Below are 72089 nucleotides of genomic sequence, written 5' to 3'. Positions count from 1 at the left end.
GGAACAAACGAGAAATGTTATTTTTAAAAACGTGTTCAAGAATTAATGTGTGATTTAAGGCCCTGTGTTCCAAAATTCTTCTCAAGATTAGCCATGTGTACTCTACAGATCCTGGGTGGGCCTTTGTTAGTGTTTACACAAATCCTCTAAGCTCAAAATTACCATTGTCAGGATGGAAACTAATTTCTTTTTAAGGGCTGAAATAATCCCAATACATGAGTACAGGACTAGATTATATGAACACTGAGAGCTCACAAGTAAAATTGAATATTGGAATCAATAAAACTCAGAATTCATGTGACACATTTAGCTGTATACATAATTGTTTTGTTGCTGCTCAATAAATAAACCTAGGTCAAAATTAGTTCACAAAAGTGCTACAATTAGTATTTTTTTACAGCCAAACTAAATTTTAAGTTTTCCCTCCTTATGTTGTCTCTATCATGAGTACAGATTTCCAGTTTTCCCCAACAGCATATACTACTTAGTTCTCTTCAGCATCACCATGAGTATAATCACCCTCACACTGACATATTAGAAAAACCAGGTCCTGGAGTTCCAGCACCTCTGACTCTCACCTCACACCCCAGCATTGATATTACGTATGTTGATATCCATCAGCGCTCTCCCAGACACATCCTCACAATCGGAGAAGTCTGAACAGCTCGTAACCGGACCACCCATGACATGCCCCAGAGCTCTGGACCACAGAGGACTTTATGGGCCTAGGAACTTCGGAGAATGAGGTCGTAGCTTATCCTGAGTGTCAGTTTGATAAGTACAGGCTGGTGCAGGCAGTGGGAGAGGCAGAAGGAGTAACAGCTCTGCATCTCTGGCACTTGAAAATTTAAGGACAGAGAGATCAGAAAAAAAGAGACTTGCATTAAAGAACACAGAAGACAGAGGCTAGCCCGGGGCCTTCCTTCTAATCCGGACTCCAGGGCATTCTAAAAGACTGCAGCGGTTTTACCTTCAGGGTCAGTCTTAAACCCAATTTAATTCAGGGATAAAGAGGCGACTTGCCAAAAAAAATATTGCTAACCATTCATGCCTAAAATTATTTTACATACACAAAGAAAGCCTTTATTCCCCAAAGAGAGAAGCACAATAAAATACTAATACGAGGAAGAGTTCATCCAAAGAATAAGTGGAAATTGTATACAGATTAACAGAATTCTAGGGCTGGACCTCAGAGATCAATTATAGCAACATCCTCATTTTCTGATGAGCCCACTGAAAGCCAGAGAAGCTATATTTTGAGGAATATAAGTAGATTGTGCAATAATTTACTAAATCCCGAGACACTGGAACCAGAAGTAAGCTTGACATTTTAAAGAGATTGTTCTAAGACAAATATGATGAATGCAAATTTTGTGTTACTGGTACATTAACTTAATTGAACCTGTGACTCTGCAAATGCCATTGAGAAACAAGGGTTTAGATAACTAAAAGATGGTAGACTCCCAGTAGATTTTTAGGGAAATTTGATGCTATTTGAGATAGCTGTTATGACATAGTCTCAAGACCCCTGGAAAAGGGTCAGAAAATGTGGGCTGTCTTCCTATTCCACTAACCCACTATATTGTCCTTGGCAAGATGATGGACCTCTCAGGGGCTCCTCCAGTCCCTTGAGTGTAAGAGAAAGGGCTGAATACGTGATCTGTAACGCCCGAATTCCTCATAATACTATGAAAATCACACTTTCTGCAAATGTATTGAGAGCTCTGTCTACAAATACTAGACTGTCTACACCTTTGGTCTTATCCATTAAGATCCTCTTATGATTCTCACATAAACAAAAAAACTTAGATCATTCAATCAGTAGATCAATGCTGTTACTTTTGATCAAAATTGCCTTAGATCTCATATAGCAGATCCTAAAATGATGCATAGTGTAAATGCTGATACTAACTTAATAAATACTATAGAATAATAAAGTTCTAATAAAAATGATGAAATGTATCCCATAAGAAAGAGACAGCAAAAAAAAAAAAAATACAATGTTGGGCCCACCCCGTGGCATAGTGGTTAAGTTTGGCACACTCCATCAGCAGCTTGGGTTCATGGGCTTGGATCCTGGGCGTGGACCTATGCAGTTGTCAGCCATGCTGTGGCAGCAACCCACATATAAAGTAGAGGAAGATTGGCATAGATGTTAGCTCACAGCTAATTTTCCTCAAGCAAAAAAAGAGGAGGGTTAGCAACAGATGTTAGCTCAGGGCTAATCTTCCTCACCAAAAAAAAAAAAAATAGCCACTTATCCCCATGAATGACAGCTTATAAATTAAAGAATTGGCCTGGTAAAGCCTATAAAAATTTTCATAACTAAAAATTGAAAACCAAGATTAAAAAAAATTCCCTCTGTAATTATAACCAGTAAGAAAGGCTTCTAGTCAACACTGACTTCAAGAAAAATGTTAGGTACTGGCTCTTCAAATACCTAGTCAATTAGAGCACTATTTTTTAAAGTAAATCACAATCTCTACTTAAATTACATAACCATATCAGGAATTAGAACATGATTTTTCTTCTCTTTCTTTTGGTGAGAAAGATTCACCTTGAGCTAACATCCATTGCCAATCTTCCTGTTTTTTGGCTTGAGGAAGATTAGCCTGCAGCCAACATCTGTGCCAATCTTCCTCTATTTTGTATGTGGGTCACAACCACAGCATGGTTGATGAGTGGTGTAGGTCTGCTCCCAGGATCTGAACCTGTGAACCCAGGCTGCCAAAGCAGAGTGCATGGAACTTTAACCTCTCGGCCATGGGGTCAACTACAAAAGATGATATTTAATTATTCTCTTGAAACTCCACGACAAAATACTTTGAAAATGGTTTTCAGAGACTTGACCTTACCAAATGTTCTACCCTCCCTTCCTCATCTCATTCTACTAACAGTCAAGAAGACTCACAGTAAAGTGGTTGTTTCAGTGCATGTTAAACTAATACCTCCTACTCCAGAAACAAGAGTGCACAGAAGTTAACCTCTGACCCACAGGTTAAGTTTAGGCCTAAAAGGAAAGGAATTCTTTCTAAAATTATTGGGAAGAAAAAAGTCAAATCTTATACCATTTCTCTAAAGAGTATTATTCATTAAAATACTCAATCATCTGGAAAAAAAATTGAAGAAGTTCTGAGGGCTTTTTTAAAAAAACAAATAATTCCAAGTTTAAAGAGAGACAGTGAATGGGATTCTCTCTTTCTTGTTAATTTACCCAGCAATATTAAAGTCTCAGGCACATTCATTTCCATCGAACCCCAGACCACCCTGAGGGCTAGTACACTCCCCGACGTTTATCAGGAAACAGTTGAGCAGCTGGCCCCATGGCATAGTAGTTAAGTTTGGTGTGCTCTGCTTCAGCAGCCCAGGAGTCACAGGTCCGGATCCTGGGCACAGACTTATGCCACTTGTCAGCCATGCTGTGGCAGTGTCCCACATATAAAGTGGAGGAAAATTGGCACAGGTGTTAGCTCAGGGCTAATCTTCCTCAAGCAAAAAAAGAGAGACTCCTGCACACAATGCAGTAGTACAAAATGATCCCCAGCCTAGCAGTCTATACCCCTCCCATAGAGACATTTTATAGTTTCCAATTCACATCCTTTTATTTTCTAAATTATTTGCTCAGATCTTCAGAGCTTTCTCCCTATCTCCTCTAAAATCATAAAGCATAAAATTCAAAACTTGGGTAAACTATTTTTAGATTAATCTTAGTTTAATATTTTTTTAACACAAAGTCATTATGGCCTCAGGTGCCTAGAAGGTCCAAACACTGTCTCTGACACTGACTTCAAAAGAATGATTATAAATTATAATAATCTTAAGATTAATTCACAGCTTATAGCAATACTGTTAATGAGAGCAAGTACTTGTATACTTTTATTCGGTTGCCAACAGGGATAAAAATTATTTGTTCTTTTCAAAGGAATTTGTCATTTAGGAGGAGCTCTGTTTTAAATAACAAAATGTGTGAATTAAAGTGGCTTGAATATTAAGAACATTTTAGTATCCCACTTATTAAGACTCTTTGACGTTGAAGTTTTAGAGTTGGTTACTTTAGCTGCTCAAAAATGTCAAGACTCTGGACTGGCTTCCCTGCTCCTCCATTGGCTCTCCCCTCATGCTCACAAAATGGCTGCAGCACCTCCAAGCCTCTTGCTCTCACATCACATCTTCCAAGACATGAAAGAAGAGTGTGGGATTCACTTCATGGTTTATTCCCTGCAGCTAGAGGTCATGAGTGGAATTCCACCTTTCCTGCTCACATTTCAGTCATATACCTGAACAAAATCAAAGTTTTGTGTGCAGTGAAGTGGGAAGGATGAATATAGGACAACCAGACAGTAGTGTCTATAGCTGAAACTCCTTGCTCTACCACCACAGAAGCCACATTTATCAGTTATTTTGTGTGTCTACTCTTGGGGTAGTCACATATGTACAGAAAGTTCCCAACAAACATACAGAGAATGTATGTGTAGTGGGGTGGCGCCCAGGCACTCAACATGTTTTCCTCTGTTCAAGGACCCCAATTTTAAATAAGGCATCACAGTCAGAGATGTTGAGAAGACTTATGGAATACCTCAAGAACACTAATTATCTTCTCTTTATCATTAACCCTAACATTGGTATATATTTTAACTGTGCATCCATTCACGTGAATGCCAATGGTATAGACTTTTAACAATATTCAATACACTTGCACTGAGTGAATTATATGGTATGTGAATTATGCCTTAATAAAGCTGCACCCCTACCCCAAGAAAAAGGGAATGCAGCTTTTGCATTGATGCTCTCTCTCTTGGGATACTTGCCATTGGAACCAGCCGTCATGTTGTGAGGAGCCCCAGGATTGATGGAGAGGCTGCAAGTAGGTGTTCCAACCAAAGCCCCAGCTAGGCCCTCAGCTGACGGCCAGTATCAACTCCTGGACTCTAGAGTGAGCAAGCCTCCAGATGATTCCAGCCCCAGCTGAGGCGTCAGACATCATGGAGCAGAAACAGGTCATCCTTGTTGTGCTCTACCTGAATTCCTGACCCCCAGAAACCATGAAATAGTAAATGATGACTGTTGCTTTAAGCCACAAAGTTTTAGAGTAATTTGTTACATCCATAGATAATTCGTACTGACACTAATGAAATCACAACACGAATGTAAAATGGTGACTATGACAAGTTGTAAAATGAAAAGGTATCTAGAGCAGTAAGGGTATATAATTGAGGGGATGAATTTGTTTCTCACAACAAATCCACAAAATTCAGGGAGTCTGGAAAGGCTTCCAGCTGTGATATGCTGAACGAGGGGGCACGAACTGGAGTCAGCAAGTAAAGTGGCTTTGTTAGAGAGAAGAGGAAGGTAGCCGTGAGTACGGACTTATTAGACAGATCTCCCAGGTTGGCGGTCCCACTCTGCCACAATTAGCTATGTGACCTTGTACAAGTAACCTCTCTGAGCCTGTTTTCTTGTATTAAAAATGAGTGTTTGGGAGGACTAGATGAGATGATGCACGTTAAATATGTAGCATAGGGCCTAACTCAATGAATGTTGGTTATTATTGTTACTATCATGAAACTTGGGGTGCCACCGATAGCATGGACCCAAATTATCTCTACCTATTGAACCGCCACTTAACCCACAGATTTTAGAGACAAGGAAATGACGTTTTTGAAGTCCTTATTGTGACCATATTATTCGTGAAGTTCAAGCATCTTCTTTTCACATTTTCTAATTCCTAATTAATTAATCAGTCACTTGTAGAAAATAATAATAGAATCAAGAATTGCAGTTGCTGTTAAACAGCTAAAGGATGAGGTTTGCATGTATTTGTTTTATATAATTCATGGAATTTAATGGTAGTAAATATTTCAGATGATGCCTTCATTGGTAGAGAGGCAGTATTGCCATTTCATTGTTTGCATGACTATTTATCAGACAATAATAGTTTTTTCTACATGCTATTTGCTATTTTAGAGAACAAGCAAAGTCAGGAGTCAAAACAAAAATGATCTAAAATACAGTGATGGAAGAAGGAATCTGATTCTTTTTCTTCCATTAAAGTTGTTGCATGCTGGTGGGCTGAGAAGCTCATCAGTAAGCCAGCAGGTTAATAAGCAGCTTCAAACAACCATGGCTCACGGCTGATAGCTAGCGAGAACTCTATGAATCACATCCATCTGATATGGACATCTTCTGCTGCACTTCACTGAATGACTTGAGACATGAGCAAAAAGGGAGGTTGACCTCTAGTGAGAAACAAGCACGCATTTGCAGCTTCAAATTCTCACTGTGTTGTTCTGCTGCTTCAAGGACATCAGCAAAGAATTGCCACCTGAGGACATTTATGAAATAAAGAGCATCTTTCTAAGACTTAGTGCAGAGTCTTATCTGTATCTTACCTGCCTTTCTGTCCCTAGCACCTAGGGATAATCCCATGATTCCTAGGTCGTAGGAGGCACTCAATAAATGTATGCTGAACTGAATTTAATTACCAAGTCAGAAAGCAGACTCAACACCTTCAGAAGAATACTCCACAGAGCCTTGAGCATAAAGAAGTGATGTTTCTCCCCTAAGCCCAATAAAGCTACACTATACTTCTGCTATACTTTTCTCCCTCTCTCCGGGCCTTTTCCTGGCTAGGACCATACAGCATAGCATGATAGATAAGTGCCAAATCTCTGGAGCACAATGGTTGAGTTCAAATCCCAGTTCTGCCACTTTTCTAGCTGTGTTACCTTGGACAAAATCACTTACCCTCTCTGTGCCTTAGTATTTCATTTGCAAGATGGAGAATGGCAGTGCCTACCTGTTAAGGTTATTGGGAGGAATAAATCCATAAGCATGTGTAAAGTGAATAACTTGAAGCTGGTACATAATAAGCAGTCAATAAATGCTAGTTGTAATGATAGGCAGCCAATCTGGCATTGTCCAGGGCATGCAGCCCAGGGCCAAGGCTGCATTGCTCCCCTTTGCTAAACTGGTTAGGAAGCTGCACAGACCTGCTGCAGAGAATGCTCTTTGCACTCACACACACTGAGAAGAATGGCTGGGAAAGGTTTTCTTTCCACCAGAGTTCTAGGGAGAGTGGTGGATGGAAAATCACACTGCTGATCCTTGGAAAGCTCGGCTGTGAACAAAAACCCAGCCTTATTTTATTTTGTGGGCAGTTGTTTTCCTGCCAGTTTGGTTTCGATTAATGCCAAATGTGCCCTGAAAATTCAACAAGTCCTGGATTTGTCACAGCAAATTAGGCAGTCTTACCAAGCTGCCCCCAAATCATCAGTAGCCACACTCAGGAACACCTCGTTCTGCATATTTTAAAATATGTATGATAAAGGCTTGAAATGCTGCCACCTAGAGACAATTATTTCATAAAGATAACCAAGGCAGTGATCATGAAAGAAAACTAACACAGAATCTGGACATGCACACTAAATGTCATTCTAAAATTCTGTGGTGTAAATTGGTTATTTACCTATTTTATATAAAATAAGTAGGGTCAAGCAAAAAAGTGAAAGTAATTGAAAGGAGAAATAAATAGCATCTTTCATAATTAATTCCTTTTTTTTTTTTACTTGAGGAAGATTGTCCCTGAGCTAACATCTGTGGCAATCTTCCTCCATTTTACATGTGGGATACCACCACAGCATGGCTTGATAAGCAGTGTGTAGGTCTGCAGCCAGGATCCAAACCTGCGAACCCCAAGCCACCAAAGTGGAGTGCATGAGCTTAACCACTATACCACCAGGCAGGCCCCCATAATTAATATTTTTAAACCAGTTGTCTATCATAGGCAATATACTGTTTTTGTTTTTAGGACTGGAATAATCCCTCCTTCAGAACAGAATGGGAATATATAGGAGTTAGGACATCTTGTCTTCCAGCCTACCACCCATGCCTATGTGTCAAGGTCCCACTTGCTGTGCCCTGTAAATCCCATACTTCTTCAGAAGAACAGGGACCAGATGGTATGGGCATGAGTGTTTCCTAGAGCCTCCTCTATAGGCTGGCTGCATCTCTGCACATAATATGTGCATTATCACTACACCCCCCTATTTAGTAGCTGAAACCTCATATAGTGCATAATGCATTCAAAGATGAGATATAAACTTGGATCTCAGGGTTCACAGTAGGATAGGATTTGATTAAATGTGTCTAAATGCAGCCACAATAAAATTATAGATTTCAATTAGGAATAGGCATCACAATAAGATAATACTCTATCACATTTGGTCTGGAAAGCCGTATCAAGGACAAGAAAAATATAAGTAATGAGAAGTTCCTCTAATTTTTTTCTCCCTATCTTATCACGGTTTTGCTCTGCTACAGTAAAACTTGGGACTATTGCACTCCTTTGAAGAGAATACAAATTAGGTTTTAATTCCTCTGCAAACTCCACACCGAACTGAGCATTTGAAGCTATGTTATAATATCTTTTATAAGTAATGCTTTTGAATGTCTTTTGTTAATATTCTACTTCAAATAGGTAGACAAAATATATGAGGAAAGGATTTATAAGCCACATGAAATAGCAAAAGGGGGAAAAAAGAAGGAAGCATAGCAAAGCATTCCTGAGATCAGAAACCCAGACACACACACGCACACTCACAAATGCAAGTGAAAATAATCAGAAATAGACAGTCATGACAGCTTTAAAACATTGAGAAAAGCAGATAAAAGTCAACGTGTGAATACTTGCATACTCATCCCTCATATTTATAATAAGTGGGAAGCTTCCATTTCATGGAAATTAAAAACTTATTTGTGAGAAACCTCAGAACAAGAAAAGGATGGAGGAAAGAATTAAACCTTTTCCATCTCTGAATGGCTACTTTCTCCACACTCTTAAAGGTTAGTTGAGAATAATTATCCTAAAATTTATCCATGGTGGGAATGGCCTGGCCAAGGATTTGTCTTGATTCTAATGAGCAGGATACTTTTAGCAAGAGAATTTTCCCTGATTTCTTTTAGTGGTTCTTCTAAAGCTAGGTTTTATGTAAGAGCAGGAAAATAATTAAAAATTGCTCATCTTTGTTCTGTATATAAAATTACTTTGAGGCATACAATTATTCATTCATTTAGCAGTCAGTAATTCTGGCCATCTACAATATATCCAAACTGTTTTGGGCTTGTAGAATTTTCGATAATATTAAATGACCTCTACATTCACCAAATCCTAATAACACATGTGATTCAAAAAATATATAAATACCAAAAATGAAAAGAAATCAAAATATAATGGTTTCTTAGCATTTTCATCGATAATAGTACAATAAATCTTATCTACCGTAATTACCAAATTTTTCCCTGAAATGATCTAACAGGTAGCGTCAATATGTCATCAAATTGCAAAGTCCTATTTTATACTGCTCCCAAGAACTCCTCTGATAAATACAGCCTCCTTGATATACCAAGGTGACATAAGCAAGACAGAGTAGAATTCATAGGAAATTTCACTCACTGTGACGCCCACCAGCATCATGGGTGCAGATGATACACTATCACAAGAAAACCTCAAAAGAATAAATTTTCCTCTAACATTTTATTCCTACATTAAAGTATCTTCTCCAATTTCCTTCCAATTCAGCCCCTAACCCAATCCCCAACATTTCATAATAAATAAAGCTGTTATCAAGAAAAGCAGAAGAAAAGAACTTCTGATATTTCTTCTTAAGAGTTCCATGTGATGTGCTTATCTGGTGGTGTACCATATTGCCAATCAGCACTATAAAGTTTTCAGATTCATGCAAGGGCTCTACATATTTTGGTACCTGCATTACATCAAACTTTCATAGCAAATAAGTAAAGATAAAAATGTGCCTCCACTTTATCATAAAGAAGGTTGAAATAAGCCCAAAGCCAAAATGAAGTGCAGAATGAAAGCCTCTATGGAAGCATTATTAATTCATCTTTATTAATAAAAAAATTACATTTTTACAGAAAGCTTCTATTCCCCATGAACAAAGGAGAGCTAATAAAGTCATACCAATGACAGACTTTTAAATTCTGAGCCCTTCTCCTGGGGACCCGGCGTACTTCATCCAAATTGAGTTCTAGGCTATTAGAAGATATAACTATATGATTACTAAAAGATCATAACTAAGGTCACATAAATTTTCTTGAGTAAAAATTCACAGATACTCAGCAATGTGTAATAATTTCATTGAGATTGTTCCATAATTGATAATATTAGCATTTCCCTCTCTGCTTTGCAAATGTAAACTATAGTAAGTGTGCTTTTTCTTTTCTCAGATATAACTTTGCTTTATTCAAATCCTTCTCTGACCACACTAATGGCAAAAGAAGAGGAATCTTCTCACTTCCAATCCAGGCAACTCTTCACAACCAGATTAATTTTCATCAACTACTCCACCATATTCCTTTTCTCCTCAACAACACCCAGTGGCTTCCTTGTCATAGCTGAAACAACCTAACCAGCACTCACTGCCTCCTGTAAGCTTTGCCCATCCTGCCTTTCCTCTCTTAGGCCTTGGTGCATGGCTACTTCCTCTGTTCTTGTTGGGCTTGTCTACCTTTTGTTTTCAAGGACAATGTGTAGGTTCACTATGGCACAGCATCATTCCCCAATTTTCTTCATTTGGAATGAGCTCTCAACCTTTTCTCTACCAGCTGGAACCCTACCCATGATTTCAGATTCAGGGAAAGTCTCATGTTCTCCCTGAACCTTTCCTGAATCAGCCCATCTCACAGTTGTCTATACTTTCTAGAACCTATATTGCATTTATTGTCTTTACTAACCAATTAATATTTATCATATTCCTTGTATTATTAATAAACTATTTGAATATATCTCTCTCCACATATATTTAAATTTAATAAGGGTAGAGACATTTTTTATATTGCTTTTGCCTTCAATTGTCCTCCCCTAGTGTATTGCACATAGCAGCTGTTCAACAAAATCTTAATTTATTCAAATAAACTCAAAGAGCAACACAAGGAATTCGTGCTATGTATGAAACATTCCTTTCCAGAGAAACCGCTACACATTGCTCTAAGTTTCCAAGAGTAATATCTCCTGGGTGTCATTAAAAATAGATTCAAGCTGGGGCTGGCCTAATGGCACAGCAGTTAAGTTTGCATGTTCCGCTTCGGCAGCCCAGGAGTTCACCGGTTTGGATCCCAGGTGCGGACATGGCACCACTTGGCAAGCCATGCTGTGGTGGGCGTCCCACATATAAAGTGGAGGAAGATGGGCACGGATGTTAGCTCAGGGCCAGTCTTCCTCAGCAAAAAGAGGAGGATTGGCAGCAGATGTTAGCTCAGGGCTAATCTTCCTCCAAAAGTAAAACTAGATTCACGCTATTTCCTGCTAGATAATATAAAAGCAAGTAATAGCTCAGGAAAGGAATAACTGGAGGTGTATTGGCCCCTGTTCTCCCATTTCTTTATTCTTTAGATATTTCAATGCCTTCCAGTCTGTAAACATCCAAAAAAAAAAAAAAAAGATAATTTAGTACCTAGATGAGTGCTTTAGTTTCCAGTGGATGCAGATAATGAAGTAAACCATTAATGATCGTTAGTTCTACTTGTAGTTCTAAACTTCAGCCTGATAATCTGTGAAAGTTCTAACATATACAGTATAGCAATATCACATTGTATCAGATAGTTTTCACAATATATCCCTTCTCTAAACAACACTAGCCAGAATCTACCAGCAGTGCATCTCTCTATCTCGTCCTTTTAATTCCATCTCTACTGTCATCAGCTCTGCCTTTTGATTGGTCTACTACACCATTTAAATTGAATGCAATGATTGATGTGATTGATTTAAGTATACCACTGTACTACTTGTTCTTTATTCGTCCTATTTTTTGATTCTCTGTTCCTCCTTTCTTGCCTTTCATAGGGGAAAGGAAGGGTTAATCAAGTAATTTTTAGTATTTCATTTTAATTTGTACATTGACTTTTTAGCTAGACCTGTCAGTATTATTTGGGGATGGTTATCCTAGGGATTAGTTTATCACAGTGAACTTACATTTAAAAGTGTATTAATTCATGTAAAATTAAGAATCTTGCAAGAGTAAAATTTCCTGGGACTGCCTCCTATCCTTGTGCTATTGTTTGATTTTTATAGATTTCCTTTCTTTACTGAGATTTCCTATCTGTTCATTCTTTATAACCATTGTTTCTCTTAGGCCATTTAACATATTTATAAAATCAGGTTTAAAGTCCTTGTAGGCTAATTTTCATATCTGATTCATCTGCTTTTTGGTCCTGATTATGGGTCACATTCTTCTACTTCTTTGCATGTCTGGAAATCTTTACTGTATATCAGATACTGTGATTCATTGTAGAAATGCTAGAATCTATTCTTTTCCACAGAAAAGTGTTGGTTTTGTTCTGGAAGGCAGTTAAAATACTGGATGACCACCTAGAGCTTGTAGAGGTTTGGTGCTATGCTCTGTTAGGGTGGGTAGGTGGAAAACTCATGGTTCTTTTTTTTTTTTTTTTTAACCAAAGTCTCTAATTTGAAAGGACTTAAACTCCAAACTCTGTCTTCTCTGCATTGAGAAACATCTAACATTTAACCTCTCTATTTAGTTTTCCATCCTTTGAGCTATTCCTTTCTAATAAGTTTCTTGGAGTTTCCCCATGCATACATAGTCTGGAAGTCAGCCACAGATTTGAAGAGAGTTCATCTTTATATTTTGAGTCTCCCTCTCTATGAATGCCTCATTTACAGGGTATCCTTCTAAATTTTCAGTCATTCTGGCATCCTTGAATTCCATCCTCTCATTCTCAAGCCAATAGGATTCTGTCTTTCTGCTAAAGTCTAGATGTTCAATATCGAGCAGACAACAGAGTTACTTGTGTTTAAAAAAAAAATCATATAAATGTGAGTCTTACCAGTGCACATAAATGTCCTCTTTTAAGGGTTAAATCCTCTCTGAGTTCTTCCTGCTTCTGGCCACTTTTCAATGCCTTCAAATTGTATACACACAAACACACACACATACACAAACACACACATGTATATGTATTATAAATGTTATCTGTGTAAAGATTAGTCCAATTTTCTTCAATTACTGGGATTATAATTCCATTCTTGGCATTCATTTTCAAGCCATCACTCTCAACTACAGCAAGAGCCTCTAACTAGTTCCCAAGAGCCTTTAACTCTTCTTTGACTAACTATATTTCCTTGTTCAAATATATTCTCCCTACAGCAGCCAGAGTTATTTTATTAGAAATCCAATTTTAATCTTGCCACTCTCCTTAACATCTTTGTATGGCTCCTCATTATACCTGGAATCATATTCAGAATTCTAAATAGGGTATTTAACAACTTACATAATCTGCCCCCTATCTCTTGCAGCCCATCTCACCTGCTGTCTTATTTGCCCATTAGGCTAACTTCAAATCCTTGAAATTAGCAAACAACACATCTGTTCAGGGATTTCAGACATGCTGTTCCACTACCAGACCAGTGTCTCTCATATTCCCTATATGGATCATCTCACTTAACCGTCAGGTTTTCTTCTAAAGGTCACTTCCACAAAGACAGGAAAGCTGATTTCATAAATTGTTAGTCAAGTACCACATTATGAATAGTGGAACCCTGGTACCCTTTTCCTTCTTCGCTTGAAGAAAACTGGCAACCCAGATTCATTCCACCACTACCACCACAACTCAAAACAGATTGCAGGATTCCTTTCTTGGGGTGACCATCCCTAGAGGAAAAACCTAACAGATACCTTATCACTAGTATTCTGCAGTCAACCTGTCCAGCTGGATCATGCTACAGAGAAGCCCACCAGTTGATAGTCCAATCTACACACCCTCAGAGAGAGCTTCTAGTCATAGTCTCACTCTGAAATGTGGGTAGACAGTCAGGGCCCACCAATCTGTTGAGGAAAGGGTCCAGGACAAAGGGCAGAGCAAAACATACACTGCAAAAAGCAATTTTCAGGAAACAGAAATTGTAATTAAAAACCTTCTTAAAAAATCTATCATTAATGTCAACATAGAATTAAGCTTTGCTTCTATTACAGGATATAATAGGAGATTTTAACTGAGCCACCAAGATATGATGAACATTAGATGTTAAAATGATTTAAAGGACAACATCCAGTAGAACTTGAACATTTCAAAGTGATGTTGTCAAAAATTAGTTAGACAGCTCTAAAACCCACATGGAAGGATTAATGGATTAACAGTGGGATTGGAGAAAGGATGTGGGAGGAGTATTTCTTTGGAGAGAGTTTCTGGGATGCTGTGAGCCAAGGGGAAGACAGAGGGTCTTTAGTAGACAGCATATATATTTAGTAGATATGTACCCCGAAGTTAGGAAGACCCAATGGACTGGTGATTAACTCCTTCCCAGGAACTCTGGAGGGCAAAAGTACACTGGAAGGTCAATTTGGTGGTGGCAAGAAGAAGAGATGGTACTGCTTTAGAGTTAGCTTGCATAAAGATGCATGTCTGTTTTCTGTGGACAGATGTGGCTACATATTAGAGGGAACACTCTTGAGAGTTGTCTCAGGTCCTGTCCAAAATTGTCCCCTAAGAGGAAAAACAGGCCTCAGCAAAGGAGAAGTTGAAGGTGGACAGCTAAACTCCTAGGGGTGGATTGGTCTATTCAAGAGCGTGACTGCTCCAATAGGGTACATCAATCTAAGCCAAGAGAAAGCCACACCAAGGAGCTTGGTCTCCAAGGGATCCACCAAACTGTTAATGAGGGGGCAAAAATCAGCATTAAATCTCTTCCAGGTCCTCAGAAAGTCCTCTTGGGATAGGACCAGTAGTAAAGCGATTGCCCAATTGCAGAGTGCAGCCAAGGTGTTGAGGAGATTAATGTTGATGTGATTACATGCCATTCTTCCTTTTCACATAAGTTTCTTCAAAGGATAAAGTTTCCTGTTACTTTATTGGACAGGATAAGAGACCAAACACTTATTATCATCCAGGAACTTTCTATGAACTTCATATTGATTCATTTGATCTTCCCAACAACCCTATTAAATAGGTAACATTACGGCCACCATTTTACACATAAAGAAGCCCAGAAAGTTTAGGTATTACTAAAGTCACACAGCTGCTAAGTGGCGTAGTGAGGGTTTAAGCACCTTAGTCTGGCTCCAGAGTCTGTGCTCTTAATCAACGTATTTTATGGTTGGCTCTCTCATTCTAGATGAATGAATTATTCCCTGGCACAACCCTGATTATAACACATACTACTAATAATATTCTGACATGTTTTCTACTTGACTTTAAACCACTTTTTAAGGGAATGGGTTTCTATTGTTTTCAGTTGTCTTGATATTCGTTACCTTTCCTCAGAAATAGAAGCAAAAGGAATCTATACTACTCACAGACTACTGCTACCATGGGTTTAGCTCCAGGGTTGAGAAACACCAGCTCCCTTATGTTGAGTTAAGCCAATAAGTAGATTGTTACTTTGATCAGAAGTTTCTTGGTTGAGACAATATTTAGGCCATATGCATCACAATTTAGAGTTAAGTTTGATAAGGGCTGTGTTTTAAACTTGTAGGACACATTAAAAATAAGCCTGGCTTAAGAAGCTAATAAAAGGATATCCATTTTCTACTTAAAGGCCACTATTTTGAATATGGCTGAGTTTGTTTTTGATCTAAGTAGTTGCCAATATTCTTACTTATAAATTTCACAGTCTAGGTCATGCAAGACAGAACTAACAGATCTCAGAAAAAAAGAGAAATATTTTCCATTCCAATTTTCACCAAAAGACAACTGTTAGCATCACAATTGAGATTTTTTCAGGTCCTTCAGGATATATCACACATCTGGTTCATAGGAAAGATCTAGATTTTCTGAACACCCTGATTAATTTTCATTCATTCATTTATTTGACAAATATCTCTTGTGTTACTACTGTGTGGTGGGCATACACTGGGCGCTGGAAATCCAAAACTGAGAAGATAAATATGGTCTCTGCCCTCATGGAGCCTGCTAATGGATTTCTCAGGATTATCTAGATTTACCTATTTTGTATACCATTTGTAAGGTGAAAAAGTAGACAACCAGGATGTGGAATGTTATATAAAATGCCATAAGTAGCCTCTGGATGGGGACCTGAGGGATTTTCTATAAAATAAAGCATATCGGTTTATGATCTAAAGTTTAAACACTAAGATGCTAATTTTCCTTTCTCTTCAGAGTCTCTATTTTTATTTTATACTGCTATCATTTTGTAAGAAGCAGTAACCTTTGTCACATTCATAAATAAAAACCTTACTTCCTTTAACCCGATTTTCAGTGAACATGCTTCTGTTGATTTTCAATTACCCTGCATTAGGTATTTTCTTTCCTAAGGGAGACACAGAAGCCGGGGACAGATGAACTGAAGCAGGTGCCATCAGGGACTGGCACATAACAACTGAGTGGCTTGGAAATAACAGCTTCCTTGAGTCAAAATTATGGGTCTAAGAGATTTTTGGTGAGAATTTTCTCGGCCCTGATAGTATTTCAGTCAGGCCTAAAATATACCTCATTCTGATTCTCACCGTCTTTCGAAACAAACATCACAATGATAAAATAAGAAAAGGAAAATATTGGCGACCTATGAAATCCTCAGTACCAAAGCTGAATGTAAAAACTAAGTTAAACCAGGCTCTATATTACCTAATGTTCTTCATAAATGCCCCCTGAGGGGTATTCAGAAGTTAGCAGCCTCCAGAGGAGACTGGCTTGCCAAAGAGCTGTGTGAGATGCCAGGAGCCCTGGAATCAGATCAACTCCCTGCTTCCTTGGACTCTGGGCACTTCCCAAATCTAACTCCCTCACCAAATCGTTTTTGGAGATGCTCTTTCTCCTGATAGTCTCTGAATTTTTCAATTTTTAAAAACTTTGTCTTATCTTGTTTACTTTTTTCAACCCATTTTACCTTTTATTGTTTCAAATCCCCCTCATTTCTCCTTATTTTCTCTTATTTCAGGATCTCCTGAACCAAAGTATTTTTTTTTCATGTGGAACCTGCTGGGAGTGAAATCAACAAGGATCTGTCATCCATTCTTAATTTTCTTCACAGCAGGGGCTGCGGTGCTGCAGAGATTCTGGACAGAAATGTGGTAGGGCTTTTGTTGCAGCTGCCATGCCAGTTACCAGATCAATAAATGATTAGAACACCCAACACAGTGAGTGATTCCAGTGGCATTGAAATGATGATACAGGAAACCACTTAAAATTCATAGGTACACTTGTTCTTTGGCTGTCAAGATTTCAAACGTAACATGCATAGTACCCAACCAGTTTCTGAATATATCATTTGAAAGAGTTTTAATGTTGATTTTTTTGTTCCATACATGGGTCTATACTTTTAGAGAAAGAGAAAAAACAATTTAATTGTTTTTGCAATCAATTTAATTGGGTAAAATTAAATCTAGTAAGAGTTCATTTGTCCAGTATTTGTCGATGTAAGTAAATTTTCTGGATAGCTAATATTTACTCTTTCTGACCGAAAAATTTAAAATATATAATCATTTCAACTTTGACAAAAGGTTTCAAAATTCCTACACACAATTCCTTTCTTTCTTAAAATTTGAATATTGAACAGAATTTCTGAATATTGAACAGAATCTTTTTCTTGAAGAATTCCAGTTACTCGTTTGTCCTTACTTTCAATGTGCCTTTAATTGTAATTGTGGTTTTTATGGCTGTAAAACCATCTTTCTCCATCTTTCCATAGCTGGCAGAAAATGCCACAACCTCACAAAATCTCATGTCTGTACTTGGGCTCTCAACAATGAAGAGCAGTCCTTCTCTTTTTCTTATTCATTTTCTTCTCCTTCTCCATGCAGAATCTTAACTTTTACTTACGTCCTTAAGCTTCCAATTCAACCACTCACTCTCACTTCCTTAAGTCTTTCCATTACATTGAGAAAATTGAACCACGAGTCCATCAAGGCCTGGTCCATTCCTAACTCAGCATTTCAACATCAGCTTCCCTTCCTCAGGGGATGAATGGGACCTCTCCCTTCAACCTCTCCTCTCAATCTCACTTGTGGTGTACTCGAGGATTTCCATCAATTATTTCCCCTGACGCTTCCTTCTCAAATCTGTTTTCCAAGAGATCTATTTTTCCTCTTGACCTATAAATATACTCGTTTCTTCCATCTTAAAAAACAAAACAAAAAAAAACCATCTCTTATTGATGCTGTACCACATTTCAAATTCTATTGTTTGTTGTTCATACTGATTCTCACTTAAGATGGCTTCTTTCTTGAGTGCTTTATAATTTTGAACTTTGAGCTCAGTTAATCTAAATCTATGGAAACAATGAGGGAATCTGAATTAAATGTGGATTTTTCTAGAGAGTAATTCAGTTTGCTTCTGCCAGATACCCACGGCCACCTTATGTTAATTTCTGGGGCTGGGATTATATAAATCCAAATACCAATTCCACATGAGGTCAGGGTTATATTTAGGAGTTCTTAAGAAACACATTGGGGGCCGGACCAATGGCACAGTGGTTAAGTTCGCACATTCTGCTTCTTGGCAGCCGGGGTTTGCTGGTTCAGATCCCGGGTGCGGACATGGCACTGTTTGGCAAAAGCCATGCTGTGGTAGGCATCTCACGTATAAAATAGAGGAAAATGGGCATGGATGTTAGCTCAGGGTCAGTCTTCCTCAGCAAAAAGAGGAGGATTGGCAGTAGTTAGCTCAGGGCTAATCTCCCTCAAAAAAAAAAAAAAAAAAAAAGAGATACATTATTTTTGCCCTACCAAAAACCAAGGATGAACAAGTGACCTTGTCATGTATCTTTGCTGGTGGGAAGACTTTTTTCCCTTGATTGTCTTTTCAATGAGAAAATATCCCTTTGTGGGAACTGACCTAGGAATCACTTTGCAGAGGCACAAGACATTACTGAGCCAGGAAAACACAAGTTTCCTGGTATTAGAAAATACCTTCATGCAGCCACAAACCTGGTGTTGGCTTACCATGCCAGATTCTTGCTTTTCATTTGTATTTGGATAAGGAGGAATTCCCTTGTGAGCTTTAAAGAGTTGTTGCATTATATCCAGCACATTTCTTAGTAGATGACCTGGCCCTCCATATTGCTGGAAGCAAAAATCCCCAGGTTTCTCTAGCAGTAAAGATTGGAGTGCTGTCTGTCTAGGTAATGTCAGAATGAATCATTGTGATTACAGGGAGCTCCAAAATACCAAGTTTTATATGCCTACGAAACAAGAACTTGACATTGTAACTTATTTTCTGGTAGAAAGCAAAAAATTAGTCCAGGGTTCCTTACCTTTATATTGACAGAACAGATAAAAATAAAAATCTACATTGCATAGCTAACTTTGAAAATTATATTTAACACAATTTCCATTTCAAAAAGGTGGAGGAAATTAAGCTTTAAAATTTAAGCAAATGGCCTAAGGTCACAATTAAAGGATAAATCCAGTATGTAAATCCAGAGGTCCCTTCTTTAAAAGCCCACAATAAGCAACAGGATTAGAGTCTCCAAGAACTTCTAATAGTGTAGTTACTGAGTAGAGACTATAAAATAACTATCTTTAGAATAAAAATAAAGGAAATATAAAAGGAATCTAAGACATACTAAAAGAAGACTCTGTAGAAGACAACAGGCACATTTTTAAAAGAATAAAATTGAATTTATATAAATGAAGGGCCTAGCAATTGCTCCTGATTTTTATTTCCGGTAATTGTAAGCAAAGTAAATCAGATCAACCCTCATGCCTTTAAGAACAACTGTTAAGGCTGGAAAAATAGTTTTTTAGACCTGTTTGATTCCATTTGAAGATTAAAGAGGCAGGGATGAATTAAAAGACCAAGATCTAGGGTACAAAATAAAAAAGACGGAAGAGCTCTGCATTTGGGGCCACTATTGCTTGATGTACAAGCTCTTACCAGAAGAGACAGCTAAAGGAATCAGGAACTTAGCAGGATTTTGAAAATATTCATGGTGCAAGGGAACAAAAATTGGAGTTCACTGCTTGCCCAAGACGAGGGTCATGATAAACACCTTGGACTTTGGTTTGGGACCACAAAGAAACACACCCTAAGAGTGAGAGTCTATCATAAAGGGACAGGTTTTTATAAGAACTGAAGCCAAGATAAGAATTGTCTCTTTGATTGAATTAAGATGATCTGGAATTTCTAGGCATCTATCAGAAGAAAATATAAATCCTCTCTGGTGGAAAATAACATCATCATACCCCTATATTATCTCTAATATTTTGTGTTTAATGTGCAATTTACATTAAAAAATAAACAAGACACAGGAAGACAGGACAACATGATTACAACCAAGAGAAACACGGATAACACAAATAGACAAACAGGAAATCCAAATAATAGCATTCTTAGAAACAGATTTTAATATTTTCAAGGAAATAAAAGATGAAATTGAAAATATTGACAGGCAACTAAAAATTGTAAAAAAGAATCAAGTGAAAAATCCTAGATCTGAAAAAATGTAATACCTGAATATTAATAACTCAACATATGGGTTTATGGCTAATTAGTTACAGATGAAAAAAGAATGTCACTTGGAAAAATAGGTCAGAAGAAAATGTACAGAATAAAGTACAGGAAAGAAAAGGGAGGAAAATAGAGAAAATCACATGGGAGACTTGATACTGAGCAATGGGCTCACTCTGCTTGCTGAGGTCTGAGCCAATTAATCACAATCACCTAGGGATAAAGAAAGGAAGCTTTAATTCAATTAGCAGGCATAATCAGGAAGATGACAGACCAATGTCTCAAAAATCCATCTTCAAGAATTACAGAATCTTGAGGTAGTTATATAGGGAAAATGCGTAGTAAGGAGGAGGTTTAGAAATGTTGGCCTTCAAGTATAACAGTCTCCAGGGTCTCTCATTGTTCTTTTTTCTGTTAGTGATGATGAATATCTTGTAGGTGTGTTTCCCGCCTGTGGTCAGCCTGTTCCTGGAGAAAAACCCATAGCACAAAGTTTTAATTTATCAAGCTATTAGAGAGTGCATATGTAAGAGGAGGCCATAATTAGGAAAGCATGGGAATTATTTTAGAGTGTGTGCAGAACAGCAAGTAGTCACACAGAGGAGAGCCTGGGCTCATTTAGTGTAACAAGATGGCCTCACTTATGTTCACTTACAGATTCATAGGGGGTACAGCAAAAAGTTCAAACAGATGTGTAATTGAAGTCTCAGAAGAGGAGAGAAAAATGGGGTAGAAAAATAACTGATGAGAGTACGGCTGTGGAATTTTCAAAACTGGCAAAAGAGATCAAGCCACAGATTCAGGTAGCATTAGAAAACGCAAAAAAGATAAATACAAAAAAAGCTACACATAGGCACATCACAGTGAAATTAATGAACAAGAAAGAAAAATAACAAAATCACAAAATCAGTTCTAAGGAATGCAAACAGACTATCTGTATGAGATCCATGAGACTCATCACTGACTTTTCAATAAAAATAATAGAAGCTAGAAGACAATGAAATGTCCAGTAGTCCCTCCTGATCCAGAGGGGTAAGTTCCAAGACTCCCAGTGGATGCCTGAAACTTTGGATAGTACCGAATGCTGTATATATATACTATGTTTTTTCCTATACATATATACCTATGATAAAGTTTAATTTATAAATTAAGCACAATAAGAAACTAACGACTAATAATAAAATAGAAAAATTATAACAATATACTGTAATAAAAATTACCATAGATCTTAGCAACCTCAGCAAACAATTTTTTTCTTTCGTTATTAAGTCGGGAACTTTTACTTTTTCACTTAAAGGAAGCACTTTATGGCTTCTCTTTGGCATATCTGAATTGCCAGCATTGCTGTTCTTGCACTTTTGGGCCACCGTTAAGTAAAGTAAGGATTACTTAAACACAAGCACTGTGATACCAAGACAGTTAATCTGATAACTGAGACAGCTACTGAGTACTAACAGGAGGGTAGCATATACATCTGGGACATGCTGGACAAAGGGATGATTCACCTCCCAGATGGGACAGAGCAGGATGGTGCAAGTTTTTATCAGGCTACTCAGAATGGAATGCAATTTAAAGCTTATCAATTGTTTATTTCTGGAATTTTCCATTTAATATTTTCAGACCACAATTGACTGTGGGTAACTGAAACCACAAAGAGCGAAACTGAGGATAAGAGGTGACTACACATTTTCAATGTGCCAAAAGAAAATAACTGTCAACCTAGAATTCTATAATCAGTGAAAATGTCTTTGAGGAATTACGATATTCACAGCTAAAATAAGAAAATCTGTTGTCAGAAGACCCACTGACGTCGTTAGTGGATTCCACTAATGGAAATATTAAAGGAACAGTGGTTACCTCTATGTAGGAAGAGGGTCGTAGTGATTGAAACAGGGTCTGAGGGGGCTTCTGGGTGCTGGCAACATTTCTATTTCTTGACCCAGGTGGTAGTTACAGGGTATGTTTACTTTGTAACGGTTCATCGAGGTTTATCCTTATGATTTGTGCACTTTATGCAAATGAGTTAAAGAGAGAGGATTAATGACCTTGATATACATTTGAGCAAACTACCCAGAGAGCAGAATAAGGAAATAAAGAGGTGAATACAATGAAGGAGAGTTTAGAGACACAGTGGCTAGAACGTCCAGTAGAAGTGACAAAAGGAGAGAATTGAGAGATAAGAAAGAAGTCAGAAGCCTCTCTAAAACGCTGAAAGAAAATAACTGTCAACGCAGAACTCTATACCATGACAACATACTCATCAAAATAAGAGTGAAATAAAGACATTTGCTGGAGCCGGCCCTGTGGCCGAGTGGTTTCACACACTCCACTTCAGCAGTCCAAGGTTTCGCTGGTTTGGATCCTGGGTGCAGACATGGCATGGCTCATCAGGCCATGCTGAGGCGGTGTCCCATGTGCCACAACTAGAAGGACCCACAACTAAAAATACACAACTATGTACCAGGGGGCTTTGAGGAGAAAAAGGAAAAATAAAATCTTTATAAAAAAAGACTTTTGCATTCCTTTATTCACACATTTTTTTTCAACAATTGTTATTGAACACACACTGTTTAGACATAGGGACAGTGTATTAATGAAAACAAAGTTCCCACTTTCATAGTTCTGAGGTCAGAAATCTAAAATGAAGTTCATGGGGCAAAAATAAGGCTGTCAGCAGGTCTGGTTCCTTCTGGAATCTCTAGGGGAATCTCTTCCTTGCCCCTCTGACTTTTAGAGGCCACTGGCATTCATCGGCTTGCTGCCGCATCACTCCATTCTTTGTCCCGGTCATTATACATCACATTGCTTTCTCTCTGACTGACTCCTCCTGCATCCCTTTTATAAGGACCCTTGTGATTACATCGGGACCCCTGAGATAATCAAGGATACTCTCCCTATGTCAATATCCTTCAGTTAATCACACCTGCCAAGTCCCTTTTGTAATATAAGGTAACATTCACAGGTTCTGAGTATTACCATGTGGACATTTTTGGGGCCGCTATTCAGCCTACCACAATATGTGTGCATTTTTTTTGGATTTTGCCTCGGAGTCAAAGTGTTGGGGTATAGATCTTCACATGTTCAGCATTAGTAGATAATGCCAAACAACGTTTTTAAATTGTTGTACAGTAGTCCGCCCTTACCCACAGAGAATACATTCCAAGACCCCCAGTGGATGCCTGAAACCACAGGTAGTACCCAACCCTCCAGTAGTCCCCCCTTATCAGTGATTTTGCTTTCTTTGATTTCAGTTACCTTCAGAAGGGTAAGACTACTTACTCTTATGGGGAGACTTGTGTATCTACTTAGACTTCCACCAGCAGTGTTTCACGTGCTCATCAACACTTAGTACTGTCAGTCTTCTTAGTTTTAACTGTTCTGGTGGATGTATGTTGTTAGTTCATTATTTTAATTTCATTTACTTCCCTAATATTTAATGAGGTTGAGCACATTTCATATGTGTAATGGTCATTTAGATATTCTCTTTTGGGAAGTGCCTATTAACTCTTTTGCTTATTATCTTATTGGGTTTAATATTTTTCTTACTGATTTGTAGACATTCTTTATATATTTGGTATATAAATCCTTTGTCAGATATATGTATGGAAAATATTTTCTCTCACTATGTGTCTTGCTTTTTCAACATCTATTGGTATCTTTTGATGAAAGTTCTTAATTTTAAAGTACTTCAATTTGTTATTTTTCTCCTTTTTTGTTACTATTTTTGGGGTTAATGCATAAAGAATTTTTGCCTACTTCAAAGATGCAAAACTATTCTTTTATGTTTTCTCCTACAAATCAACATTTAAAAAAATATTTCTCTGGCTGCTATGTGGGCAGTAGCCTTAGATAAACTGTATCAATTAGAAAGTTGCTAGTATAGACTCCATTACTCAAAGATACCAGTGCCAAAGTCTCAAAAACTCTTTTGGATTTACTTTACAGACTCAGTAGCTGCTGAAACTCTTGCTGCCACATCACACTGCAGGCATTAAAATAGAGTAAGAGGCAAGAGAAAAAGAATGTTCTTCCAAGATTTATTAGCTCTTTTAAAGAGCTCTCTCCACAGCTTCACTCAAGGATAACTCTGACATCTCTTCAACCACTTCATTTGCAAGAGTGGTAAGGAAATGCAATTTTGAGCTATTTTGTCACTCTAATATAATTAGGATACAATTTTTAACAAAAGAGAAGAGAATGGATCTTTGGGAGTTAATTAGCGATAGCTACTGAGAGGGCAAGCATAGAAGCAGGATGATCAGTTGGCAAGCTGTTCCCATCACCCATTTGAAGAGGACTGGGATGATGCTGGCAGAGGTTGGGAGAAGTGGTTAGATTCTATGGATATTATGAAGATCTGATGGGATTTACTGATGGACAAATAAAGATTATGATAGGTTTACTTCTAATAGCTCTTTGCAGAAAGCAATACTAACAGATCTACTTCATAATGAAGGAATTTGAGCTGATAAAGGAGTAGATGAGAGATGAAACTCAGAGGAAAGAAAATGTTAAACCTTTGACTAACGTGGAGAATAAAAATAGTGGAATAAAGTTTTAAAATCATGTAAGTGGAAAAATCAAAGTTTTCTAAGGTCCTTATGATATTCAAGAGGAGAGCAGATAAAGGCTATTAGAGCACAGAGGAGGGAGTGAAAAATTACTAGGGATGATGAAGAGGGGAAAGAGCATGTCAGACAGGGTAACTATCGTGGGCACATATGTGGGGCCTAGCAGGAATCCTGCAGGTTTTGAGAAGGGCGACATTGTGGAGGTGGCTTGATCCCAGACTTCTAGAAAGGTGCTGAGGAAGATTAGGCTGCAGCTGCAGCAATAATTTGGGGATAGATCGTGTAGGGTAATTTCAGGAGATTTTTAGGAGTCTGTCCTTCATTTCTTTGACCAAGGAAGAGCCATGAATTGTCTCAAAAAGCACAAGCGGCATGACTTAAACTATGCTTTTAATAGCTATGTTTTTTAATATAATAATACGTATACTATAATAAGTCTGTTGTAGAAATGTAAACTGAAGTCAGCAAAACAGTTAAGTGACTATTGTTATAATTAATGTATAAGGTGATAATTTAATATTTCTCCTCAAGGCACTGTGCTATGTGCATTTGCAAATACAAAAAATAATGACAATGTCCCTCAACCCCAGGTAACTTATAAGATAGGTTGCCAGTGGTTGCAGACAGACTTGAAAGGAAGTGAAGGATGTCAGAGATTAGAGGCAAAGAATCTTTGGGGTTCAAGAAGGGCTAGAAGGTGCTTCTGGTTTTGGGTTTTCTGCACCCTCTAGCCCCTCCCCAGCATGCACACACACACACAAGCTGTGATGTGCTTTTCCAGTGTTTAGCTTGCGTGTTGTTGAACAAACGCCATCAGGAATAAAAAAACCCTTTTGGGTTTAGAACATGATTTCATGCTGTATGTTTAGGTTAGAGCATTTCTTATTTGTTTAACATGGCAACATATCACCTGTCTGAAACCAAGCCCATAAATAATTAGCAATACTTTAAGGACTTCTAAACATGTTTACATTTCATGTTGTTTTCCTCTACCAAATTATCCAAAAGAAAGCTATCATAGAAAGAAGTAAAGTGTATGAAGCCTCCATATGGTTATTTTGTTTTGTCAGGGACTAGCTATCGAGCTGAATCTCAATTCTGCCTCTAGCGTTGGAATCACCATCTCAAGGAGAACTACTGAATCTTTTTTTCTCCCATATGCCAATCTATTCTAGTGTGTATCACTTACTTGAAAGATGAATGTCTCATATTGCAAGGAGCACAGATGTGCCTCTGTTTCTCAGCTATAATGAGGAAAAACTCCAGTAAGCAATTATTTTGTGAATGGATTTTACAGAATGCCAACTCACGCTGCAGAACTAATTCATCCTTCTGTTAACAACAAACATTCAACCAAATGTCCTCCCACCTGCCAGTATAAGTATGATAACAAATACAGGATTTTAGAAAAACAATGCATTTACCAATTTCTGAGGCAGTGTTCAATCATAGCAATATTATAGATTTTTACAAGGAAAATTCATTAGACTTTAATATATTGCAGTATATCACAATCTAGAACATAGTACTGTTACCCTATTTCAAAGAAACTGTCTCTTTGTGAAAGTTGTTTCAACCTCAGAAAAAGCAATTGGAAATTTCTAACAACTTATACATTATGCATACCTTGAGGAGTTGAGTATTTCATTAATAACGCTTTGTTTACTGTCAGACTTTTAATTTATGACTAAATACTCAAAGAAGCAAAAGAAGAAGCTTTACTGTTTGCTGGTGTAAAATGTTAACGATTTTTTTAAAAACCTCAATGCTTTCTATTATATTTGGGGTTCAGTCTAAATTCTGAGTTCTCTACCAAATAAAAAAATCAGAAAATTTCTTGAGGTATCAGTATTTACAAAATGCATAGTCTCTAATTACTTCAACTACCTCATCACCACCACCTCCAAGAGAATCAGTGTATCAACATCTTACTTTGGAACCTCATGTCTGAAAGAAAGAAATTTCCCCTCTGATGTCCAAGCTTAGTCTATCTTTATTAGTTTTCTGTGGCTGCTGTAAGAAATTACCACCAACTCGGTGGCTTAAAATATCAGAAATTTATTCTCTTTCTTTCTTCCAATTTCTGATGGCTCCAGTCATTCTTTGGCTTGAGGCTGCATGCATCACGTCCCTATGTTCTTCTGTGTGTCTGGCTCAAAATTCTCTCTTTAATATGAGGATACATATGATTTTGTTTAGGATTCACTCAGATAATCCAAGATAAACTTTCCCTCTCAAGAGCCTTACCTTTATCTCATCTTTTGTCATATAAAGTAATATTCACAGATTCCAGGGAATTGACATGGATACCTTTTTCAACATACTACACCATCTCTCTCCGATTTTATCCCATGCTTTTCTGCCACTGCTGAGCTTTTCTCCCTCGGTTCATGCACTGCTTCAGTGGCCCAGAGTTCACAGGTTGAGATCCCAGGCAGGGACCTAGCACTGCTTGTCAAGCCATGCTGTGGTGGTATCCCACATAAAATAGAGGAAGATTGGCACAGACGTTAACTCGGGGACAATCTTCCTCACATAAAAATAGAAAGGGGCCAGCTCCATGCTGTAGTGGTTAAGTTTGTGCACTCCACTTTGGTGGCCCAGAGCTCACAGGTTCGGATCCCAGGCACAGACCTACACACCACTTGTCAAGCTGTGCTGTGGTGGCATCCTACATACAAAAAAAAAGTAGAGGAAGATTGGCACAGGTATTAGCTCAGGGCCACTTCCTCATGAAAAAAAAAAAAAAGTCCCTTCTTCTCATCATATAATCATACTATATGAGTTTGCTAGAGCTGCCTAACCAAAGTACCACAGATGGAGTGGCTTAAACAATAGAAATTTATTTTCTCACAATTCTGGAGGCTAGAAGTCTGAAATCTGTTGGTAGGCATGGTTTCTTTTGAGGCCTCTCCTTGGCTTATAGATGGCCATCTTCTCTCTGTCCTCACATGGTCTTCACTCTGTACATTTCTCTGTCCTACTTTCCTCTTCTTATAAGGATACTTGTCATTGTGGATTAAAGCCCACCCTAATGACCTCATTATAATGTAATAACCTCTTTAAAGACCCTATCTCCAAATACAGTCACATTCTGAGGTTCTGGGGGTTAGGACTTCAACATATAAATTTGAGGGGAATACGTTCAGCCCATAACACAGACCATTCTTTTCCATTCTGGGGGGAAAAAAGCCTTCCATCTTAAGAACTACTCCCTCAAAGTACCAACTGTATCAGACGTTTACTTCCCATCAGATACCTTGTGCTCCTCAACATTTCCTGGCCCTCTTGCTAGAAGGTGGAGCCTTGGGACTAATTTTTGGTAGGCAATACGCATTTCTAATGGACCAGTAGGGGCTTGTGCTATGAAAATGTGTATATAGAAAAGAAAAGTAATTTCATTCTAGAGTCCCAGTCTCATAAGACTGGCAACAAATAGATTATAATGTTCATTTCACAAAAAGCAGTGTCTGTGATATCCTCAGTTGCATTTTGTTCTCATGCCCTCAGCTTTCATCATTGGAGGCTGAAAGAAATAGCTTTATGAAGTCCATTATGACATTTACTGCAGGAAAACTATTTAGTGCATCTCCAAAAATCTTTGCTTCCCCTGAGGGTCCCTTTTCACCTTTTGTCAATGATAATCTTGTAATTGACGTATTTGTTTGGTTTGATTTTGGTTGGTTTGTTTTGCTTTTGTTTTTGTTTTACTTAAAGTCATATTTGGAATGCAAGTTATACAATTAGAATGTAAGCTCAATGAAGGTAAAAACGAGGGCTATCTTAGTCTTTCATGCATCCTCTCTGCCTAGTACAGGTGCTCAATAAACATTTATTAAATAAATGAATGAGCCAAGTTTATAGCACTATATGGCCTGGATAGCTGCATTGTTATTTTTTTCCCCAGATCTTGATTTTCTATTTTTACTTGTAGTATTTCTCTACACCTGACTATTTTCTATTTCTCCTTGATGGAATAATTATTTTTGTATTAATAATTTTGGGGTATATTTTCTCCAAATTATGAACATATGCATTGTAAAAGTTATGAAAATATCTTTAATAAACATTTAATTGAAAGATTTATCTCAATTTATATTTTTTTTTCCATAAGGATGATACTTTTTGAATGGTGAAGAAGGGACAACCCTAGCAGGAGATCTTTTGCATTCATTTTATACCACTTCAGTAGTCATCACAGAGTGGGTTAAGGCAGCAGTTCTGAAAGTGTCAGTCAGGAACGTCTGGCAACCTGCAAATCTTCCAGGGGGTTGGTGATGTCGAGACAATTTTTAAAATAGTACTAAGATATTATTTGTGTCTTTCGCACTAATTTTATCCTAAGTGTATAGTGAAGTCTTCCAGAGACTACACCATGTGTGATATGATGACAAATTGAATGAGGAAGCATGTTAAAGAGAAATCAAAATGGAGGGCACAGTTTGAACACACCCCTAGACCAATCACTTACAGTCACAGAACCAAAACTTAAGACTGTCCTGGTTTCCCTGACATGCTGACTCTGACCATAAACAAAACTTAAGCTTTCTTCCTAGCAGCATAACCTTACAGCTTCCTAGCCAATCAAACAAGCATATATACAAACGAGTTAGCCTATACAGTGTTGCCACTCTAAAAGGAATGTAAGTTTCTAGTAACCAATCACAATAGAAAATAATGTACTTCCTCGTTCATACTTTCTAAAATGAGCTGTCACTGCTTAAAGCCAAGCTTCTACTGCTTTTAGTTTTGAAGTCTCCCTGTTCACAAACAGTTTGTTTACAGCTCAATAAAATATTCATATCAAGCAAGGCTCTCTGAATTTTCTTTTGACAAGCCAAACATTAAAAAGATTTGCAAAAACATAAAATGATGCCACTCATCTCACTAAATTTTTTGTTCTAGAAGATGAGATAATTTTACAAAAAATATAGTATTTATGTTAACGGGCATTTACTACAGTCATTTCCAATAACTATTTTAATTTTGAACATGGTAAATGTTGATAGATATAAGCCATATAACAAAAGTACTTTGGGAGGTCTTCAAAATGTTTAAGATCACAAAAGTTTCCTGACACCAAAACGTGAGAACCACTAAGTTGAAAGAAAGAGCTCCTTCCTCTATGTTGTAGGAAAACAAAACCAAAACAAATCCAAAGAACATGAAAACACTAATTCAAAAAGATATATGCACCTCTGCGTTCATTACAGCATTATTCACTATAACCAAGACTTGGAAGCAACCTAAGTGCCCATCAATGGATGAATGGATAAAGGTGTGCTATATATAAATAAAGGAATACTACTCAACCATCAAAAAGACAGAATTGTGCCATTTATGACAAAATGGATGAACCCTGAGGACATTATGTTAAGCAAAGTAAGTTGGACAGAAAAAGACAAATACCGTATGATTTTACTCATATGTAGAAGATAAACAAACTAACAAACACATAGATAAGCAAAACAGATTGGTGGTTACCAGAAGAGAAGTAGGTAGGAGGAGGGTGAAAGGGGTAAAGGGGCACATATGTAAGGTAATGGATGGAAACTAGACTTTTGGTGATGAACACAACGCAGTCTATACAGGTGCCCAAAAATAATAATGTGCACCTGAAACTTACACAATGTTATAAACCAATGCGGCCTCAATAAAATAATAAATAAAGAAATATAAGTAAAATAATACTTAAAAAGCAAATGTTTCCCCTTTGGACCATTTGGGACCACTAGTCCCAGGGAACACCCATGATGTCACAATTAGGCACCATCTTGGAACACAAAAAACTGCTCAATAGAATGAGAGGAATCTGAGTGATGGCTACTCAGATAGACAATCTGTGGATCTATACTATAGATATAGCCCCAATGTATGTTTTCTTTTTTCACTTATATCCTACACCTATCTCAAGTCCAAACCAGAATTCTCTTCTTTCAATTCCTGGCTCCTGAGAATTAGGATCTCTGTCTGATTCTCCTGACATAATCCCCCATTTAGAGAGATTTCTGACCTACTCCACTGGTGACTCTTATATATCTGATGCCATCGCCCAGAGGTCTTTTTGCATGAGGCTATTTCTTAGAGGTATGGCCTTGCTCTGGAATGGCAAATATATTTCATAGCAAGTGCCAACTCTGATATATTGTCAGTGGCTGGCTAGAACATTGTTTGAGAAGGATTCTGAGGCATTTCCAGACTTAGCAAGACAATTGCCATAATTGATTAGTGGTCTACTGTAGATGCTGGAAGGAAGAATGTTAGCTTATGTGCTGTGTATTTGCTGACCCTGTGAAATCATTTGGAATTGCTATGGTCAAAGAGATGTAGAGCAAGATAATAAATGTTTAGTCCATGTAAAAATTACACAGAAATATAGTAACTACGATGAATAAATAACATCATAGTAAAGTATTGGCAATAACATCTCCCTCATAAACAAACTCCATCTGCTTAAAATATAAGCATAGGTTTTAAGATTACAGGAAACAAATTAATTTAAAAGAACACAAGAATAGCCTTAAAAGTTTGTAATGATATAGCCTGTGTAACTACATCTGAAGACATTTTCACCTTTCGCATAAACTAGGATAGATGTCAACTACTCTTGATTTGGGCACTTTTAGGAGCTTGGCCAGAACTTACTTTCAGAAACAACCTCCTCAGAATGGAATTTAGGAAGGTGAATTTTAGAGATGTCAGCTGTGGCTCTTGACAACTTCCAGATGTTGTCACTGCTGCTGCTATGGCGTGGCATCTTCTACAAGTCCTCAATTTCTTTATGATGTATAATCTTGTTGGTGTAATTAATAACTAATACATAGAGAAACAAGAGGAGGAAAAGGAAGAGGAGAGGAAGAGGAAATGGAGAAAGGAGAAGGAGAAAGAGAAAAAGAAAGAAGACACAAGTTCTTCCTGGAGATTTGAGCCAATCTCGACTTTTTCTTTGCTTGCCAGGAAGCACAGATACTAAATATTTCTTTAGAATGCATTCCTGTGACTATTACTCTACACACCACTGCCTTAGCAGTGATACAAGCTGACAACAAATTTCTTTAAATCACCTTTGTTGAGGAAATAGAAGAATTTTCAGCTCCCTTGGGAATGAGGCCCAAGCACTGACAAGAACACTAACTTGTTCCGTTGCAAATTTGCTTTTTTCCTATTTTGTCTGGGAGTTACACAGTGGAGAAGTGTACACAGGAAAGCAAGTGATGCCCGGAGCTAAGAAATCTGGCTCTAAATACAGCATTGTGAAGGAATTGGGGATAAAAAAGCAAAACCAGAAAAGACTAGGATAGAATTTGTTCCCTTGGAAACAAAAGAATACTTACTGCTTTTGGAATAAATATATATATTTATTTATATATATATTTTGTTTTCACAAAAATCTGGCTCTAAAATAAAATTCTGACAATATAATCACAAGTGACACTAGTGAGGAATAAATGAGGGGCTTAAATATATAGAGAACTTTATAGTTTACAAAGTATGTACATGCATTTAACTCCATAGGTCAGACTACTAAAATTATGTACCAATCCGAAAGTGATGTGAACCAGAAGTGATGCCAGTTATTGCTTCGCTGATGAAGGTGAAAAGTCACAAAGAGCAGAAACCGGCTCCCTCACTCCCTAACAAAACCTACAAATATCCAAAAGGTATTTTAAACCTCATTTTGGAATAAGAAAAAGAAAAATACAGGAAAGCAGGAAATATCCTAAAATAAATTATTAAATAGATATCTTTGTAGGACTTGAATAAAGAAAATGGTGATTATTAGGAAACAGTATGAGTTCCTTAAGAGCAAATCTTGAAAGATTTACTCCTTCTAAGATTGATAAATTAGAATCCTGGAATAAACAAAGTGGCATTCCATGATCTCTTCCATAAACAAAAAGAGAAATACGGCATTTAAGACAATCATACTCAAAGGTACATGTTAACCTTCTTTTATAAAATAAATGAATCAGACTGTTCAATTACCTCTAGTGTTCCCTCTAGCTCTAAAATTTTTAAAATCTTGGATCCTAATGTATCAGTGTCCCCAGCTTATCACAGATATGTCCTTGATTCATTCTTAATAAATTTTACTGACTTGAATAAAGACTCAATCATATTTATTAAATTTATAGATGACATGATGTCAGAATAACAATGTTGAATGCACACATTTAATTTTTGAAATAATCTCAACCAGTCAGAACAGTTTGTTCTTCTTGGTATTCCCAGGGCATCCCACTAAGTGTGGCATATAGGAGACCTCAAACACTATTTGTTGAAAGAATAAATGAACGAATGGGTCAAAACTAACAAGGTGAAATTCATCAAATAAAATTAATTTGTTCAGGTACAGAATAGACTAAACCTAGTTTGATAGCAATTTAGATAAATACCAGTCAGATACAGTTCATTACCAGCTCAATTTAAGCCAAGAGTTCAGTTAACAGAAGTACAATATCTAGGGAAATTAATCTCACTGTCGTCTGCTCTAGTCAGACTATGTGTAAAATACTAAATTTCTTCTGGTCATCACTTTCTAAAGCTGATATTGGCAAACTAGAGTTCAACAAAAGAGGGTAGCCAAGATATTTATAGGTCTTGTCAGGAGATATAATTGAAGGATCTGAGATGTTTAACTTGGAAAAAGAAAATAGGAGGGACATGCTTTGACTATTTAGAGAGTTGTCATGGGAAAGATATATTAGAGTCATTCTGTGGATTACCCAAGGAAAGAATATGAAAGCTACAGATCTTGCTTTAGTACAAGGAAGGAATTTCTAACAGTTAGATCTGTCCAAAAACGGATTAATATACCTTGCAAAGAAGAGAACACTTCATAATTTTAAGTGTTTAAGCAAAAAGTAGATAATCTGCCAAGGCATTGCAGAGAAATTATTACTGTACTTGGATATTAGCATGGCTGATCTGAAGAGCCTTTCCTGCCCTGATATTCTGTGATTCTAAGACCCCTGAGTGTTTTGCTGCCTACCTCTTCAACATCATCATAGTCTCTCTTTTCGTTGACTGACTTTCTTTTCATTTAATACCTGATCAGGTCTCTCTTTGTTCTTTCTCTCATTATTCTCATTTGCTCATGAGGTAGTCCTACAAGCTGACTTCCAATGCAACCATAGCAGGAAAAAAAAAAAATCCCCTCTTAAAAGTCACAATCTCTTTGCTCTAATAGCCAATGGGCTTGCATTTATTTTCATTCTCTGACTCTCTAGAGGTATTGTTAACTATTCTATCTCCTACACCTCTTGCTTCCCTTATTTCTGTTTCTTAAATTTCATCCTCTTTTTCAATGACCTTTTTTTCTTTTTCCACACATGAATCGTAGCGGTTTCCTAAGGCCTTGATGTTTTCATGTATAGGATTTTACTGCCATTTTTGATGGTGGGATCAAGGTAATTGTTAAATCTCTAATTACAGTAAGATAATGTCAGCAATGTAATTAACACTGTTCATGTCTTTATGATTTCTCTACAATGGCAATTAGTAAATACTGACTTGTTTAACAATACCCATTTTGCAGTTGTTTGGTTTTATTTTCCTAGTTGAGTTGGAGAAAGTACTCCAAATTTTATTGTTTTGTTTTCCTGGTAAACAAGGGAAAATGCTTCAAATTTTATTAAAAGAAAAGTTTATCTTGGAGGAAACTTACAGGATCACATCTTACATCATATTAGAGAAAGCATCAACCCACATTACAAATGTCAGAATATTTGATTAGCCTTTGAATTTAAAATGAATCTGAGGATCGTGTCACAGTCACATACCTAGTGTAGCTGAAAGGCTGTGAGTCCTTGCCGCAAAACGTCCATGTCAAAATTTGACTTAAATTTGTAGACACAAGTTGTTATAAAATTTTCTAGACAATTGAAGCTCTATTTTCCAAGTCTACACAAAGCTTGCTCTTAAAAGGAATCTCTCGTCTCTTATTCTATAGCCATTTGTGCTGTTTACCATTATCCTATTCATACATTATATTACTTACAAGTATAGCCTCTCCATTATTAACATCCCCCACCAGAGTGGTACATTTGTCACAATTGATGAACCTACATTAACTCATCATAATCACCCAAAGCCCATAGTTTACATTAGGGCTCACTCTTAGCGTCATACTTTGTATTGGTGTGGCCAAATGTATAATGACATGTGTCCATCATTATAGTATCATACAGAGCATTTTTAGTGCCGTAGAAAGCCTCTATGTTACAGCTATTTCTCCCTCGTCCCTCCCCAACCCCTAGCAACAACTGATCTTTTTACTGTCTAAGTAGTTTTGCCTTTTCCATAATGTCATTTAATTGGAATCAGACAGTATGTAGCCTTTCAGATTGCCTTCTTTCACTTAGCAGAATGCATCTAAGGTCCCTCCATGTTTTCTCATGGTTTAATAGCTCATTTCATTTTAGTGCTGAATAATATCCCATCGCCTCGATATATCACCATTCATTTATCCATTCACCTACTGAAGGCAATCTGAGTTGCTTCCAAGTTCTGGCAATTATCAATAAAGATGCTATAAACATTCATGTGCAGGTTTTTGTGAGGACATCAGTTTTCAACTCCTTTGGGTAAATACCAAGGAGTGTGATTGCTGGATTGTATGGTTAAGAGTATGTTTCGTTTCATAAGAAAGTGCCAAACTGTCTTCCAAAGTAGCTGTACCATTTTGCACTCCCACCAGCAATGAATGAGAGTTCCTTTTGCTCCACATTCTCGTCAGCATTTTGAGTTGTCAGTGTTCTAAATTTTGGCCATTCCAATAGGTATGTAGTAGTGTCTCATTTCAATTTGCATTTCTTTGATGACATATAACGTGGGGTATTTTTTCATATGCTTATTTGCCATCTGTATACCTTTTTTGGTGAAGTGTCTGTGAAAGTCTTTGGCCCATTTTTTAACCAGATTGTTTTCTTATTGTTGAGTTTTAAGACTTCTTTGTATATTTTGGGTAACAGCCCTTTACCAAATGTGTCTTTTGCAAATATTTTCTCCTAGTCTGTGGCTTCTGTTCTGTCCTCTTGACATTGACTTTTGCAGAGCAGTTTTTAATTTTAATTAAGTCTAGCTTGTCAATTATTTCTTTAAAGCATTGTGCCTTTGGTGTTGTTTCTAAAAAATCATTGACATACCTAAAGTCATCTAAACTGTCTCCTGTTATCTTCTAGGAGTTTTATAGTTGCATTTTACATTTAGGTCTGATCCATTTTCAGTTAATTTTTATGAAGGGTGTAAGGCCTGTGTCTAGAGTCATTTCTTTGCATGTGACTGCCCAGTTGTTCCAACATCATTTGTTGAAGACTATCTTTGCTCTATTGTATTGCCTATGTTCCTTTATCAAAGATTAGGTGACTATATTTATGTGGGTCTATTTCTGGGCTCTCTATTCCATTTTATTCATCTATGTCTATTCTTTCACCAATACCAGACTGTCTTGATTACTGTAGCTTTATAGTAAGTCTTAAAGTCAGGTAGTGTCAATCATCCAACACTGTTCTCCTTCAATAATTCATTGGCTATTCTGGGCCTTTTGCCTCACTATATAAACTTTAGAATCAATTGGTTGATATCCACAAAAGAACTTGCTGGGATTTTGATTGGGATTGCATTGACTCTTTAGATCAAGTTGGAAAGAACTGACATCTTGATGATATTCAGTCTTCCTCTCCATGAATATGGAATATCTCTTCATTTATTTAGTTCTTCTTTGATTTCATTTATCAGAGTTTATACTTTTCCTTGTATAGATCTTGTACATATTCTGTTAGATTTATACCTAAGTGTCTCATTTTGGGGGCTCTAGTGTAAACGGTATTATATTTTCAATTTCAAATTCCACTTCTTCATTACTGGTGTAATTTTACCTAACTTTAATTAATTTAAATTTAAATGGCATCATCTGTCTAGTGGCTATCATTTTAGACAGCACAAGTCTAACTTCTAGAAAACATAATCATGAATTATTCCTTTTTTATGAATTATTCCCTTTTCAGGCACAAATGTAAAAGTTATTATTGTACCAAAGTGTAATGCTGCACCAAAACATTTACACTGACTTACTCATTTAACATTCTGGAACATACCAGGCACTATGTACTAGTTGTCATACTAAATGCTAATGAGCATTTAGGAGCTCATACTACTGAGCGATGCAGTAAGTAAAATTTACAATATAATTTTGTTTGCTATTAGAGACATTTGACTAAAGAATTGTAGAGACACAGCATACAGAATAACTGCAGCAATTAAAAAAGGTTTCAATGAAGAGTTTCATTTAAGCTGGGTCATCATGGAAGAAAAAAATTACAAAATAAATGGGGGTAGGGTGGAGTGAGGAAGAGGACAGCCATTCCAGAAAAGATGGAGTCTGGAAAGGGTGCATCTAGGATTCAGCAAGCTTCTCCACATGTTGTGCGCAGCAGCAGAGGATGCTGCTGGAAAGCAGATTCCAGACTGATCATGAGAGTTTTAGATGGTAAGTAAGAAGTTTGGATGCCAAGTGGTCACATAGTACATTATGCTTTTCCTATTGTTATAATTTTTATACTTTATAGTAAGTACTTTTTTAAAAAATTTGCTTTATTTAATTTATAAGTTGTTTATGGCAAGATCACGTCTGCCTTATCCACCACTGTACTCCATGGTATCTGATAGAGGATCAGAAAGTAATTGTTATATGAATGAATGTTTCTGCTTGTTCTGAAGCTTGATGCCCTTCGGAATCATACCACACACCCTCTTCCACGTTCCCTCTGACTTCCGGTCTTCCACTTCTTGGTTGGCAATCACACCGCCAAACAGTGTAGCTGTTTGGTAGCAGTACTTAGTGACAGGTTTTATGAATGTTTCCTGCAATTTAAATAAAGCCAGGATCTTTACTAGACAAGTACATTTGTGGCATTGGATTTGTGTCACTAGAATAAGATATTGAGATGGGAAAGGAACTGAAATACTCCCTTATATCAACTCTACAGGGCCTACAGTTAAAAGGAAAAAGAATTTTTTTTTAAGCGAAGAGTTGAGGTATAAAAGTAAAAGGGAATGAGAAAGGTACTCCAAAGTAAATATCTACTTTTTACTGATTTAAACGTAAGAAAAAGCAAAATAAACGTGCCCCTTGCTTCCTCCATTTCATCTGTAGCCATATACTCTTATTACCTTATGTTCATCTTTCTTCATCATTTGATGGAGCTAACCTTCCACGTAAGAGAAATAGGAAAGGCTCTAGACCACATGAAAGCAATTCCCAGCCTCTAGGGTATCCGAATTATTCATGTTTATGCAAACAAAACACAAAGTAATTAACACTATAGCGTAGCCCACTTGTCTCCCAAAAGGTACATCTCTCCGAGCCCATGTAAAAACTAACATGACTTTCGGTACAAAAGGGACTGCTCCTTGTTCACAGGGCATGCTAATTGCAGGCATAGGCACACCTCCTGCCCACCCCCTCCCGCAAAAACCAAACGGAGGACAGAAAAAAAAGGAAAGTGGTTAATTTGATTATCACTACGCCGCCGAAATATTAGGGATAAGGCACACAAAGACCTAAACTAACACTTTGTTAACTTGGTCCCGCCTGCATCCCAGCCGCAGCCTTGCAGAGACCTCGCGGCCGCGCAAGGAACTCTTCCAGCCGGGCTCGCACCGCGGAGGACACGCCTCTCGCCCGGGGTGGGCGGGGCTGCGACTCTTCCGGCCCGCCCCCTCCGGCGCGGGGTGGGCGCGTTTGGAGAATCTGCGTGAGGGAGGAGTCTCTTGTCCCTCCGCGCGGCCCGTTCCGTCCCGGCTCGCGCTGCCTTTGGGTTGACGTGTCTGCATTTCCTCGGCGGCTCAGCGACTAGGGCCGTGATGGCGGACGCCTGGGAAGAGATTAGGCGGTTGGCGGCTGACTTCCAGCGGGCGCAGTTCGCCGAGGCCACACAGAGGTGCCCGACCCTCCCTCTCCGTTGTGGAGTCCAGAATAGACCCTAGGCGGCCATGCCGAGATCTGAGGCCGCAGATCCCTGGCCCCGGACCTTCCCAGCCCCTGGCACCGTTGCCGCCTCCTGCCCCCTCCTGGAGCCTGGATTGCGGTTCCGAGTATAGTTCTCGGAGGGGAAGCCTGAAAGATGCTAAACCCCGGAATCCCCCATCCTCGCCCCAGCTAGGTGCTGGCGCGCCCCGCCCCCACGCTGGCGGAGGCAGGTGACTTCGAGCGAAGGGTGTCCCTCCTGTCCGTACTTAAACGTCATCACATCACTGTGGCATCATTAGCTCTTCTACACTTCCTGACCTAGAATGAGCTTGAAACGATAGGCTTACCCCAAAATAAGTACTTTGCAGACACTATGTTGTCTCTTAAAATATTTTGCCTTTTTGTCCGCCAGAACAGATGTACTAGGCCAGACTCGTGGTCCCATCTGTCATTTTTAGGGACTCACGGACACTGATATTTCCCACAAACACACTAACCTTTGGGTGATGTGTCTGGAGCACCATAAGTCTGCTTTTTTAATATTACAGAACACATGTACTGCTAATAGAATTCTTTTTTTTATCCGTTGACTATTTCTTGCTCACGATGTTTTTGTTTCTTCTGGTGCCTGTATTATGTAGTTTTGAGAGCAAACTAGGGCACATACTGAAGTGCTTAAGTTAACTAACAGTTGCAGGTTTACCTAGGCCAGATTTTCTGTTTACAGACCAATTGTATGAGTAAGGCAGTTATACACTCAATTTAAAAGAAAATTCTGGGGTTTTCTTACTAAAGTTAAACTGGAAATTGAAGTAAAAATAGGGCAGGTTTTTTTCCTCCCTAAATTATATGCCTTCACTTATCTACTCAGATTTGAAGATTAGAAGCAGGCCTAGATGAGAGAGCAAACTTGAAATCGTAATAGAATGATTTGTACCAATTAAGTACATCATTTAAGTGCGTGTAAACCTGCTTACTGCCAAGAGTTTTTTTTTTTAACTTGTTGATTCAGTATTTTTTACTAATAAAAGATACAGATTTAGTGGTATAGAACCTACTCACTCTTTAGCCTAACTTTTTTAAAAAAGCCCGTTTTCATGCATTGTGTTGATTTTATTGAGCGCCAAATGTATCAAGTGCATTTTTAAAATTGAACTTTCCTTGTTCAGATTGTCAGAGCGGAACTGCATTGAGATTGTGAATAAATTGATTGCTCAGAAACAGCTGGAAGTAGTTCACACGCTTGATGGGAAGGAATATATTACTCCAGCCCAAATTAGTAAAGAAATGAGAGATGAGCTACATGTCAGAGGTGGTAAGTAACTCCTCAGTTTTTTTCTTCTGGTTCTTTGATAGGGAAAAAAAAAAAGCCCTTAAAACCATAATTAATAAATTATTTGGAGGTTATAGGACACCCATCTCAATTGTTAATATGATAATCAGCCTTAATATTTTTAATAGTTTTGGGTAAACATGATCATATAACTTAAATGAAGTCAAATATTGTCACTATACAAAATAGCACTTTTTATTATTTTGAGTTATGTGTTCTATGTGTGAATTAATACACTGTTTCTTGTCACAGTTTGTTAATTTATCTCATGACTCAGGGGAGCTGCCTGTTATTATGAAGAGGGAACAGAGATTTTAAAGAATTAGTGATTTTTGAAAATCAAGGCTATACTACTATGCCTGTTTTTTTGTTTTTAAACTTACCTGTAGGTATTTGCAAATTAGGAAACAATTCAGTATGGATGCTAAACCTATATTGTAGGAAATGCTGTTGCAAGCACACCAAAAAGTTTTTGTTTTCCTTTGTCTTTTTAAAATTTGAACAACTATTGAGCAAATTTGAACATAATTTGATTAAAATAGAAGCAACTATTAAAACAGCTCTTCATTAGATGTTATCAGATATACCCTTGGTGTGTGTTTTTTTTTTTATCTTCCTGCATTATGCTGATAAAATAGTAGCTATAATTTGAAATAGTTAACAGATTTTCTTTTGCTAGTAGGTGGAAATCTACCAATTTCAAATAATTGAAAAAAGTTCATCTGAATTGAGTTGTTGTTTTCTCTTTGGTCACAGTAGATAAACTGTGAAGGGAGATAAATGCCCTCCACAGGTCTGGCCAACTTATGTATCAGTTGATGCTGGTAATTGGCCTGATGTGAGAAATGGAACTTTGAAAATAAATTATTGCCTATGTCTTCAGTCATGAAGACTTATACAGCTAATGGTTTGTGTTGGAAGACGTTAATTATTGTGGCTCTATGTCCTTTGTAGAAGGAGGCCTTTGTCCAAAACAAATCTGTTGGAATTTACAGTTTTTGGCTGATGTGTACTCACACGTAATTTAAACTAAATGAATATCTTTTCTTTAAAGGTCGAGTAAACATTGTTGATCTGCAACAGGTAAATTTTAAATTTATAAATTTTTTTCCTTTGATTTCTGAGTTTTTGATACTACAGATTTTTTCAGTGCCTTAGGTATGCACAAATACTGGTATCATATTTTGTGTAATGTTTGTGAAGAAATAGTGATATAACCCTCACTGACACATTGAATCAATTTAGGAAATTCTGATATATTGAATTGACTTAATAAGTTCTTCTTTCTCAGTTGACTTGATTATTCTTTTTTCGTTACCAAATAAACTCATGGTTGTCATTTTAAGTAATTACAGGATTTATGTAATTTGGGAGAGAAAAATCACTAGTTTCATCTTTACTTGCTTTTAGTATATGGAGGTAATAGAGTAATATAAAAAAAGTAGAAGATATTTTTAGAAAATATAAATGCACATTTCATCAGCAAGGTACACTAAATACAAGAAGCTGGTGAATCTTGTATTGATTGTGAAATGGTGCCTGTTATATGAAAATGTAACTTCTTAATATAAACTTCCCTAGCAAGTGAAAGTATAATTGTTCAGAAATGAGAACAAATAAGCAAATAGCCTCTAATTTATTTGACCAAGCCTTTTTAAAATATTTTAAAGCAATTTGAAATTCATCTAAGAGTAAGTTTTTGAAAGGATAGTTCTAAATATAAAATTTTGAACTTAAGAAACAGTATGAACTTATCACTAATAGAATTTGTATTTATTTTCCAGGTGATTAATGTGGATCTGACTCATATTGAAAATAGAATTGGTGACATTGTTAAATCAGAAAAGCATGTTCAGCTAGTGTTGGGACAACTGATAGATGAGTAAGTACAATATTTAAGAGCACTTTGTTGAGTTCCCTTTTTTTTAATAGTGTTTATTTTTAAAGTTATAGCAGCTGTGGCCAGTTCAACATTTTTGTTTAGAACTCCTATAGTGCTGATTTTCATTATAGGGATCACTGTACTTAAAAAGTAAGTGCTTAATTATGTGGAGTACTTGGAAATAATATAAACTTTGATTTTTTTGTTATCTTAAAGCAACACAGAACATAATTTTTACAGTCTTTCATATATGATCTTAGCTATGAAAGCAAATTTGCCACAAATATTAATGAAAAATGACAGCATAATTTTCATTATTAAAAAAAAATTCCAGCATTTATCAGTTGATTAACCTTAGATTTAGTTACACTGATAGGAAAAATAAAGTTCTCAGAATATGAGTAATGAATGATGTTTACCTAAAAATACCCTTTGTGTTACTTTTGGGACATACCTTATTGCGACAGAAATTAAATATAAAAGATAGAGGAAAATCATTATCCTAATTGCTTTTCCTTTTTTTTTTTTTTTTTCAAATATTAGGAACTATTTGGATCGATTAGCAGAAGAGGTAAATGATAAATTGCAAGAAAGTGGTCAGGTAACCATATCAGAACTGTGTAAAACCTATGATCTTCCTGGAAACTTTCTGACACAGGTATTTTTTCTTAATAGTATAATGTGTCTTTTCAGATAAATAAAGAATTTTGATGGAAGAAAAAAAACTGGACTTTCTTACCATTGATCTTTTGCAACCATTTGCTCTTGATGTCATAGCAATATATTTTGGGAATACTTCTTATACATTGCTGGTTCTGAGGAGACCATTCAGAAATTATTATAATCTTCCTGAACCCAGAGAAACCGTAAAAACAATTAATAGACTAAGTTCTAGACCTGCTTTGATATATTAGCAAGTATAACATAAGTGCATAGGTTTATTCAGTGCTTTTGATATCAGCTATACAGAAACTTTAACCCTGATATCTACAGTTCTGATTGCGCAGCTATATTTTAAGAAATAACTGATGAAGATTACAATTTAGAGTGGGTGCTGCGGGCATCTTATGGGGTAAATGTCAGGGATGCTGCTAAACAGCCTACAATACATAGGACATCCTCCCCAACAAAGAATTTTCTTGTCCAAAATGTCAATAATACCAACGTCCTTTGATGTGACCTTTTTTCTTCTCTAAACTGTCAGTGTGCTAGGAAGAAGAACCAAGGACTCTCTCATATTCTCTTAATTTTAGGTACCTATGTCAATACTCAAATGTCTTGATTTATAATGTAATAACAGTGCTACCTGAAAATAGAGGCCATTTCCTTGTTTGTTTTTTCTTAAACTTGGTTGACATTTTAGAGTTAGAGAAGTTCATTCAATATAGTGAAAAGTGTATGAGCTTTGGAGTTAAACACACCTGGATTGGAATTTTGTCTGTGCCACTGCTTTGTTACTCAGCATGAGGAAAATTATTTCATGTCTGTTGTGCTTCAAGTTACACATCTTGAGAATAATTGTCTTTTCCATAGAGTTCAGTGAGGTTATATACATGGTATGTCTAGCGAAATGTCTGGCACAATGGAGGCACTCCATAAATGACAGTTTTGTTTTGTATTTACTGGAACAAATAAGGGAAAAGCCAAATCTCTTTTTAGGTATATATCACTTTAAGAAAATCCAGTTTACAAGAATTTACCAAGTCGTTATTGCATGAGATTAATTTATAATACAAACAGATTTACTCACCCATTTTAAGAGAGTGATTTCCTCTGATTGCATCTAAAATAACATTTAGAGTAGAGATCTATTTTACATAGCATTTCAGGAGCCTAAGTTCTGTTTTAAGTGAGCAAATATATGTTAATCACCGAAGGTCAAAAAATGCATTTTTAAAACACTTCTAAAAAATGTCAGAACAAATCCACATGATTTCTTATAAAACTGTGCTACTGATACATTTTGGAAATATATATGGCTTCTTAATACTTTCCAATTCTGATTTTTTTTAATATCACAGGCAATATTCTAAAAGCTTATTAAGAAGTTGTTTGAATGGCATTTTTCTGTACCATTCAAGTACCAGCCAGGCTGACTTGAGTAGGTTTAACTTATCTTGGGATATGAAATGTGTCCAGACACATACCTGGCCCCAGTCATTGTGTAGCTGTGGAGAAGTACTTTGCTGAGATTACCAAGAAATCAGGTTGTCTGCCAGCGTAGACCTCTGGGCACAGATAACTTGTTAATGTTTGCATCAGAGAAGATAACTTTTCAGGTCTTGTGTTTCCATAGGTTGCAGAATCTTGGAATAACATTTATTTGTCTCTGTTAGTGTTAGAAGCTCCAGATAGGATCTTCTCCAAGACCCATATATATGTCTTAACTGTCTATATTTCAAGCTGCCTATATCTAGAAAATTGGTTAATCAATCATTTTTATTGTATATTAAAAATAGCCCTTTTTAGCATTTGCCCATATCAGCTATTTGACTCATTCACTTCTTGGCTCTGCCATGAGATTATGAAGTTTCTGAGATCCTGAATCTTCATTTTAGCTTATAAATCTTGTGAGTTTATGTTTGTTGAAATTTGTCAATCATATGATTAATGTAACATCAGCATGCAGCGTTACTTTAGTAAGACTATACAGATGTATATGTGTAATTTTGTTCTTTCAAAATAATAAAAATTTGCATCTTTACCCCCAGGCGCTAACTCAGCGACTAGGTAGAATAATTAATGGACACATTGATCTTGATAACAGAGGAGTAATATTTACTGAAGCTTTTGTAGCTCGACATAAAGCACGCATCCGCGGACTGTTCAGTGCTATTACCCGGTAAGCATGTTTTAAAGTATGTATATTTTCACATTTCTTTGATCATGATTTGCATTTTTTTTTCTAGCAGCTTTTTTCTTTTTAGCAAAATCTCAATCAGGATCCTAGTTCATTAAACAGATAGAAGAGAAGCTTCTGTGAGATAGGAATAGGGACGCCCGAGCCCTAGAATGTACCGAAACTCTCTCCAACCAGAATCTCCTTCCCTGCTCTACCTTCACCACCCTCATGACCCCAGATGTACTTCTTCAGAACACCCGAATAAGTATATAAGGTGACCCTAGGCTCATGGAAGAGCATGCCGTTTAAAATCATAAGTCCTTGGGTCATAGCTCCATCACATAGTAACCATGTGACCTTGAGCAGATGAGTCAGTCACCTAACTTCTTTGGGTCTCAGATGAGACGAGATGATTTTAGAACGCTTTTAACTAAATAAATTCTATAATTCTAATGAATAACAATATTACTTTCAAAATCACGTTAACTTTTCTAAAATAAGAACTTCTGAAATGTTTGGAGCCTGTGTGACAAACTCCAGTGTGGAATTAAGAAAGCCTACATTCTCAATTATCTCTTCTCTCCTGTGTCATTAACTTTATCTCAGTAGTTTTTGGGTCCCACCAACGTTTAGATATGTCCAGATTTCTCCCATTTTAAAACTATCAAACCTCTCTCAACCCAATATTCCACTCCAGCTACCGTCTTGTTTGTTCCTTTCCTTAAAATGAACCTCAAGAGTTGATGTCTACATTTACTATCTCAGTTTGCTTACCTTCTGTCACTTCTCAGCTCACCCATCTGGCTTCTACTACTTACATAGTAATGATGTCAATATCATTAAATCTAATGGATGCTGTCTGTCCTTATTACTTGACTTTGCAGCGGCATTTAACTCTAAGTACGTCTTCCTTCTTGAAATGTTCTCATTCCTTTTTTTTTTTTTTAACACCAATATTTACTGGTTTTTTTGTATCTCTTTCGGGTGTACCTTATAAGTTGCCTTTTCTGGCTCTTTCTCCTTTCCCTAGCCTTTAAAGTGTCAGGCCATCTTTTCTTCTCAGTCCTGCACTGCCTTCCTAGGTGACTTTACCTTTCAAATTTCAGATTCATACTACCTACACAGCATTTCTGTTGAAATGTTTTACAAGTGCCTCAAATTCAACATATTTAAAATAACTCATTACCCCTAAGCTATCCTGACCCCCCTCCACCTGAGTTTATCCTTCCACTTGGGTTTCCATTACCAGTAAATATTATCATTCTGTTGGTTTTGCCAGAAACCTGGGAGTCATTTCTTTATACCATCCTCTCTCACTCCTCTTTCCTAAACACGAATTCTTTTGAATTCTATATTCTAAATATTTATGTAATCTTTACTTCTCTCACATTGCCATTCCCACCACTTCAGTCCATTTTTTAACTGGACTGTTTTAGGAGCTTCCTAACCAGTCTTCCTCCTTCTGCTCTTACTACCTTCCAGGCCTTTTTTTTTTCGGTAAGGAAGATTCACCTTGACCTAACATCTGCCACCAATCTGCCAATCTTCCTCTTTTTTTTGCTTGAGGAATATTAGCCCTGAGCTAACATCTCTGCCAGTCTTCCTCTGTTTTGTCTGTGGGATGCAGCCACAGGATGGCTGATGAGTGGTATAGGTCCACACCGCTGGCACAGAGCACACCAAACTTAACCACTATGCCACAGGGCTGGCCCCTTCCAGAACATTTTTTACATGACAGCCACAGTGGTTTCTTTTTGTCATTCAACAAGGCAAAAACTTTTATTGAGCACCTAATATATGTAGGGCCCAAAAGACTAGAAGGTTAGAAGGGAGAGCTTGCAACCTAATGTAACAACTTTATTTTTTCTTTCTTTTATTTATTTATTTTTTTGTTTGTTTTTTTGTTTTTCCTTTTTCTCCCCAAAGCCCCTGGTACATAGTTGTATATTTTTAGTTGTGGGTCCCTCTAGTTGTGGCGTGTGGGATGCCGCCTCAGCATGGCCTGATGAGTGGTGCCATGTCTGTGCCCAAGATCCGAACCGGTGAGACCCTGGGTCGCCGAAGCAGAGCACGGGAACTTAACCACTCAGCCACGGGGCCGGCCCTTTTTTTTTATTTTTTAAATAATCTCACACTTGGAGAAAAATTGCAAGAGAACCTTTTGTTTCTGTCCCATTTGAGAGGAAGTTGCTGACGTGATGTTCTGTCACCGTAAATACTTTAGTCTGATGTCCTGCAAGTAAGGCATTGTCCTATATAATTATAATAGAAACATGAAAATCAGGAAACTGACATTGACATATTACTGCCATCCATGCCTTGGATCCCATTCATGTTTTACCAATTGTTCCAATATGTCATTTATAGAAAAAGATCCAGTTCAGAATCACATATTGCCTTTAATTGTCATGTCTCCTTAGTCACCTTCGGTCTGGAACACTTACTTGATCTTTCCTTGACTTTTATGCCCTTAATGCTTTCACAGATCACAGGCCAATTACTTTGTTCAGTTTTGCTTGTCTGCTCTTTTTTTCATGCTGTTATTTAGGTTATGCATCTTTGGCAGGAATATCACAGAAGTGATTCTGTGTTCTTGTCATTGAATCCTACCAGGTGGCGTACAGTATAGATTTTTCCACTTACTGATGATGTGTATTATAACTTCTTAATAATGAGATATCTGCTGATATCTCAGAAAACTACTTAAGTTTCCTTTATAATTAAGTATTTGTGGAGAGGGCCATCTGAGATCATGTAAGTTATTCTGTTTTTCACCAGACTGTCAGTTTATTCAATTATTTAAATCAGTATGAACTCATGGTTCCCTGTTTTATTCATTGGATTATAATCTGTTACTATTATTATTTAGGTTTTCAGTTGGCTCTGATTTAGCTAGTGGCAGTCCCCTCTGGTTGACTTCTGTGTTCTTTTGACATGTCCCCATCATTCTTGAAGCACTTCTTTTCCTTATGGCATGACAAGAAGTTCCAGGCTCAACTCATACTTTGCCTGTCCTAACCATGGAATCAGCCATTTCCCCAAGGAGCCCTGGTTCCTTTTAGTAGAGTATAGTATTTAGAAACCAACATCTGGACACTAGATTGCCTATTGCTATTTGGTTGTCACTGCTCCCAAGCCCTCTCAGCAGACAAGCTAAAGGATACACATACACACACATGTGTATACCCCTCTACATATCGGTATTTCTGTATCTTTATCCATGTCTATGAAAATCCATGAGTTCACACTGATAACCTCCAATTCCCTTCTCACACTTTAAGTTTCTCCTTTTCTATATTTGTAACTTCCCTCTCTGTGAGAAACCTAGCTCCCATTATCCTTAATATATTTACTCATTTGATTGATTTTCCTTTATGTAACTGATCTCCCATTGCTGCTACAGCTCTCTTCCCTCCTTACTCCCCATAGGCTCTGTCACCTTGCACCAGATCACTTCTCTAACACAAGAAACTGATAATGGTGGTTGTTTGTGGAAGAGGAACTGGGTAGCTGAGTGATAGGAATGGGGAGGAGTCAGTTTTGTAACTTTTTTGTACCCTGTGCATTTCTTAGTCACAAAATAAAAACTGAAAATATATTTTTCCTATTGACAGATATTCATCTCTTTTCTTTGACTAATTATTGTGGTGAGTGTAGTTATCAACAGGTTCAGCAAATAGTATTTTTCTGAGTCATAATAGATAGCCCTGAGTAGTTTCTCTCTATGGAGGTATTATCAAACCATGAGGGCAAAACAAATTCTGAGCCTCAAAAGTTGTTGCTAGGCTGTGTGGTTTCTAGTTAGTTCCATGTAATGCACCATATCTTCATATTTGCCTCTTAAATATAAGGAACCATCCTACTTTTCTGGTCTGACTTCAGAGAAAACACCTGTATCTCTGATTAAAAAATGATTTATATTTATTGTTATTATAGGTAGCGAAAAAGAAGAGCAAGAAGTAATTAGTGAAAAGACATATGTAGGTATACTAAACTAAATTATATTCCAAATTGAAATAAAAACTCAGCACCTAAGTTTTATTGTACAAAAAAAAGCTAGAACTTTTGTGCAATTTAATTAAACATTTATTGAACACCCACAATAAGTTGTGCACCCAGAAATTTTAAGATAAAGTCCTTCAGGAAGCCCTGTACATTTTTGTAGGGATGTGTTCAGGTAAAAGGGAAAAGAAAACACAAAAACAAAACAAAACATGAGAAGATTGTGGGAGTTATAAGATAAACAAAAGAGAACAAACTTCACAGAGCACCTAACTGGACTTCATTGGTTTGGGGGCTCTTAGATAATTTAGCTGAAAAATGTGGGTAAAACAATTTAATAAAAACCAAATTGATCCCTACAAGAATTTGGTAAAAATAATAATTTAGTCAAAAATCCCCAAATACAAGGACTTTTAAATATCAGTTCATATTTAGGCAACTGTTTCTGGTCTCCCAAGTTTGTCATGGAGAAAATTTATGACTTCTTAAATAATCAACAATAGGGGATCAAGTAGTTGGAATAACTTAAAAGTCTCTTGATGATATGCATAAAAATAAAAAAAAAACACAGACTAGACCTAAACCAGAGAATAGGCATAATTGGCTTAAAATGAATACGGGGAAAAATTGTCAAAAAAAAAATCTAGATCCTTTTCTTTATAGTTTTCTTAAAAATTGTTCTTTAAATTATTTTAAACGAAAGGCACTCACAGGCCTCTGCCCAGAACTAATGAAAACATATGTATAGACAAAGACATAGATGAAAATGTTCATAGCAGTGTTATTCATAATATTCCCAAACTGGAAATAATCCAAATGTCCATCAACTGATGAATGGATAAGCAAAGCATCGTATATCCGTACAATGGAAGGCTATTCAGCAATAGAAAGGAATGAATATTGATTCATGCCTTATCATGTATGAACCTCAAAAACATGCTAAGTGAAAGAAGCTAGACACAAGATACCAAATAGTGACTCCATTTATATGAAATCTCTAGAAAGGCAAACTTACATAGAGGCAGAAAGCAGATCAGTGGTTCTCTGGGTCTAGGAGTGGTGGCAAGAATTAACTGCAAACATCTATGAAGGAACTTTCTGGATAATAGAAATGTTATAAAACTGGATTTGTAGAGATGGTTGCTCAATTGTATACTTACAATTGGTTGGATTTATGATATGTAAATTATAGCTCATTAAAGCTGTTTTAAAAAAGAAAAGAAATCATCGTCATTACAGAAAATACTAATAAGCAAAAAAAGAGCCTTATAGATAGATCCCTCCCTGTCATCCACCCAATCGGGGAGTATATCATTCTAGATTCCTTTCAGGACATGTATGACTTCATTTTTCTTCAAAAATAGTCATATAACATTCACTTGACTATTCCCAGATGGAGAAAGAGCCTCCCAGACAGAAAGAATAGAATGAAGAAAAACACAATAAAGGGCAAGGCGCATAGTCAAGTATCACTAAATCTGAGATGAAAATTTGGGGGGAAAGTAAATTGATCCTGGGTTGAGAAGACAGATCAATTCCCTTGGTATTTCAGTAACATAATTCTGATTAAGGGAGTAAAATTTGATGCAATTTTTGCCTTCATTTGTTTCTTTTAAATTAGTTGGTATTTTTCATAAACTAATTATCCTAGTTATTTTTTTAATTCATGAATATGTGTAACTCTATAACAAGTAAGAAGGTTTTGTTGTGTTTTTTTTTTTTTCCCTTTCCATAAAGGCCTACAGCAGTGAATTCTTTGATTTCAAAATACGGATTTCAGGAGCAACTTCTTTACTGTGAGTTTGGTTTAAATTATATGTCACTTATTTAGCTTCTGAATAGACTATTAATGTAAAAGTTACTCTTTTTTTACCTCTTTTAATCTTAAAACTTATGTGACTAAAATATTTTTGGTTGAAAAGTTTCTATCAATTTTCATGTATTCATCTGTTATACGCACCAAATGTTTAGTGATGACTACCCCAAGAGGAGTGAAATGAAAAAAAAAAATTATGTATGGGTATATATAAAATACTGTTATACATAGACATAGAGAGATTTGAAATTGTGGGATTAAGAATAACTTTCCCTTTGTTTCTAACAGATTTTTACTATGTTTTCTAATGTGAAAGTAAATACTGTTTGTCTAGAAAATTTTCAGAGTTTATAGCAATAAAAATATTTTCTTAGCATTGAAACAGCATAGTAATACCTCCAAAATAGTCTTGGTTCATTGCCTATTTTGAGTGTGATTTGTGAAGCTCTTAATGAGGTTTTGAGGGGTTTTTATAAACTCGGATGGAATAATTTTTGAAAGCAATGGCCTGGGCCAGCCCAGTGTCACAGCAGTTAAGTTCACATGTTCCGCTTCTCGGTGGCCTGGGGTTCATCGGTTCGGATCCCGGGTGCGGACACGGATCCTGGGTGCAGACGTGGACTGCTTGGAAAGCCATGCTGTGGCAGGCGTCCCCCATATAAAGTGGAGGAGGATGGGCACGGATGTTAGCTCAGGGCCGGTCTTTCTCAGCAAAAAGAGGAGGATTGGCAGTAGTTAGCTCAGGGCTAATCTTCCTCAAAAAAATGTAATGTCTTAATCTTTCAACTCAGATATCTGTGCAAATATAAGAATTAAAATGAAGAATGGAATAGAAATTCAAGCACAGACTCAAAAATTAATTTTCATTCGCTATGCTTTTCAGAATATAGAATTAAATTTAAATTTTTTGTTTAAGACAAATTTAAAATATGACTATTTTGGAATCTACATAATTGGGCTTGGTGGGATTTCATTATAATGTAAAGTTCTTCAAGTAATAATTGATAATTTGATAACTTTGGTCTGAATTTAGCATGGATTTGTGTTGGACAGTCACACAAAGTTTAAAATTATGTGTTGCAGTCTAATGAGAAATCTAGACTTTTCTGATGTATTCTAATTTACTCAGCATTGAAATTCTTATGTAAACTAATTTTTATTTCTGTTAAAAGCTAATTTTCATAAACCTTTCTTTGTGCCAGGAATCTTTTTTTTTTTGAGGAAGGTTATCCCTGAGAACATCTGCCACCAATCCTCTTCTTTTTGCTGAGGAAGACTGGCCCTGAGCTAACATCTGTGTCCATCTTCCTCTACTTTATATGTGGCATGCCTGCCACAGTGTGGTTTTGATAAGCAGTGGGTAGGTCGGCGCCCAGGATCAGAACTGGCAAACCCTGGGCCTCCAAAGCAGAGCACGCAAGCTTAACTGCTGGCCACGAGGCCAGCCTCGTGTGCCAGGAATCTTTTGAGTGTACTTGCTGATTCACTTAGAAATAACTCCTTCCTATCTACTTTATCTTTTTTTAGGGGATTTTGATATTTAAAACAACAAAATGTTTAGTTAGATGTTAATGGTTTAAATGAAAAGCATAAATCTGGTGTTAATGGCAGCACTATCCAGTTCTCAGACTGACATCAATCTTTTGATGGTGGTGATGTTTAGTTGATGTTTATCCAGTGCTTATTATAGGCCAGCTACTGTTCCAAGCACTTTATATGAATACAGCAATCTTATGAGATAGCTATTATTATCACATTTCATGGATGAGAAAATTGAGGCTTAAGAACCAATTGTCAGCCAATAGTTGGTAGAGTTGCGTTTTGGACTTAGGCTGTCTGCATCCAGATCCGTCCTCTTAACCATGGCATTATGTTTCTCTTACAGGTAGTGTTAAAATGTATTGCTTCAATTTAAACAGTGGAAATGCAATAACGTAAAAATTTCCATGGCTTATTTCACACTGTTGATTCTGATATGGTCCAGGTGTCTTGATTTTTCTAAATATGAGAAAATTGAAATTGGTAACACTAGTGGTTGTGCATTATCTATTCTCAAAGTGTTTAGTCATCCAATTTTAAACAAATCATGGGATAGATAATGGCATGTTGTTTCTTTTCCAGAATTACTCAAACTGAAAAATTCAATGTTAATATTAACTAATTTGAGCACCTTTAGCTAGTTACCAGAATTTCCTGAATTTATGACCTGAGTATTCTAAATGTCAGGAAAGTTTTTTCTAAAGTATGATGTCTTTATTTATGCAATTTAAACTTTAACTTGTTTTTGTAAAGGATAAGTATAACTAAATTATGACATAGTAAAGTATATTAACTTTCTGAGATTTATACCTGGTCTGATTTGTTTCTATTTGTTTGCTTTTGTTTTAAGCTGTGCTTGAGGAACTTGTTAATAGTGGACGATTACGAGGCACTGTGGTTGGTGGGAGACAAGATAAGGCGGTTTTTGTTCCTGACATTTACTCCAGAACACAGAGTGCTTGGGTGGATTCCTTTTTCAGGCAGAATGGCTATCTAGGTAACTATTTTTTTTCTTCGAAGCTGAAGCTTCTTGCTGACACTAAACACATTTTTGGAAAGTATTGTATTAGCTTCAGGAGTACACACATACTTTAGCGTTGGCCAGCAGACTATAATGATCCTCTTTGAATGTAAAAGTAGTCACGCCACAGGTTTTCGTGGGTCTTGGAACTGAGTTTAATAGTTATTGAACAATTGTAATGTATAAAAAGCAAAAGCTGGGATTGATTGTTACCAACCTTCCAGTGATAACGATACTATTACAACTTCAAGTATTTTTTAATTCATAAAAAGTAATTATATTTTTTATGTCTTACATTTTATGAAGTTGCCCAGTTTTTCAGTTACATAATCTTAGAAGTATTTTGTTGGCTCTCAGTTTTACAATGTTCACTTTTATTAGTTATTCAATACTTCAGAAACATTGAAGTTATTCTATATTCTGTTTCTGAGGTTCTGTCATTTGGATAAAGTAGATTGATTGAATTTAGTCATTAAAACAATTAGCAAATATGTATAAATATGTAGCTGACTTAATTTGATCAATTTCACAAACTAAGTTAAGCCCTGTAAGAGATCAGTTTCTTTCTCAGTAATAAAACTGTAAGTCTAGTGTTCAAAGAGTTTAAATGTACGCTAGAATACTGGGCTTGGCTTATGTTTTCTTGACTTTCTGTAGTGTACTTTTCAGTTTCTTCAACCGTGGACTGGGATTAGAATTTTCTTCTAATAAATTTTCTTAAATTATGTTTATTTGGGGATACAGAGAGGATGGTAGATATCTCCAGTAACTTTAATGGCTTTAAGTTTGTCTCAGTTTTTTACTTTTGTTTTGTATGCTAAATCTTTTGAGAGTGTAAATTAGACTGGAGAACTACTTTTTCCTAAGTTGTCTGATGAAACATTTGAAAAATAAGTTCCATTCCTTTAGTTAACCATAATTAGCAAAATAAGTTCCAGTTATTGTTTCTTTGCTTAAATCATTACATTCTCCTTTTCCCCCATTTCTGCTTTTATTGCTCCATAGTTCTCATGTTTCCCTTGACCCCGCAATTGGAGAGGAGGTGACACAGCTGGGATTGAGGACGTACTTGAACCAATTTTTCTACAAATATGTTTCATAATAAAACTTTAGGAAGGTGACATAAGCAATAGGCTGTGGCACATTTCTCTGCTTTATTCTTTAAAAAATAGTAGAATACAGTGTATTCACAAAGAACAGATTTTAGTAGAACTTTTTCTAAGATTTCTAAAAAGTATGAATGACAATTCTATTCCAACTTTATGGTGTATTTCTAGAATTTGATGCTTTATCCAGACTTGGAATCCCAGATGCTGTGAGCTACATCAAGAAAAGATATAAGACTACACAACTCTTGTTTTTGAAGGCAGCGTGTGTTGGTCAAGGACTTGTGGATCAGGTGGAAGCGTCGGTAGAGGAAGCCATCAGCTCTGGAACATGGGTTGATATTGCGGTATGTTTTATCTTTTTCTTCATAATTTTTTCTTAAACCAATGACAACTGATATATCACTAGTATATGGCCATTTTAAGAATTATGATACATAAAGAACAGTCTTGGCTTTGTAGCCAAATTCTAGCGCCATTGTTATAACAAAAATAATCTTATTTTGTGCTTAAAGACTTTTTAGCTTTGAAGTAGTGACCTTTTATATATGGATAGTCAACATCCAGAATTTTGTAAATCTCGAAACAGACGAGCAAACAATATAGCACTCATATTAATCTTGCCATACAGAAATTCATGAGACTTCTCACAGTCTTATCCAAGCATTTACAACCTTACTGGCATCAGGCATTATGTAGCATTTGTTTATCCCTTATCCCTTAATCTCTGCTAATGTGTTAACACAAGCTGCTTTAGCACTGATAGTGTTCCACTTCAGTGTTCAGTATTGACCTGCCTTTATTATGCCAAAAAGATTAGTGTAGGTGAAGAGACAGAAACAAGAGGCCAATCCATTATTTATTTGTCAGGGCCCAGACTCTCTTTTTAAAAAGCAGAAAATTCCTTGTTTTGTATATATGAGTTCCCAGAGATTCCAGATATAAGTGTTTGTTTATTCATTCAACAAATTTTATTAAGTACCTTCTGTGTACCAAACACCGTTTTACTTGCTGGGAATGTGGTGTCCAGACAGGTTTCCTGCTCTCAGGAGGTGTAGTTTCATTGTGGGGGAGATAGTTGATGAAAATGATAATTTCAGATAGTAGAAAAGAGCTAAGAAGAGAAATATATTTTTGTGGTAAAGTTATCAGGACTTCATGGTGGATTGTTTGTGGGTTTATGAGAAAAACTGAGTGTGACTTGTAGGTTGGGCGTGATCGACTGAGTGGAAAGTGGTACCGTTAACTGAGATGGGGGAATGATGGGAAAGAGTAGATGGGAGCGGGGAGTCTGGGGGCAGGTGGCTGCAAATCAGTGTTGTTTGGGGCTTGTTAAATTTGAGATGCCTATTAGGCATATGAGTGAAAAGGTTAAGGAGGCAGTAGGATGTGTGATTCCAGTGTCAGGGCGATGATGAAAGCACAAGCATAATTTGGAAGGTTATCAGCATATAGATAGTTCCAAAAGCCATTAGACTTAATGAGATTACCTAGGGAGGGCATATATATAACAAATGGTTTATCTGTATTATATCGCATTTATACTTTGTTTTCCTTTTGTTTGTAATTCTAGCCTCTGCTACCCAGTTCTTTCTCAGTTGAAGATGCTGCAATGTTGCTTCAACAGGTGATGAGAGCATTCAGCAAACAGGCTTCAGCTGTAGTCTTTAGCGACACCGTGGTAGTCAGTGAAAAATTTATAAATGACTGTTCAGATCTCTTCAGTGAACTGATGCACCAAAAAGCTGAAAAGGTATGCCAGATTTCCTTCACCTACTCATCTTAACAGTAGTTTCACATTAGAGTCATCTAATGTGTTTTGAAAAATGAAGAAAGCAGTTTGCCCAAAATGAACACTGGTTTTCATACATCATTTTCCTTTAACACGTCATTCCTTTTTTTGTTTCTTCTCCTGGATTTGTTTTTCTCCTTCTTCATTCCCATCAGGACATATAAATTAGAACTTAGAGAGCTGATTTTATAAAATAAAATCATGTAAATGAAATTATACACTTAACAATTAAGTCATCTGAGGATATTGTCCAACATTAAAATCTACAAAAACGGTCTGTGTGGATTATTTGTATAAATACAGTGTATTTATCACTGAGTACACAGTCTGTTTACTAAGTCTAGCAGAACCTCATTAATTTAACCTATTTGGGCTGCACAAATAGGATAACTTAACTGAGGAAAGAAATTATTTGTTACTATCAAAATTGATTAGTTCCTCAGAGCAAGTGCTGTCAAAGTGTTTAGAAGTAGAGGTCATGCCAAGTCTGCTTTAATGGCTGTACAGTTCATGCTTCTATTTAGCACCATCTACTTATAAAGCCTGCTCACAAATAGGTAGAACAAGCCTATCTATCTTAGACTATAAATAAATTCATGAGGGCTTATTAAATATGTAAATAATTTGTATTTATCTGTATTCCTTTTAAGCTCTTTAATAGTCTAAAAAATGAAGTCATTTTCTCCATTGGGCCTGCTAAGCAGCAGAGAGGAGTAAAAGGTACACAGGATTGCTAGCAGTAAACCTCTCAATTTGTTTACTTTGTTTCACTTTGAACAAACAGACCTCCACTTTCCTCATCTTCAAACAAAGGATCATTGTGCCTACTCTTAAAAGGATAAATGTGAATAAAGGAGGGATGTATATAAAATATCTGGTACATGTTAGCTACCAGTTACTAAATGGCTACATTATTTTTGTTTGCAACTTTTACTGAAGTACAAACTTAAAATGGTCATCAATTTTTTCTTTCCTTGTGCTCCTCCCTCCAACTACAAAAATAAATTCATAAAAAAAGTGATTCTGTTGTTTGATCTGTCAACATTCTAAACATTTTGCTTTGGAAAACCGAAATGGAAATATCATTTTAATATACTCATTGTCACTACAGTTTTAGAAAGCTTTCCCCTGATGAAGGACAGTTTCTGAACTTGGCAATAGTTCATCGTTCCTAACATAAATTTTTAAAACACAGATATCAAAAATGAGTCCAGAGGAAAAACAAAGTTTATATGACCAAGTGTGCACCTCATATATGGTCATTTTGGTGGGATGGCGGTTGGAGATTTTGTTATCTTTCCAGTTATCTCAGGTATCCACGTGGCACTGGACTTGGGAGTCTCATAAAGAAAGGGAGCAAGAGTCACCTGTTAAGCAGTAGAAAACCCAGCTGGTAACAGCTGAAGAGGAGTGCATCTGATGCTGTGTGATCACGTGTTCAGGGACAGCTAGGGTTTCTTATTAGCTGGCAATAGATACAAAAAGCTGAGAACAGCAAGGGAAGAGACTGATTTTTGGCGAGGAGAAGCAGTCTCAGAGTGGCAACTGTGAGACAAAGCTCTATAGTTCTTAGCAATCAAACCAAACAAGAAGAATTAGGATGTAAGGGAGTATATAAACAACTTTTCTTTTATGCTTTTTGAAATATATATTTTTCCTACCAAAAAAAGCATGTTTTATTTCAGGAAATGAAAAATAATCCTGTGCATGTAATCACTGAAGAAGATCTGAAACAAGTTTCCATTCTAGAAAGCATTAATACAAGTAAAAAGGATAAAAAAGATGAACGAAGGAGGAAAGCAACAGGTAATAAATTATTATTGAAGAAGATTCAAAGATGAGTTTTTTGTTTGTTGCAGTAAACTTTGCATTTATTAGACTCTTTGAAAGGCTTTTTGTTTTCTTGATTAACCTTTAACTGCTAATAGTACCAAATTTTTTGCTAATGAATTAAATTTTGATTACAAAAATGGAAATATTGGTGATTACTTACTCTTTGTTTTATTTTGTGAGAACTAAATTCATTTCATGATCTGGCCCATCTCCTGTTGCCCTTCCCCCTCCCTCCATTGTCCAGACCAGTAGCCATTTTTTGATTCTCAAACTTGGCAAATTCACATTCACCTCAAGGCCTTTGCACTAGCTGTTCCCTCTACCTGGAATATTCTCTCTCGAACTTCAAGTAACTCATTTCTTCTTGTTATTCAGAGCTCATCTTTAAATGTCAGTTCCTTAGAGCGGCCTCCCTAACCACCCAGAATAGTGGACATAGTTACTCTCCATCATGTTATCTTCCCAGTTCTTTTGTATAGCTTTTATCACTGTGATGCATTTGTTTGAAAATGTTATACATCTCATTTATTGTTGTTTCCCTAGTACTTAGAGCACTCCTTGCTGTATTTTAGGTGCTTGATAAATATTTACTGAACGAATAAATTTCCCAAGGAGATACTACTTTTTGTAATTTCTTTTATTTTGGAATCACTGGAAATTATCTTAGGTAGCACTGGTATGCTAGTAACTTGCATTTGGAAAGTAACATGTATTTTCCATACTTTTTATGGTAGGAACAATATTGTTAGTGCAATATGACAGTTAAAGAAATTAGATACTCAATATATTTCATTATTAAATACAACTATGTTGAACATATGTTATAAAAATTTATATTTGCTGTGGAATTCACTCCTGTCTCTTTGAGATCATTTCATTCCTCTTCAAAAACTTTTTTCTACGAAATCTTTCAATAATACTTTAAAATTTCTTTCTATTCTTCTGAGAAGATTACCACAAACTACTCCAATAAATCATACTAGTATTCACAGCCATGCATATTTTATCATATTATTTGGAGATATAATTATACATTCACATTAAGCAATTGGTTGCACTTATGTCAGTATAACTAGTCTGTTTTATTTCTTTCTAAAACTTCAGGGACGTCTGGTGTTTTGTTCTCAGTGATAGTGCTGTTAATAGTTTAATTAGAGAACATGGAATAATGTCAAACAGGAAAGTTTCTCCATAAGAAACTTATTACCAAGTGTAAAAAGCCTATGTGCTTTAGACTTGTGCTTTTGAAAATTGTATTTTTCTATCATAAAAGCAAGGGAAAATAAATTTATAGAACTTTTAATTATGATATGATATCTAAGGGAATTCTACTTAGAATTTAGAAAAAGATCTTTACACAAATCTTATTTCACTAAAAAAAGTCTTCTGTGAAGAAATATAGTTTCAGTATTTTTCAGTATTTAAATCTTGTTGTTAAGTTTTAGTATTGTTTCCTTGTATAGATATTTTAATTGTAAATATCCAATAGCAGAGAAATACTTCAGTAACTCTTTTACTGTTATTTACAGTGTTTGAGTTTGTTTTGTGATTTGTGTATTTTTTAGTTTTCATTTAGCCAGTAGGTGATTGAGAATAATATTTTTCTACTTAACCAATTTAATATTCATGATCAACATTTCTTGAGCACCTGTTATTGCTTTAACCCCAAGGATACAAACTTTACTGAAATGTGCTCCCTGCAGGATATCTCCTGTAAACGTGGGTAATAATCTATCAACTGAGAAGACAAAATCAAGTATAATTAAATTTGTGAAGTATTGTAATTAGGATTATTAATGAGGCGGTAACAGAGATGAGCAAATGAGGACACATTTCTTTTGGGGAAGGCAGAAGAGGAGGTTAAAGGAATGGGTATGGCCAAGAAAAAGTCAGACAAAACTACAGAAAAGAGGTGACATTAGAGAAGCAGGAAGAGACTACATTTAGAGCAGACAGGCGATCTAAGGCAGTTGCTCAAATTCAAGAGATTTCATATTTTATTACTTATTGATTGAATTTACTAAGCTTTTATTTTAATAAACTCCAAGTTTAAAAGCAGCTAACAGTTTTTTTAATTATTTGGCTTTTTTATGCTGAAAAGTTAAATATGACAATTTGGTGTCATCATTTTCTAAAAATGGTGATTTAGTTAGGCAATACTAACTAATGTCATTTTCCACCAGAGGGCAGTGGAAGTGTGAGAGGAGGTGGCGGTGGCAATGCCAGAGAGTACAAAATTAAAAAAACCAAGAAGAAAGGAAGAAAAGATGATGAAAGTGATGACGAATCATCTCATACTGGTGTGTAGCTTTATTTTACTCTTCCTTTGTATGTGCATGAGTTTTTTAACATCTGTTCTTAAGATACATATAATTAAGTGTGTGTGCTTATATGGGAAATCCTTGCTTTGCATGGTTTCAGTGGGCACAAATTTCACTTACCACAGTTTGGTTAAATATCAGTGCCCCAACAAGATGGTTCAAATTTCAGATACCAAAATACATTCACTGTGAATAATTGCATGAAGTAGAAACTTCGATACTAGCTCCTCAGTCCACAACTCAGCACATAAACAACAGATGTGCATCATGATCTGTGAGAATCACATCGCTTCTTTCAAAGTTTGTCAGTGATTGATCACTATGCGTCTCGTATTCGTTTCATGAACAGACAACAAAGCATGTAGTTGTGTTGCCTCCTTTCTCACAGTGATAAATCCACGTGACATTTTACAAACATGGATAACCAAAAGAGGGAATTGGCCAACAAAGATGAAAATGCAGTGAAGAAATGAAAGCTATAACACTGGCAATAAAATGTGAATCAAGAAGAAATGGAGTTATAGAAGAAATAGCTGACCGTGGGAATGTTAACGTTAGCGCTGTTCAAGAGACTCTGGCTGGCTCCGCAGCCAGAGGAACTTGGTAAAGGCACACTTACTGACATAAATGAGGAAAGTGATTGTAACAGAAAGGATGAAAATGTCTTAGAGGATGTGAAGTTGGCAAAAAACTTCACATTAAAGGAATTCTCAGATGTTTCACGACTTTGAAAGGGCAAAGGACAAAATGTTGGAAGCTGATCCAGAGTTAAAAAAAGAGTATTACAGCTTGCCAAGGCATAGAAAAGATGCTTGCTTTGTATTGTAAGTTACAGGATGAGATGTGAAACACTGTTCAAACTATTCTTTGTTTTTTACAAAGAAATAAAACACTTTCACTCTCAGTGTTTCTGATGAGCTAAATTATCGTGTACTAAATTGTAAATTTGTTTTATTTTTCATTTCTCTATACATTTATAACCAGCGTAAGAGCTTTTAATGTTTTCACAAACATTTTTTAAAGGTCACAGAAGAATCGTAAGTTTTCCCATTATTTTTAAGAACACTTTGCACAGTTTCAGCTTGCATGATTATTTTTATGGTCTCCCACTGCTGTGCAAAACAAATTACAATATTTTATGAAAAGTGGATTTCTGCAAATTTAAGTAGGAAATGTTAATTGTATACATGTTTAATTTTTATGGTAACACCTAATTGGTTGGTTCCCTCTTTCTAAGGGGGAGAATTTGGTATATGCATCTTTCTTTTCCTAAGCTTGTTAGTGTTTGTTATGATTAAGCTAGCAAGAGGCATCTTACTTTGTTTTTCTAAATGAAATTGACTTTTTATGTTTCTGTTTAAAAAAAATTAACTTAGAGGCTGGCCCGGTGGCTCAGCAGTTTACTTTGCACGTTCCGCTTCGGCAGCCCGGGGTTCACCAGTTCAGATCCCGGGTGTGGACATGGCACTGCTTGGCAAGCCATGCTGTGGTAGGCCTCCCACACATAAAGTAGAGGAAGATGGGCACGGATGTTAGCTCAGGGCCAGTCTTCCTCAGCAAAAAGAGGAGGATTGGCAGCAGATGTTAGCTCAGGGCTAATCTTCCTCAAAAAGAAAAATCAACTTAAAACTATAATACCTCCTTCCTTCTTTTCCCCAGCAAAAAGAAAAAAAGAACTTGAAATGATGAGAATTTGAGGTTTTTATTTTACCTCTTCCACAGATTTCATTATGTATGGACTAGAGCTGGGAGATGTGGATATCAAGTGACATGGCTTCAGCTGTCACTTGACAGCTGAAGTGCTGTCTTGTGCTACTACTACTACAAACTGTCTGCTACTACTACTGTCTACTAGTTGTATGTGTAGTAGACATACCACATATAGACATAATGTGCTACTACTTGTAATAGCACAGTTGCTTAAGATCCATCTTTAAAGTATTCTAAGATAGGCAAAAATAGTTACTGTTCTTGACGTGCCTAAAAGAGTATAATTACAGGGAAAGTGTCTTCATAGAAATAGCTCTACCCTTATTTTAAACAGTATTAAGACTATCCTGTGTGAGTTTTAATTTTTCATTGATTAATGGATTTCTCTATTCCCCAGATGTACTAGGGGTGGGAGTGAAGGGGCATTTAAGAAAATAGTTCTCTAATATCTGCAGCCTTAAGTAATTGTTAAATGAGGCATGTGATACTCTTTTTGTGCATAGATTATGGAGAGGGACTATAAAAGTAGTAAAACCATTCTACCTAAGAAAAGGTAATTTCAGTGCTTTTGAGAAAGGGTTGAGTTGTAATCTCTGAAATGGGGGATGTAATTAGGTTTTCAGCTAAAATGTAGGATCAACTTAGTGTGAAAGATTACTAGAAGGAAATACAATTTAATAACTTGTGAAATGCATGTAGGCAGCAGACAAATCAGAAACTATTTGGTGTAAAAGATCAGGGATGGATAGCAGATCTCAAAAAGAAAGGGTACTACTTGTCTATTCTGAAGCTGTGATCTCAACTACTTAGATCTTCCTGCATAGTGAAAATTGATTTTTGAGCTAGTTTATATTTATTTCTAAGGTTTGACTTTTGGAGTCAATATAATTTAGCTGGAAATAATCACTTTTATACTTTTACAGTTAATACTGGAAATTTTGTTAGCTTTCTTTGTCTGCAACCTGTACTTTTCCAAGTAAGTGACTAGACGTGACATTTCTAGAATTAACAATTATTTTCATTATAGTAGCTGCATACAAATTTTCCTTGGTGTGGAATTATTGTGAGGGCAAAAATAAATTATAGGTATAAAATTGAGGGTTTTTTCATCTATGCTTTCCAAAAAGACAATTTTTAGATTAATTCTACTGGAGTTATGGTTCACATGATTATAAGGACTTTTCTTGAAGATCTTACGTAAACTATAAGGATGATTTAATTTTTAGTAAATATTCATTTTTATAAAGAAGGAAATTTTGCTCAGTATCCATTGTTCAACAAAGAGAAATTATTCTTTCCTAAAAGATTTTTTTTCCATCTACTTGATTGTTTTGATTTCAACTATTTGCATCAATCCAAGTTAGATCAGGGGAAAATCGTCTTTATTATTTTCTGATTGACTTGTGGAAAATAGTCATTTTTAAATGAAGTTAGAAAATTATTACTGAAAAGAAGTGTTACTATATATATCCTACTTTTAAAATTGTTTTCATTAGTTATTGTTATTTGACATTGGCAATTTTGATGACATAAAAATACAAGAGTCTTTATGGTAGACAGTGAATGAATTACCATTTATTAAATATGTTAATGAACCTTATTTGCTTTTAGGTTGCTTATTTGTTTTGGTTGTTGTTTTTTCCCATTGCTCATTTCTATTATAGTAAAGAAGAAGCCAGAGATCACTTTTATGTTCCAAGATGAAATTGAAGACTTTTTAAGAAAACACACACAAGATGCCCCTGAGGAATTTATTTCTGAACTTGCCGAGTACTTAGTAAGGCAAGTATAAAAACATGTTTTTTCTATTTATGGTAGAAATTCAGCGAGTTATTAAATAAAATTTTAAGCAAGATCATAGAAAACATACATTATAGGTGTTTTCTTTTCAAAGCTTAGAATTTAATCTAGCCACCAAATGCCAGATTTTGTTTGCCTACAGAAGCAGTTCAACTCAACAAACCTTTAAGTGCATGGGGCAAGGCAGTATGGGAAGTAAAAGGTGACAGCATGGAGGCATCCTCGTTCACTGCTCTCACCGTCCTAGGTGGGAGAAAAACAGCAGCACTAATCACTGGCTGGTCTCTCCCATAGCATGAAAAGTGGTGTCTAGAAGGAAGGAAAGATCCTTTTCTGTCTGGATTTGACAGAGTAAACAGTGCACTTTTAGGGAGAAGATAAAGTAACAAACTGCCTTCAAAGAGAATAAATTTAGACAGCACTACCTTGTAAATGAGCCAGGCTAAATTTATTTTTATACAGAAATAAAAGAAATTATGTATAAGTTGACCATTACTAAGTAACGTGGTCTTCCCTCAAGTTAGTCCTAATGTGTAAGCTTCCATAAATGCAATCTGGGGGCCTAGTGCATCTAACTTTTTGAATTCAGAAATACAGCTTTTGTAGTGAGATTTTTTTTTTTTTAACTTATGTGGATATTTTTTGTGCATGAATACATTGCATAATCATGTTTTTCAAATCTAAGAAGATGAAGTAGTTACTGCTAAGCATTTGCTGTTACTTTTTAAAATAATCTGAGTTGTTGAGCATAAAAGGGTTTTTTAAAATATATTATCTGTTATAGTACTTTAGAAATTGAGAATTTAAGTTATTCCTTATGATGGAGAACAGATGTATAGTCTTCTACTCTCCAAAATAAAAGCTGCTTTGAATTAAATTTGACTTGAAGTTTTTGTTATTGTTGATCTTGTTGTCTTTAGTGCAGTAACTTTGACTACAAAATTGAAAAAACTAATCCATTTAAATTATAATTCTTGGGATTGAAAGACAAATTCTTATGAACTATTCTCCAAATTAATCTTATTTGTTTAAAAAAACAGAGATGTTTTCTTAAACCTTATTTCTGTAGAAGCAAAATTTCTTATCTATGTAAATCCAGTATGTTTTAATAAACTAAATATATGTGTCTTGCCACAGACCTCTTAATAAAACTTATCTCGAGGTGGTACGTTCAGTATTCATGTCTTCAACTTCTGCCTCTGGAACTGGAAGAAAGCGCACAATCAAGGACTTGCAAGAAGAGGTTTCAAACCTTTACAATAATATTCGATTGTTTGAAAAAGGGATGAAGTTCTTTACAGGTATACTTAATCCTGTTTTTTCATAGATTCTCATAATTGTTTTTGGGCATTCATTTTAATAAACCACCTTTATTTTCCAGATGATACGCAGGCTGCTCTCACCAAGCACTTACTGAAGACAGTGTGTACTGATATCACCAACCTCATTTTCAACTTCTTAGCTTCGGATTTAATGATGGCAGTAGACGATCCTGCAACCATTACAAGTGAAGTATGTTAGTGATTTTCTTGCCACTCTTAATGTGTTTGGTTTTGAAATCTGAGCATGTTTTATTTTCTTACATCTGAAATAGTCTAAAAGGAAAATAAAATACAAGAAAGAGGTTTAGAAAAAAAATCTATCAGATTTTTAGTTCAACTTTAGTACAAGTATATATGGTTGCTAGCAGGATTGGTAATATAACCAGTCTATTAAAAGTAGTAATGCTTAATTACTTTGGAATCAACGGTTTTATTTTTTCCTAGTTATTATTATGTCACATCCCTTTTTCCTGCTGAGTTGCAAGTCCCTTAGCATTCTGGCCAGATTCCATAACTTTGCAGTCATTTTCATTTAATGATACCATTTCATTTCAATATTTAGACTAATTCCAGGTTAGTTTTTAAAATTCTACTCTCAAACCAAATTCAAGGCACATCTCTTGCCTTCTGGCAATGTGGAGTTGTGGCTCCCAGCAGCCTAGAGGAAGAAGAAGGGTGTGGTCTGTCCCTAAGACAACTCCTCCTCCTCTTCTTCCTCATCCTTCTATATCCACTTAAAGTTGGAGATTTAGGAAAAAGGAAGGAAGCAAAAGCACCTGCCTGTGACTGACTGCATATCACTGGCTTTAACCTAGGTCAGACCAAATCAGTCGCGTGCTTCTGGCCTCTTGCGATTTGGCTGTTGCCACATAGGTGGCATAGGTTGCTTTGGGGGGATGTTTTTCAGCATTCTGTGATCCCTCTCATAGCAAGGACCTCCCCCTAAACCTCCAAACAGAAGTAGGTTTATTTCTCCCTCCTACCCCGGCAAGGGACTGTCCTCCGTCCCTCGTTCAGCTTGAGCAGTGAGTCCCCAACGGCCTGCACAGTCTCATGTATCCTGCCCCTGTGCCGGCCTCTGCTGGAGGAAATACGTCAGTCCTGGCCCATGCCCTTCAAGGGCCGCAGCAAGATTGGATGGCATAGGGCAGAGAGTCATTAGGTTGCCCCAGTCTCCCAAGACACACTGTAGCCTTCAGGGGCTACCAGCCAAGCCATTCCAGTAGGCCTCCTCCAGAAATTTTGCACTAGAAGGAGTCATCAGACTCTGGTCAGGAATGCCACCAAGTATCACAAGATACATCATGTGGAGAGGGGTGTGCTGAAAAGGTTCCACACACAATACATTATCACAAGCATGCATCCATGGAACAAGAACACTAGCTTATAGGCATCCTTGATCTTTATGAGTGGAGCCACCTGTCACCTGGCATTAGAGAGGGAAAAAACACTCTTCCCACCCCAACAGAAAAGAGAAGGAGTAGCCTCTTATCCCAAATTCTCTTTTTCCCATAAGATGAATGGTGCAGTCACTTGCTTTCTTGTGCACGCATGCTGTCTGTGTCTCTCCCTCTGTCATCTTCCTCTTATCCTGCTGGAGCAGATGAGGAGTAAGGCTGCATCTAGCCTCTGGCTGACTGGCTGTTGGCTAGCTCTCTAATTTGAGAATGTTTTTAGCATATTTTTATCCCTAGTTTGAGACCTAAAATTCAAGAACAAAGATAAATTCTATTCAGCATTCTATTATAGTAATAAATAAACTTTTTTGTTTTGTTTGATCTTATATAGACCACTTGTCAAAGACACAATCCCAAAAGAATGTTTTTCCTCCTACAGGTAAGAAAAAAAATATTAACTAAATTACCAGAAGAAAATAAAGTAGCTCTCTCTAAGCTCCACAGCGCTCTGAATGAGAAGGTAAGGAAGGTTTAATTCAATTTTGTTTAGATATTGAGGCTAGAATTTGTGATCTTTGAGTAGATTTTTATCAGAATAATTGTAAACTAAATATAAAACTAGTATTCTGCAGTCAGATTCATCCTCAGGAGCTGAAGGGGAGACCAGGCTGGGGCATTTCACCTGAACTCTTTAGTCCTAGGTCACCATTTCAAATTTAACGACAAAATGAGCTTTTTGAAAATTCTATTTAGGGTGTAAAATGGTAAAACAGTATTAAATGGCTGTATTTCTCTAGGCAGCCTGTTTATAAAAGTAAATCATGGTATTAAATACTTTTTCAGAGCATAGAAGACTTTCTTTCTTGTCTGGATTCTGCAGCAGAAGCTTGTGATATTATGGTGAAAAAGGGAGACAAAAAAAGGGAAAGGTAACATTGAATTAATCTGTATTATTAATAAATTCTTAGATATGTGGTAGTTCATATCTGAAGTTGGTATTTGACTGAATCTCACATAGAGAACTGGTATATCTAAGTGGCTTCAGACCTTCAAGTATGTTCAGTCTTCATATACTTAGGTGTCCCTTCCTGGCCCATCCTGATAAGGCAGCAGAGTTCTTTAATCTCACAGCTGATCAAGCCTGGGAACTTATTAGCTTTGAGACCTTCTTTACAGGAAATCTTGTTTAAATTGATGCACTTCTGTTTGATCCCCAACAACTCAAAATAAAAAGCCTACTGTGAGTATCTCTGCTATATGGCTTTTTCTGTCATTTTCTAGCATGTTAGTTTATCCATACCATTTAGGGTTATGTGTGTCTGTATTCCGTATTTAAAAGGTCCCTTAAAATGTTTATGGAACTAGATAATTAAACTAGAGAAGCTAAAAACGAATGCAGAAGGGAAAAACTGAAATTGGTGAGAACTTGTTAAAATATGATCATGTATTTGTGTGATTTTTTTTTTGTTTAGGCAGATACTGTTCCAGCATCGGCAAGCACTGGCTGAACAGCTAAAAGTCACAGAAGACCCTGCTCTCATTCTGCACCTCACATCAGTCCTGTTGTTTCAGTTCTCAACCCACAGCATGCTCCATGCACCTGGAAGATGTGTCCCACAGATCATTGCTTTTCTTAGTGGGAAAATTCCAGAGGTATTACATTTTCAGTGCACTTGAAACTTTTAAAGCTTTTAGATTCTGAATATTTTGAATGGATAGATATGAATCCTTGAGAACACTAAGACACAAAACATATTTACAGCATCTTTCTCCTTCCAAGAATGTGAACAATGAATTAGGAGACTGATTTTAAAAACTCAGCATAGGGGGCCAGCCCGGTGGCACAGCACTTAAGTTCGCACGTTCTGCTTCTCGGCGGCCCAGGGTTGGCTGGTTCGGATCCCGGGTGCAGACATGGCACTGCTTGGCAAAAGCCATGCTGTGGTAGGCGTCCCACGTATAAACTAGAGGAAGATGGGCATAGATGTTCGCTCAGGGCCAGTCTTCCTTAGCAAAAAGAGGAGGATTGGCAGTAGTCAGCTCGGGTCTAATCTTCCTCAAAAAATAAATAAATAAATAAAAATAAAAAATAAAAACTCAGCATAGCTTAAGAAGCTTTCAGGATCCTTCAAGATCCATGGTAAGAATATTCTGAATTTGGAAATTAGCCTTTTGGAAAAGATAGACTAATGTTCAGTCTTTCATTTCAGCTTATGCAGGTTTAGCCTGTCTTTCAAGGACCAGCTCAGAAAGTCTTATCCTGCACAAATTCTTCTGAGAAACTCCTCAGCTAAAAGTAATTTGGCTTCTTTCAACTTACATATCACTTTGACTGTCTCTTTGAACCTAGCTAAGTCAACCTAGCTTAGAACCTAGCTAAGTCAACTTAGATTAAAATGATCTGTCTTCATTTTTTATCTCCCCTAAACTGTAAACTCCTTGAGAGCAAGGACCTTGCTAGATTCAGCTTTCTACTTATACAGCCAGTGATTTGTAAAGATGAAGACCTTCAGTGTGTATTGGTCGAACAAATCCTACTTTGTGTATTCCACAGAAAATTAAATGTTAACTTTTCTTCTCCTTTCTGTTTTCACAGGATCAGCATACTCTTTTGGTAAAGTATCAAGGTTTGGTTGTAAAGCAGTTAGTAAGCCAAAATAAGAAGACTGGGCAGGGAGATGATCCCTTGAGTGATGAATTAGACAAAGAACAAGAAGATGTCACCAATACCACCCGTAAAGAGCTTCAAGAACTTTCTTCATCCATTAAAGACCTTGTTCTCAAGTCCAGAAAATCATCTGTGACAGAAGAGTAATGATCTTAATTTACTTATGTCATATGGTAAACTTTTTCCCCCAAAGTTAAAGGTGAATTGTTACAAAAAAATATTCACTTCACAATCCTCAATCCCTATTAACAGCCCCTCCCACCCACACAATTCAGTTAAAACAGTTGTGTTGTATTCAATGTAAATCTCATAAACTTGTGAATTTTTCTAAATTGGGTTCTCTGTGGAAGATTTTTTTTTCACATTATAATTCCAAAAATTATGCATTTCAGTTTATTTTCTGCAAATGCTAAATGAAGAATAAATTTTCTGATATCTTTCATCTCTAGGAAAGGACTCATTCATTGTTATTAGATTTCCAGTGACATTATTATATTTATACACATTAGGCAGAGTCTTAAAATGTGGTCATGTTTTTAAAAAAAGAAAAACCCTTGGTGTCAAAAATGAAAATTATATATTTTATTTTAAAATTAATAGAAAATGCTTGAAACCTGAGATACAGAAATTTTCACAATATTTTCTTTATTACTAAGCTTTTGCTCTTATTTCTGGCAGATAGAGGGTCTCCCATCTCCCCCACAGAAGTGAATTTTTATGTGGTTAGGCGCTTCAGAGATGCCTTAACAGGTGCAGAAGAACGTGAGAGGGGCTCATGCATTGCTGTGCTCTCTTCTAAAACAGGATGCTAACAGGAGTGAGAGAAAAAGTGAAATTTGCTGCTAATAGTTGTAAGTCACATTTGAACATTGGAATAACTAAAAATTTAATACTTATGTTTTTCTTTAACCCAGTTTGCAGTTCTTAATTTCATTTTTTATACCAGGAGTCACTCTGGCACCAATACTTTCTTGTAGGGGCATCTGTCTATAAATGCATTTAAATCATTGGAACCTTTTTTTTTTTTTCCCAAAAATGGAAACTTGTATAAAAAAGTATTCTTGTTTTCTAAAGATTATTAGTAGTTAAAAGTAACTAAAATAGTTCCTTGGAGTAATCATTTCAAACAGATGTTTTAAGCAACAATTTTATATATCAAAAAAGGAATTTAGTGATTTTGAATATAATAGTAAATTAAATCTCAAATATTAAAAAAATACTATTTTATGTAATTCCTTTTATGGCATTTAAAACTCTGTTTCAAAATGTTTGCCTAACAAACATCAGTCTACCTCTACTATATTTCTGGACAAAATATTAATACTGAAAGAAATTAATATAATTGCTGACTAAGCATTATTAAAGTTGGTAGGAACGTAACATAAATCTAAAAATGTTTTCCCATTGGTAATTTTCTATTAACGTATTTTCATATAGGCGAAGAAATTAAAATGACAAATCCTGTGTGACCCCACACTCCAATTAGTTATGTTTGTTTATTCAGCTTCAAAATATTGAATACCCAGCCTAATTTTTTTATTCAATCTTTGTTTTGAAACCATATTATTTATGATTCAGCAGATACCAAAGTAATCCACGTTTGTGTCAAACTAGATTATAGAATGAAGCAAATAAAATCATTCTGACTTTTTTAATTTGTGAAGATAAAAACAGAGGAGATGATGAAGCAAATAAAAAGAAAACCATTCTGTTTTATTTTGTTTGCATTAAATTTTTTTCATTTATCAAAATAGTTCTTATTTTTCCACAGTAAATAAGAACAGTTTTTATTATTTTTGTAAATAAAATTATATAGCTGATTTTTGTATGTAAAAATCTGATTTCGTTAATAAAATAATTGTTACATGTTTATCTACTCTGATAATGGGCAGATTTAAGATTTATTTTAACTTAAAATAAAGTTGCCTGTTGTTTCTATTAAATTTTATGGTACTTTGAGGCTTCCATTATTTTAATTACTACTACTAGGATTAATTGATGTATACATTATAGGTACTATACTTACATTTTGTAATTCTTGTTCTGAATAGTTTTAAAGGGTTTTATTATATTTTTCTTACACAAAAATAGTTCCGTAGTCCTCAGTGTCTTTCACTCCTTGAAAGGTTGCCATTCATGAACCATTTCACCTTGGTAAGTCATTTTCAATTAGCTAGATTTCAACAAATGTGCAGCTGTGCTCTCTGATGTGCTGCTTCCTGCTAGTGCAGATACAATAGGGATGGATACTTGAATAATGCGCTCAGGTATTTATATGTTCCATCTCCAGACCATGTGTTTTTGAAGAGTCAAGGGAAACCCACCTACTTCTGGCCATCAGAAAGATCAGGGAAGAGAACTATATCTTTCAAAATCACAGTGTATTTTCAGAAAAGACTTTAATGCCAAATTAGAACAATAAACGTAGAAGTTGCTTAACCTGAATGGAGAACCATCTTGAACTTTTTAGAGAACGTACTTTAGTCAGACCATACAGCACCAAGGATGAGGTCAAAGTGCAACAGTGATCTGACGTATAGTGTGGCCTGTAGATTGAGAGGAAACAGTTCATTGCTTCCTCAGAAAGGCCGCTCGACCAGGGCAAATGGGACTTTTTCTATCAAGAACTAACTTATATGACTTGGGTAGGGGGTGGGGATGTTGGAAGGTTTGCTTTCTTTGACTAATACCACCGAAGCCTTTACCCCAGCGTGTATGGCAAATGAGAT

At 36.3% G+C, this 72089-nt stretch overlaps 1 protein-coding gene across 1 annotated transcript; it reads left to right on the top strand.

The window, feature by feature from the left end:
* The first annotated feature begins 38799 nt into the window (after nucleotides 1-38799).
* UFL1 (UFM1 specific ligase 1) lies at nucleotides 38800-69692 on the top strand. Its single transcript, XM_046676950.1, has 19 exons — nucleotides 38800-38947; nucleotides 40146-40291; nucleotides 41364-41392; nucleotides 42094-42191; nucleotides 42735-42849; nucleotides 44903-45033; nucleotides 50773-50831; nucleotides 53241-53387; nucleotides 54689-54864; nucleotides 56091-56270; nucleotides 57995-58115; nucleotides 60326-60442; nucleotides 63838-63955; nucleotides 65111-65274; nucleotides 65355-65485; nucleotides 67132-67212; nucleotides 67536-67621; nucleotides 68165-68345; nucleotides 69289-69692. Exons 1-19 carry the CDS (start codon nucleotides 38871-38873, stop codon nucleotides 69505-69507), a joined length of 2376 nt encoding a protein of 791 aa, XP_046532906.1. The 5' UTR covers nucleotides 38800-38870; the 3' UTR covers nucleotides 69508-69692.
* Nucleotides 69693-72089: the final 2397 nt, after the last annotated feature.

Source organism: Equus quagga, chromosome 11, assembly GCF_021613505.1.
Source record: "Equus quagga isolate Etosha38 chromosome 11, UCLA_HA_Equagga_1.0, whole genome shotgun sequence".
Lineage (NCBI taxonomy): Eukaryota > Metazoa > Chordata > Mammalia > Perissodactyla > Equidae > Equus > Equus quagga.
The sequence above is the reverse complement of the archived record's forward strand: the minus strand, read 5'-3'. Positions and strand labels throughout refer to the sequence as shown.

Excerpts from the sequence above, each read along its gene's own strand:
- UFL1 (XM_046676950.1), top strand. The coding sequence starts at position 38,871 with ATGGCGGACGCCTGGGAAGAGATTAGGCGGTTGGCGGCTGACTTCCAG. Across the intron at positions 42,192-42,734 it reads TTGGGACAACTGATAGATGA|GAACTATTTGGATCGATTAG; the intron begins GTAAGTACAATA and ends TTCAAATATTAG. Across the intron at positions 67,622-68,164 it reads GGAGACAAAAAAAGGGAAAG|GCAGATACTGTTCCAGCATC; the intron begins GTAACATTGAAT and ends TTTTTTGTTTAG.